Raw genomic sequence first — 70,052 nt, forward strand, 5'->3', positions numbered from 1 at the left:
TAACTTACCTCATTTGCACTCACTGTATATATACTTTTTGTTTTCTTTTGTTCTACTGTATTATTGACTGTATGTTTTGTTTATTCCATGTGTAACTCTGTGTTGTTGTATGTGTCGAATTGCTATGCTTTATCTTGGCCAGGTCGCAGTTGCAAATGAGAACTTGTTCTCAACTAGCCTACCTGGTTAAATAAAGGTGAAATATATATATATATATATATATATATATATATATATATATATATATATATATATATATATTTCTTTGAAACAGGATGTCATGTGCCTTTTACTGAGGAGTGGCTTCTGTCTGGCCCCTCTACCATAAAGACCTGATTGGTGGAGTGCTGCAGAGATGTTGTCCTCCTGAAAGGTTCTCCCATCTCAACAGAGGAACTCTGGAGCTCTGTCAGAGTGACTATCGGGTTCTTGGTCACCTCCCTGACCAAGGCCTTTCTCCCCCGATTGCTCAGTTTGGCAGGGCGGCCAGCTCTAGGAAGAGTCTTGGTGGTTCCAAACTTCTTCCATTTAAGAATGATGGAGGCCACTGTGTTCTTGGGGACCTTCAATGCTGCAGAAATTGTTTGATACCCTTCCCCAGATCTGTGCCTCGACACAATCATGTCTCGGAGCTCTACGAATAATTCCTTTGACTTCATGGCTTGGTTTTTGCTCTGACAAGCACTGTCAACTGACATGCACTGTCAACATGTCCAATTAATTGAATTTGATGGACTCCAATCAAGTTGTAGAAACATCTCAAGGATGATCAATGGAAACAGGATACACCTGAGCTCAATTCCGAGTTTAATAGAAAAGGGTCTGAATACTTATGTAAATAAGGTATTTATTTTTTTAATCTGTTTTTGACTTTGTCGTTATAGGGTATTGTGTGCAAATTGATGAAGAAATGTAATTACATTTTTTTAGAATAAGGCTGTAACTTAACAAAATGTGGAAAAAGGGAAGGGGTCTGAATACTTTCCGAATGCACTGTAAGTAAACTCAGCAAAAAAAAACATCCTCTCACTGTCAACTGTGTTTATTTTCAGCAAACTTAAATATTGTGTAAATATTTGTATGAACATAACAAGATTCAACAACTGAGACATAAACTGAACAAGTTCCACAGACATGTGATTGACATAAATGGAATAATATGTCCCTGAACAAAGGGGGGGGGGGGTCAAAATCAAAAGTAACAGTCAGTATCTGGTGTGGCCACCAGCTGCATTAAGTACTGCAGTGCATCTTCTCCTCGTGGACTGCACCAGATTAGCCAGTTCTTGCTGTGAGATGTTACCCCAATCTTCCACCAAGGCACCTGCAAGTTCCCAGACATTTCTGGGGGGAATGACCCTAGCCCTCACCCTCCGATCCAACAGGTCCCAGATGTGCTCAATGGGACTGAAATTCAGGCTCTTCGCTGGCCATGACAGAACACTGACATTCCTGTCTTGCAGGAAATCATGCACAGAATGAGCAGTATGGCTGGTGGCATTGTCATGCGGGTCATGTCAGGATGAGCCTGCAGGAAGGGTACCACATGAGGGAGGAGGATGTCTTCCATGTAACGCATAGCGTTGAGATTGCCTGCAATGACAACAAGCTCAGTCCAATGATTCTGTGACACACCGCCCCAGACCATGACGGACCCTCCACCTCCAAATCGATCCCGCTCCAGAGTACAGGCCTCGGTGTAACGCTCATTCCTTTGACGATAAACACGAATCCGACCATCACCCCTGGTGAGACAAAACCACGACTCATCAGTGAAGAGCAATTTTTGCCAGTCCTGTCCGGTCCAGCGACGGTGGGTTTGTGCCCATAGGCGATGTTGTTGCCGGTGATGCCGGTGACATTGCAATTCATTGCCCTGGCCACATCTGCAGTCCTCATGCCTCCTTGCAGCATGCCTAAGGCACGTTCACGCAGATGAGCAGGGACCCTGGGCATCTTTCTTTTGGTGTTTTTCAGAGTCAGTAGAAAGGCCTCTTTAGTGTCCTAAGTTATCATAACTGTGACCTTAATTGCCTACTGTCTGTAAGCTGTTAGTGTCTTAACGACTGTTCCACAGGTGCATGTTCATTAATTGTTTATGGTTCATTGAACAAGCATGGGAAACAGTGTTTAAACCCTTTACAATGAAGATCTGTGAAGTAATTTGGATTTTTACTAATTATCTTTGAAAAACAGGGTCCTGAAAAAGGGACGTTTCTTTTTTTTTGCTGAGTTTATGTTTAAAATCAAATACTTTTAGACTTTTACTCAAGTAATATTTTACTGGGTGACTCACTTTTACTTTAGTCATTTTCTATTAAGGTATCTTTACTTTTACTCAAGAATGACAATTGGGTACTTTTCCCACCACTGGATTCAAGATGCATAGTCTTGTGTAACCATAACCAATGACACAATTTTAAAGCTTTGAAAAACTATTTATTGTACTGAAACAATAACCTTAAAAAACATTCAGCAAAGCTTCAAGTGGTGCATTTAAGGCTAAATCCCTATGCTTTATTGTAGTTTCAAAGAAGAAAAAACCAAAAGTTAAACAACAAAACAAGATGATAAAAATCAATATCATCACTCCTGTGGTTCCACAGCATGCCATAGCTCAGCTTAAGCCTCTGTTATAAAACTCATGCAACCAACCAACCAACCCTACATCGCTCAGAGCAACAGTCTTCACAATAAAGTGGCTTGTTTTGCAAAGGCTGAAATCAACTCCATGTACATTATGATACAGAAAGATTGATCTTTCTCGTCTACACACAAGAGAAAAGAAAAGGCAGAGGCCAGTGTTGTGTGTTGTTCACACAAAACTGGGGGGTTTCTAGCACTTCCAGAACTTCACTGCACTTTTAACACCTTTTATAGGATGGCTGTTTGATTATGATAGGCAATATAAATCCTATGGCACTCATCTATGAATTATTAAAAGACACAATTTGACTAACCATGGACCTATAAAAAAATCTGTACACAATTTTCCACAAACGAACAATTCATCTTCAACAAAATGAGACTAACCTCAATGCATGGTAGAGTAATTACATGGATAAAAAAGAACGTACAGCATGATTTATTTTGACATGATACATTAAGGATCAGGGGCAATCAAAACACACAAGAAAGTGTTCGGGGGGAACAGAATCAGGTGTGCATAAGATGCTTATTAAATAATAACAAAGGGACATGGCTCAAATGACATTCAGCTCGAACTAAACATCTAATCAAATCAAAATACAGATGAAAACTATCTTGGTAAATAGTGTGGTCTACAGCTTATCATTAGAACTAGCTTTCAAGTGTTTAGAAAGCATTTGTAAAAAACAACAATGTTGCTCAAACTTCATTTAGTGCAGTCATGTGGTACCTTACAGTGAAACTATACTGGGACACATCTGGATCCACTGCTGCTACTCTCTGTTTACCATATATGCATAGTCACTTTAACTATACATTCATGTACATACTACCTCAATTCGACTAACCGGTGCCTATATATAGCCTCGCTACTGTTATAGCCTAGCTACTGTATATAGCCTCACTACTGTTATTATTCTCTATCTTTTCATTGTTGTTTTTTATTTCCTTCTTATCTATTGTTAACCTAATACCTATTTTTTACACTGTTGGTTAGGGACTTGTAACGCCCTGGCCATAGAGAGGGGTTTTTGTTCGTTATTTTGGTTAGGCCAGGGTGTTACATTGGGTGGGCGTTCTATGTGCATTTTTCTATGTTGGTTTGTTTCGTTGATTTTGGCCGTGTGGCTTCCAATCAGGCACAGCTGTAGAGTGTTGTTGCTGATTGGGAGTCACACATAAGTGCCTGTTTTTCCGTTGGGGTTTTGTGGGTAATTGTTTCTGTTTAGTGTTTTGCACCTGACAGGACTGTTTGGCTGTCGGTTTTCTTGTTTTGTTTTGTATAGTGTTCTTTAGTAAATTAAACTTCAATGATGAACACTAACTCCGCTGCGCCTTGGTCTACTCTCTCTCCCGACAGCCGTTACAGAATTACCCACCAAAAACGGACCAAGCAGCGGAGGAAGGAGAGGCACCAGGAGAAGGACTCATGGACTTTGGAGAAGATGGAGAGGAACGTTCAGGATTCCTGGAGATGGGAGGAATTAATGGACGGAAAGGGACCATGGGCGTCAAGCTGGGGAATATCGCCGCCCGCAGTGGGAGATCGAGGCGGCGAGAGCTGAGAGGCGCTGGTATGAGGAGAGGGAGCGCAACAGGCACAAGAGGCAGCCCCCCCAAAACATTTGGGGGGGCACACGGGGAGTGTGGCGGAACCAGGAAGGAATTCTGGGCCAACTCCCCGTGCTTACAGGAGGCAGCGCAGTACTGGTCAGACACCGTGTTATGCGGTAAAGCGCACAGTGTCCCCAGTACGCGTGCATAGCCCGGTGCGCTATAGGCCAGCCCCCCGCAAGTGCCATGTGAGTGCAGGCATCGAGCCAGGGCGGATGGTGCCAGCTCAGCGCGTCTGGTCTCCAGTGCGCCTCCTCGGTCCAGGTTATCCAGCGCCGGCGCTGCGCACTGTGTCTCCAGAGCGCTGGGAGGGCCCAGTTCGCCCAATGCCTGCGCTCCGCCCGTGCCGGGCCAAAGTGGGCATTCAGCCTGGAGTGTGGGTAAAGAGCCTACGTACCAGAGCTCCAGTGCTCCCCCACAGCCCGGTTTATCCTGTGCCTCCTCCTCGGACCAGGCCTCCAGTGGGTCTCCCCATCCTGGTTAAGCCTGTGCCTCCTCCACAGACCAGGTCTCCAGTGGGTCTCCCCATCCTGGTCTCTCCTGTGTCGCCTCCACGGACCAGGCCTCCAGTGGGTCTCCCCATCCTGGTCTCTCCTGTGCCGCCTCCACGGACCAGGCCTCCAGTGGGTCTCCCCATCCTGGTCTCTCCTGTGCCGCCTCCACGGACCAGGCCTCCAGTGGGTCTCCCCATCCTGGTCTCTCCTGTGTCGCCTCCACGGACCAGGCCTCCAGTGGGTCTCCCCAGCCTGGTGAGTCCAGTGCCTGCGCCCAGAGCCAGGCCTCCTTCATGTCTCCCCAGCCTGGTGAATCCTGGGCCAGAGCCACCAGAGCCGCCCGCCAGTCCGGAGCCGACAGAGCTGCCGCCAGTCCGGAGCCGCCAGAGCCACCGCCAGTCCGGAGCCGCCAGAGCCGCCCGCCAGTCCGGAGCCGCCAGAGCCGCCCGCCTGTCTGGAGCCGCCAGAGCCGCCCGCCTGTCCGGAGCCGCCATCGCCGCCCGCCAGCTGGGCACAGCCATCGCCGCCCGCCTGTCCGGAGCCGCCAGAGCCACCCGCCTGTCCGGAGCCGCCATCGCCGCCCGCCAGTCCGGAGCCGCCAGAGCCGCCCGCCTGTCTGGAGCCGCCAGAGCCGCCCGCCTGTCCGGAGCCGCAAGGAGCCGCCCGCCAGCTGGGCGCAGCCATCGCCGCCCGCCTGTCCGGAGCCGCCATCGCCGCCCGCCAGTCCGGAGCCGCCAGAGCCGCCCGCCTGTCCGGAGCCGCCATCACCGCCCGCCAGCTGGGCGCAGCCATCGCCGCCCGCCTGTCCGGAGCCGCCATCGCCGCCCGCCAGTCCGGAGCCGCCCGCCTGTCTGGAGCCGCCAGAGCCGCCCGCCTGTCCGGAGCCGCCATCGCCGCCCGCCAGCTGGGCGCAGCCATCGCCGCCCGCCTGTCCGGAGCCGCCCGCCAGTCCGGAGCCGCCAGAGCCGCCCGCCGCCCGCCAGCTGGGCGCAGCCATCGCCGCCCGCCTGTCCGGAGCCGCCAGAGCCACCCGCCTGTCCGGAGCCGCCATCGCCGCCCGCCAGTCCGGAGCCGCCCGCCTGTCTGGAGCCGCCAGAGCCGCCCGCCTGTCCGGAGCCGCCATCGCCGCCCGCCAGCTGGGCGCAGCCATCGCCGCCCGCCTGTCCGGAGCCGCCCGCCAGTCCGGAGCCGCCAGAGCCGCCCGCCTGTCTGGAGCCGCCCGCCTGTGCTGAGCCGCCATCGCCGCCCGCCAGCTGGGCGCAGCCATCGCCGCCCGCCTGTCCGGAGCCGCCAGAGCCACCCGCCTGTCCGGAGCCGCCATCGCCGCCCGCCAGCCGGGCGCAGCCATCACCGCCCGCTAGCCGGGCGTAGCCATCGCCGCCCGCCAGCCGGGCGCAGCCAGGGTCGCCCGCCAGCCGGGTGCAACCAGAATCGCCCGCCAGCCGGGCGCAGCCATCGCCGCCCACCAGCCGGGCACAGCCAGGGTCGCCCGCCAGCCGGGCGCAGGTAGGATCGCCCGCCAGACGTGCGCAACCAGAATTGCCCGCCAGCCGGGCGCAGCCAGGGTCGCCCTCCAGTCCTCCGGCGCGGCCAGGGGCGCTACCTAAGTGGGCGACGCCGAGGGTGGAGCGGAGGCCACGTCCCGCACCTGAGCCGCCGCCGTAGAAGGCCCACCCGGACCCTCCCCTTCAGTGTCAGGTTTTGCGGCCGGAGTCCGCACCTTTGGGGGGGGGGGGGTACTGTAACGCCCTGGCTATAGAGAGGGGTTTTTGTTCATTATTTTGGTTAGGCCAGGGTGTTACATTGGGTGGGCGTTCTATGTGCATTTTTCTATGTTGGTTTGTTTCGTTGATTTTGGCCGTGTGGCTTCCAATCAGGCACAGCTGTAGAGTGTTGTTGCTGATTGGGAGTCACACATAAGTACCTGTTTTTCGGTTGGGGTTTTGTGGGTAATTGTTTCTGTTTAGTGTTTTGCACCTGACAGGACTGTTTGGCTGTCGGTTTTCTTGTTTTGTTTTGTATAGTGTTCTTTCTGTTATTAAATTCAATGATGAACACTAACTCCGCTGCGCCTTGGTCTACTCTCTCTCTCCCGACAGCCGTTACAGGACTGTAACTAAGCATTTCACTGTAAGGTTGTATTCGGCACACGTGACAAATAAACTTTGCATTTATTTGATCTGAAATCCAGGATTACTCATTATGTATCATCTTACAGTGAAACTACACTGGGACACATCTGGATCCAAATCCAGGATTTCTCATTATGTCTCATCTTACAGTGAAACTACACTGGGACACATCTGGAACCAAATCCAGGATTTCTCATTATGTCTCATCTTACAGTGAAACTACACTGGGACACATCTGGAACCAAATCCAAGATTTGTCATTATGTCTCTTCTTACAGTGAAACTACACTGGGACACATCTGGAACCAAATCCAGGATTTCTCATTATGTCTCATCTTACAGTGTTATCACATTTCAATATGATGACACTTATCAATAACAGAACTTCCTTACCTTTTACACAAACGATAATACATAAACAATAGAAACATTAATTCTCTAAAAGTAAAATAAAGTGCCAAAGTAACTCTCCAACATTGATATGACATTTCATTTACAAAATATCTGAGTTACCTTTATATGAAAAAACAAACAATACATTTGAGTTCCATGGCCATTTCGCTGGTTTTGTCACTTTATCACGGGAAACTCAAGTATATTTTCCCAGGAGATGAGGCCCACATAGCAAACACAAATCAAAGTATGTTTGGGGTTTCCTTTGAGAGAGGTTGAAAAGCAATATATGGTGAGGCAAACTTCCACTGTAACTCTATGGATGGACACGGCACAAGCAGCAGTAATAGCAGCAGTGATAGCAGCAGTGATAGCAGCAGTAATAGCAGCAGTGACAGCAGCAGTAATAGCAGCAGTGATAGCAGCAGTAATAGCAGCAGTGATAGCAGCAGTGATAGCAGCATTTAATAGCAGCAGTGATAGCAGCAGTTAATAGCAGCAGTATTAGCAGCAGTGATAGCAGCAGTAATAGCAGCAGTGATAGCAGCAGTTAATAGCAGCAGTGATAGCAGCAGTTAATAGCAGCAGTATTAGCAGCAGTGATAGCAGCAGTAATAGCAGCAGTAATAGCAGCAGTAATGGCAGCAGTAATAGCAGCAGTGATAGCAGCAGTAATAGCAGCAGTGATAGCAGCAGTTAATAGCAGCAGTGATAGCAGCAGTTAATAGCAGCAGTGATAGTAGTAGTTAATAGCAGCAGTAATAGCAGCATATAATAGCAGCAGTGATAGCAGCAGTGATAGCAGCAGTGATAGCAGCAGTTAATAGCAGCAGTGATAGCAGCAGTTAATAGCAGCAGTAATAGCAGCAGTGATAGCAGCAGTAATAGCAGCAGTGATAGCAGCAGTGATAGCAGCAGTAATAGCAGCAGTGATAGCAGCAGTAACAGCAGCAGTGATAGCAGCAGTAATAGCAGAAATGATCGCAGTGATAGCATCAGTAATAGCAGCAGTAATAGCAGCAATGATCGCAGTGATAGCAGCAGTAATAGCAGCAGTGATAGCAGCAGTAATAGCAGCAGTGAGCAAGAGAGAGCTAACATACTCAGAGAGAATGGAGAAGGCATAGCTTACAGTAACTAAACATCACGTCTTTGTCCAATGACAAGTCACTTTTGGTAACCTTTTCCATTCCTTCCTTCCAAAACACATTTTGTAGCACTATCACTCGTTCTCTAGCCCTCCATTCTTCCCCTTCATGCTGACGCATGCACATTCACTCGTCATCAAATGTTTGTTGGAGCAGGAAATTAGCAGCTAAATTCTCATTCTTCTCACATGCGAAATATGCTTGAATGACAAGTCCCTCTGGAAATCCCAAGGCTTTTAACTGTAATGAAAACACATAGGCAACTGTCAGCTCGGAAACACATAACCAATGACACAGCAAGCTTCCCATTGAGAAAGTGATATAAATGAGTTCAATCTCAATTATTAACCATAAATAATCATACCCTCTCGATGGCCTCCTTCTCTTGTGGGGTGACCTGGATGTAGTTAGTATGTGGCGCCCCCTGGGCCTCAACTCCCTCCTCTACCATCTCTCCTCCTTGGGGCTCGTTCAGCATCTGCACAAAGCGCTCCTGGTGCTGGGTAATTTGCTGCAAAGAAAGAACATCATCATATAAACCCTTACGAATACAAATAATGATTTCCTTTTTAGTAGGCTAAGCCAAAACAGAATCTAAAGGGCAGAATATTTCCAACCTCCCATAAAACCAGATTGGGTCTGGAAAGCCAAGCCAATGAGCATGGCTACGTGGATGGAGAGAGACTGCATGCAGTCACTGGATGTCCAGTCTCCCCACTGACCTGCAGCAGCTGGGGGTTGTCTCTGCCTAGCTGCTGGAGCAGGTCAGGAAGGAGAGCTGGGTTCTGCTGGATGACCTGTCTCATCTGCTGGAACTGTGGCTGGTTCCTCAAAAACTCCAGGGGGTTCTCACCCCCAGTACCTTCACCAGTAAGCCCACCAGTCAGCCCACCAGACGAGGGGGGCTGCTGGGTTGAAGACACTGAGCCTGCTGCAAAACAAGAATTAATGGACAGAGAGTTCAAAGACCTCTATGAAACACAGTACTGAGCTCACAATGTGCGTCCAGAGAAATGATTGGTTGGTATGAGAGACACATGGGCCTGGTAAAAGAACAAGAGTAGAGTGGGTGGGTGGGTGGTCTCACTCGTAGCTGCTGGTGGGGGCTGGGCTCTATCTGTGGCTGGAGCAGGGGCTGGAGCAGGAGCTGGGGCAGGAGCTGGGGCAGGGGCTGGGGCAGGAGTTGGGGCAGTGGGGTTGAGGTTGGCCAGAGCTGTGGGTAGGAACGCCTCTGGTGACAGAAGGTCAGCCTCGGCCGGAATCCCCTGGATGAAGTAGAGATAAGAATGTATAATGCCTCGGGACAATTAAATAATAATAATGAAGTGCATTTATATTGCTCTCTTCTAAGTTCTCAAAGCGCTTTGCATTGTAAGGGAGACAGATGGATAAACACACAATGAACTGTATACAGCTTTGAGACTGAAAATCATCTTTTATTCTGTGTGCATACTTCTGTCAGATTGTGGAAAAGAGTATGATAGAACCTAGGAATTAGCTCCACTGCTTCCAGGTCATAATACACTAATCTACGATTAAATCACTGATAGGATGGAAACTCACCATTAGCAGGTACTCCACGGCTCTGTCTGGGTTGTTGTAACTGGCTCGCAGCGCTGCAATAACCTGCTCCCTTTCATATCCCATAGACATGATTTCAGACACTAGATTCTCATATGCCTGTCCTGTCACTGTCTCATGAAGAGAGGGGGAAAAGATACAGGGTCATAAATCAGTGGGAAGATGAAGCATGATATTGTGATGTGAAAGATTAGACTAGTCTCTTGATTACCCAGTATTGATGCTGCTTCTTCCAGGAGACTTAAGTCATCAACAAGGCTGTGAGAGAATTTTTGGGGGGATCAAAACAGACACATTTATAAACTAAAACCATGTTTGCCATCCACATCTTTAAATGATCTAAGATATAAAATATTTTATCATAAGTCAATACCTGGAGGAGGAGAGGGCTGGTGGTGTAGCAAAGGGCTGTTCAGGGTGCTCCCCCTCAGGCTTGTCCTCTGAAAGGGAGGATGCTGCTGCAGCTGGGGCTGTACTGGTCCCCAGGACTGCAGGGGGAATAGAAGCAGGGGCTGGTGCAGGGGGTGTGAAGGACTCCACTGCTTGTGTGAGGTTTGAGGCAGGGGCAGATGTAGGGGACAGGGTGGAGATCTCCATCGGGGCAGGGGATGAGGTAGGTCGGGCAATGTCAGAGAGGGACAGCCCAGAAACAGCAGGAGGTGCAGGGGCAGGAGCAGGGGTAGAGGCTGGGGCTGGGGCTGCCTGAGGAGTAGCTGGAGGTTTGGGCTGTAGGGAGACAACAAACAAGACTGCCCAGAGATGACCACTGTGACTACAGACAACTACCTCATCTTTAGACATCAATGAATAATAATATTTCTACAAATACAAATTACTAACTCCTGCTTTCACTGTCATGACAGTAATGACAGTATTATTAGCACATAAATGATCTTGTACGTCCTTTGTTAAAGTTTACTATCAATTAATCAATAAAATAAGGAACTCGTATAATATCCTCACATATGAATGGCTACCAAATAAATCCATTAAAACAGTGTTGAAATCTTACCTTTGTAACCATGACCACCAGAAAGTTGTTCTCATCAATTCTGTAGTCTTTTAGAGGTATGTCATCATTCAAGATTTTGCCTACAAAAACACAACAAGAAGAACCTACTCAATGACACTGAATAAAAATATAAAACGCAACATGCATGCAAAGATTTTACTGGGTTACAGTTCATATAAGGAAATAAATCAGCTTAAATGAATTCATTAGGCCTTAATCTATTGATTTCACATGACTGGGAATACAGATATGCATCTGTTGGTCACAGATACCTTAAAAAAGGTAGTGGGTGTGGATCAGAAAACCAGTCAGTATCTGGTGTGACCACCATTTGCCTAATGCCCCGCGACATATCTCCTTCGCATAGAGTCATCAGGCTGTTGATTGTGGCCTGTGAATGTTTTCCCACTCCTATTCAATGGCTGTGTGAATTTACTGGATATTGGCGGGAACTGGAACATGCTGTCGTACACGTCGATCCTGAGCATCCCAAACATGCTCAATGGGTGACATGTCTGGTGAGTATGCAGGCCATGGAAGAACTGTGACATTTTCAGCTTCCAGGAATTGTGTACAGATCCTTGTGACATGGGGCCCTGCATTATCATGCTGAAACATGAGGTGATGCGGTGGATGAATGGCACGTCCATGGGCCTTAGGATCTCATCACGGTATCTCTGTGCATTCAAATTGCCAAATTGCCAAAATGCAATTGTGTTCATTGTCCATAGCTTATGCCTGCCCATACCATAACCCCCCCACCACCATGGGGCACTCTGTTCAGCAAACCACTCACCTACACAACATCGTACACGCTGTCTGCCATCTACCCGGTACAGTTGAAACCGGGATTCATCCATGAAGAGCACACTTCTCCAGCGTGCCAGTGGCCATCAAAGGTGAGCATTTCCCCACTAAAGTCTGTTATGACGCCAAACTGCAGTCAGGTCAAGACCCTGGTGAGTGCAACAAGCATGCAGATGAGCTTCCCTGAGATGGTTTCTGACAGTTTGTGCAGAAATCTTTCGGTTGTGCAAACCCACAGTTTCATCAGCTGTCCGGGTGGCTGGTCTCAGACGATCCCACAGGTGAAGAAGCCGGATGTGGAGGTCCTGGTCTGGCGTGGTTACAAGTGGTCTGCGGTTGTGAGGCCGTTTGGACGTACTGACAAATTCTCTAAAACGACGGTTTATGGTAGAGAAATGAACATTCAATTCTCTAGCAACAGCTCTGGTGAACATTCCTGCTGTCAGCATGCCAATTGCACGCTCCCTCAAAACTTGAGACATCTGTGTCATTGTGTTGTGCGAAAAAACTGCACATTTTAGAGTGGCCTTTTATTGTGTCCAACACAAAGTGCACCTGTGTAATGATTATGCTGTTTAATCATCTTGAAATGCCACACCTGTCAGATGGATGGATTATCTTGGCAAAGGAGAAATGCTCACTAACAGGGATGTAAACAAATGTGAACAAAATTTGAGAGAAATACAATTTTTGTGCATATGGAAATTTTGTGGGATCTTTTATTTAGGCTCATGAAATATAGGACCAACACTTTATATGTTGCGTTTATATTTTTGTTCAGTCTAGATCTATAGACTACAACATTTCTGATGTGTCCGATAGATATTCAAGATGCAGTTAGTGATTAACTGCTGTTTTACCTGCGTAGATTAATTTTTGCCCCGCGGCTGGATAGCCATCCTTCCCTTTCACAGTCTCAATCTTCTCCTTCAGGGCTTTTACCTGCCAATAACATAACATAATGACAAGCTGTTAAATAGGACTAGAGACAGAACACATTTAGTTTGATCTCTATGGGCAGGACATTCTTCTGAGTAGTTCTCTGAGGAGAGCACCTCTCCTGGACCACCTGAACCTAATAAGGTGACACATTATACTGTATGTCTCAGCTCCGTCATAAAGCAGAATCCTTGAGGATTATGGGATTGGAAGTGAAAAGCTGTGAGCCTGTGATTCACATTCTGTCATTACTTCACCTTGTTGTGAGTGCTTCAAGGCAGTACAGAGATATTTTTATAGACAGATGCATTTCAATGGCACTACATTCCCTTATGTGATACACCATACATGTATTTTTAAAGTTGACACACTATACACAAGTTAATGATACAGTAATACATGTTCCAGTTTTAAAACTGAGATGTAGACTTGCTCACCAGACAGTGTTATTACCAGCAATGTAATATACCTGTCAGTCAATTAGCAACACAGGCCTAGGGAAAGAATTTGTAAAGCAGATGCCATAGCTCGTACACATTCGTACTACTATTTACATTTCTCTAAAGGTTGAGTGTTACTCAATATTGGTCCTGTGGAACCTCAGGGGATGCAGGCTTTTGTTCCATCCCAGTGCTACTGCTAGTTACTAACAAACCTGATTCAACAAATCAGGGTCTTGCTAATCAGATGTTTGTATCTAAACCATTTTCCCAGGTGAGTTGACTGAGTAAGCATTCTCATTGACAGCAGTACTATAGTAGAAAGCTGCTCTAAAGGTAGAACCCTAAAGATCACTGCTATGTAAGGGGCTATGGTAGTTGCATTCTAAAGGGGAAACGTCAACTGTAAATTAAGCCAAGCATAGAGCAGATAAATATGCAAAGAAGATGTGTTCACATTGGAAAGGTATTGAAAACAGCAAACAATCATAATATTGTATAAGAAACCATTTTAAAATACATTTTACTAATCAAGAGCCCCCCCAATGTATAGCCTAAGTTATTTAAAAAAAGACAATTGTTGTAGAATATCTCAAATACATTAAATAATGTATATTGTTATTATTAACCTTATCTTTGTATTGTTAATTTTACGGCCTCTCAAACAGTTTTTTCAATGGTACAGTGTATAAACAAATATAGCATAACAAACGTACATAACGCCCCCTCCACCCGATTCCTATAGTCCAAAAGAGGGGCTATACGAGAGCCGCTCTATGGTATCGAGACCTGGGCTCGTAAAATCTTGCGTCATCATTCATGAGAATACAGCCAGGCAATCTCAGGCGTCACGAATATCGCCATTTGACAACAACACCTAACTGTTACAATGTGACATGAAGAATGACAACATTATATAAAATAGCATCCCCCCTCTCCAGCTTAAATCACATTGTCCAAGGCCCTGGTTGCGCTCAGCCCCTCGGCCTCAAGCATATTTACTGGAGTCACTAACTTCACTTCCACTACTCACCGTTAGTTCTGGGTCTATTTCTATTTTAAACGTTTGCTGCTGAAGAGTCTTCAACGTTATCGACAGCATCTTCAAGACGATTTCCGATAATTGCCAGACGCTAAAGGGCTCTACACCAGTATTCACACCAGTTTCTGTAGGCTACTGTTGCCACAGTAGGACCTAGTTGTGTGACTCAGCTATCACTGTATTGGTTGTGTTGTAGTCAGACGCCATCTACTTGCTGCCTGAGACAAGACATACTGCTGGGGCTAGGGCTATACCACGCGAATCGAAATTATTGTGCATATGATTTACCAAATGCTGTTCTCGTCTCACCTCTTACAACAATATTACTTTGTCAATTATTTAGGGGGTTTTCAACAAGCATTTAAAACATGACTGACGGAGACAATTCATTTACAAAATGATCAGTTATGGAATTGAACAATTATTAGAAAGCAAACAATTTCAGTGGTTTCTTTCTACTGAAAATGTTGTGTACTGTTACTGACAAACTTGCATGCATTGCTGTATCTGGGTATGGATTGTTCCAGAACATGGTTTAGAGAAAAGGCCCACCGCCCTGTCACGAGTGTCCTCAGAGAGGCAGAGACCTGCCATCGCCCTGTCCTTATTGTCCTCAGAGGCAGTGACCTGAAATAAAACACTCAAGCATGGTCAAGAGTCCCTCTACTCATTGTGTCAACAACACCAAACTAGAACTGTTACATCAAACCCATCCATATCTCAAAATCAGTTAGAATCTAACTTTTCTGGAATGTAAGTCTCCTGAAAATACTTTTATTGAAAGAAAAAGCTTGATTTATTCACTGAAACAGTACTCTGTGAGGACAGTGACATGTTTAAGATTGTGAGTCACAGTTTAGATCCTTTAGTCTGATAGTCATGTCTGCGGCTGCCATACAACTAAAGCAACGTCTGAGACAGCAACGTCTGAGACAGCAACATGTACAAAATAGATCATGGGAGAGTTATGAATGGTGGACAAACAGAGGATGATTGTAACGAGGGAATAAATTAAAAGGATGTTAATTATAATAATTTATAGTACAGTTCTGCATACAACTGTATAAAACAATAAATCAAAACAAACTACAACTGATATGTACCCAATTTGTTTCCCAAAATAGACAGCATCAGATAAGATTGATGACAAGAATGGGGGGAATAATCCTTTGCTTTGACACTGAAGGGATGAACTGATGGTAGCTGATGATAAAAGCAAGGAAGCCAGTGGCAGCACCACCTAGAGCAACTGTAGGACACATGGACAGGACAGACCACATTCTGAACAAAGGGGGAAATTATCCTAAATGAATCATTCTCACAGAAACATAAAACTTAAACCCAGTTCTTCAACCCTAAACACCTATTAAAAATAAAAAATGGAACCTCTAGAAAAGGCAAACATTGCCTGCCCCTTTCCCACCCCTACACCTGAAAAATAGGTTGCCACAGGAAGGGCAAGTCCATAGGGTATTACGCAATGTGATGATGCACAGCAGTCAGTCCATTGGAGAGGAGATAGGGCGGGACAGAAACATCTTCTGTTCAGTTTAATTTACAACTCATCCTTGTCCTTCATGGGAATTTCCTCTTCGCCTTCTTCCGTTGGGCTGTCCTCTTCCTCTTCCTTTGACTCATCCTCCTCTTCATCTTCATCCCCCTCATCGTCAGCAGTGTCCTTCTTGCTCTTCTCCTCCTCTTCTCTCGCTTTCCTCTCCTCCTCCTCCTGTGCATCTTTCATTTTCTTTTCTGGTTCCTATTTTAGAAATAAGGAAAATGGGTCATTAAGACAGCACTGTGGGCAGTTGTATTTTGGTCTAACATTTGAAAAGGAATAGCAAATTGAACTCATACTAACTTATGCCAAAATAGAAACGTATCATGCAAATAACAAAATCCTACCTTTGTAGTTCCCCAGGTTTCATTTCCAAACTCCTCCGCCTCCTTTACATCATCACCAATCAGGAAGTTGTCAAAGATGGTGCCAGACTTCACCTATAGAAAGACAGACAAACAAATGTAACATCAAGCCCATAATTACCCTTCAGCTACACATTTCTCATTCATTGTCTAACATACCTGCCACAGGTCCAGACCCAGCACTCCAATGTTGTCAAACTTGTAGATGGAGGTGTCGGCTGTGTACTCAGGGTTATCAATCTCAGGATGCACCCAGGTACCTTTGTAGTCGGGGTTGTCAATCTGCTTTGGCTTCCACTCTCCCTGAAAAGACAAGGCCAGATATTAGACTACCAGTGGTGACCAACTAGCTGTATAATGCAGCTCATGGAAGGATAACACTCTATAATAACTTGTATTAATAAACTATTTGTGAGTATTGTATATGCTATGAATGCATGAGGATTCTAGAGTATATTAACATAATAAGCTTAATCAGCATTTACATAATTTCTAAGCATTTATAACAGCTTAATAATTGAAGTTATTTAAGTGTTGTTAGCCACTGGTTGAAACTCAGTGTGTACCTGATACTCCGGGTTGGGGATCACAGGAGGCTCCCACTCTCCATCCATGTCCACGTCCCAGTCATCAGGCTTCTTGGCATCAGGGTCAGGGATGTTCTCAGGCTTCTCCCAGCCCTAGTGAGAAAGTTCAACATTAGTTGGCCAGTGACAGAACTTAAAGTGCTTTGGACAAAAGAGAGAGAACTCCTGAATTGGTGTAACTAAACCAGGAGCACAGAAAGCTCATGCTCTTTGGCCTTAAATAGTCAAATTACTGTTAATATCAGGAAGAAAGATCATAGAACATTTTCTAAGCACAATGGCCCCATAATATGGCAGAATGAAATGTGATAGCCATCAAATTCTTAAATTGTTTTACCATTATGTAAGAGTAACTAGGTTGGGGAAAAACTTTGGGATCTGTCCATTTTACAGTGGATTGATGGAACTGTTTCCTGACTAGATGCATTGGGCCGAATAGGGAAACAGCGCTGACTGGACACCAATGCAAAGAGGCTCACCTCTGGCTTGGTGTCTGTAGGATCGTCAATCTTGGGCCTGTCGTCCCAGTCCTCTGGCTTCTTGGCCTCGGGGTCCTTGATGGTCTTTGCGGGCAGAATGTCCCAGTCGTCCTCCAAAGTGCCTGACTCCACCTTCTCATTGTTGATCTTCACCTCGTATGTCTGGTCCGGGTTCAGGATCAGAGTGTACAGGTGTGTCAGCTCGTCATCCTGAAGGGACAAAGTGGAGAACAGCAGGGGTCAGGTTAGAGGCAAAGAAAGGCCTGACGGGCAATATGCAGTAACAGAATGAAATGCTGAGGGATTTAATATGTCTTACCTTGCATTTGATTTCTTTCTTGATGAGGTGGTTCTTGCCTTTGTAGTTAAAGATGACGTGAACCTTCTTGGTGCTGTAGCCACAGATGTCTGGCCCTGTGGGATGGATGGGTAGAGAGCATTTAATATATTGTCACGTCAATAAAACACAGAATCTACCTTAAAATCCACGCATTTCTGAAAATGACCGAGGGTGACAAAAATCACATTTTATTGATTGCATACACATATTTAGCAGATGTTATTGCGGGTGTTGCGAAATGCTTGTTTGTGTTCCTAGCTCCAACAGTGCCGTAATATCTAACAATTCACACAAACCTAAAACTAAAAGAATGGAATTAACAAATATACACAGAGGGATTAATCTCTGACCAAAAATCATTTCTCAGTCAGAAAAACTGGTGGGGCTCTGCACCCACTCACCAAACATGATGTAATACTGCGAGTCCCCGTGCATTGCTGCCTGGTCTAGGTTTGCTGGGAAGATTTTGACATATCCGCCACCACAGTCGATCTTCTGCTCGTGTTTGACAGTGAACTGGACCACCAGGGGCTTGCCCTCGTTGCTGAAGGGTTCAAAGCGGCTGGACATAGCATAGAAACGGGCATCCTGGCTGGTCTGGAGACCTGTGGAACAGGTAAGAAGATAATACATTAATATCAGTACGTATAAGGTATAGGAGGCGAGTGATGTATAGTGAGTTTACAGTACTGTATGTCATGTGGATTACATTTTGATTAGTGTTGGCGAGAATACGCTTTACATTTGCATTGACAACAATCCACAATCTAAAGGAGCCATTTGCAACCATTTGGCATATGCAAACTCAGACTTAGTGAAGGAATTGGGCATAACTCCATATTGAAACATCTTGTTGTGATCAAACTACTGAATATCCCATTTCAGCTCACCTTTATCGGCCTCAGCATCGCCATAAAACTTCCCAGCAGTCAGTTTCCACTCTCCATAGTCAGTCTTGTGCTTCGATACAAGCCACCGGCTCTTCCATGCATCTGAAACCAACATTTACATTCTTATCAGTCAGGATCTAGAGGAAGTTACATGGATGAGTAAGGATGGTAGGAAATTAAAGAACAAATCAAAAGCGAAAGAATCAAATACAGTGCACTGCTGAGTCATATAATACTTTGATGTAACAAAATGACAATAATGGATTTCACCTTGATACCATGTCAAAAGTTCTCTTGATACATACACAAATGGTGCGTCTTCTACACACAGTGTAAAATGTCTGACCATAATGAGATTGTATGCAACAACAACAAAAAATAAAACTCAAAAACTTCCTTGACGCACAAGGTGTAGATCTCATGTTCCACATTACAGAAAACTTTTATTTTACCAAAAACTACATAATGGAGCATTTTCCAAGCAATAGCCTAGATACCAAAGTGATTGACTACTACATGCAGAAAGAACATTTAATATTTAATTAAATAGCAAAACACCACGTTATAGGGTACGGTATGGGCACTTGATTAGATCACCCCAAAACATAATCTATTCCATATAAACATTTTAGCAATGATCAGTAAGACAAAAGTCACATTTACCTCCATCCTGAAATTGTTCCTTGAAGTATACAGTAGCGTCGATGGTGACAGCTACCGATGCAAAAACTGAAAATATTGCCACTGCGACCCTCATGCTTCTACCGTCCCGCTGTCCAGGTAAACTGTGTCGTTTAGCTCCTTGAAACTCAGTAATAAACGCTCAAAGAATAAGGAAACAGGTTATATGATCATTTCTAACTCCGTATTCCTTCACAGATGGCCGTGGCTCATTGGATGAGATCCTGTCCAATGAAATGAGACCACGAGTTATTTTTCGGAAGTGCTAGGATTACACACAGAGAGGAAGAGGCAAAGAGAGAGGCCCAACTCGACGGAAAATCTGTCTCCCTCCAGCAGGTCACGTTTTTTCGACCACCAAGCAAGGAGTTTTTGTATAGAGGTCAATGAGCGAGTATCGAATTTGGTCAACAAAAAACTAATTATTTATTTGCTACGTGAGGTTTTTTTGATGGAATAGAAGTTTTGTAATGTTTAGGTTGTCATGAGTTTAGTGAGATAAGTAGGACACGTGACATTCCGGCAACTCGCGTTGTCTCGAGATGGCTATGCATATTCATTGTATGAGGCTAGTAGCATAGCATCTTTCCATCCAATACAGGCGGTTGACGTCAACAACCCTCATCAAATATTCAAGAGTATTAAAACAATTAGACGTATCCACCGATCCAAGGATAGGCGGGAGCAAGACAGCCCGCCATGCCGCTTCGTGGACAACAATTGCCATTGTTAGGGGGGAGAGAAGCATCTTATCAGTATATCCATCATCTTTGTCTACACATCGGCTCGAGGTCTAGGGTCAGATTGCCCAATCCCAAACCCTAGATTTAACGGCATGGAGGATAAAAACGATCTGACTCTGATCCAGAGGTTAGAGGCAACCTCTTCAACACCGAGTGGAAATGCACATTTCCACACAGTTACATAACAAAATAAACGTCCCTCCAATGTTGACACACACATCCACTAGGCTTACCAAAATGCCTCGTTTAATGCAATAACAATAAAACATGGACATTGCGTGACATACCTCTGAAAGCTTGTGCCTTTTAGCTTTCCGTAGAATGACGCGTTTAAATGATGTCATGTGAGTAAACTGCGATTCGTCCCATGGATACGAGGGACGCTGTTTACAGTGAAACGTTGGATACATTGTAGCGATCGTGGTTGATCGATCCAAGGCCAAATCATGTTGTTGCTACAATGTTCATCTCAGAACGGACACATCTAATCAAGTGCATATGTCGTATGCACTCGTCTGCTGGTTTTGTACACGACTGCAAAGCAGATATATTCTTGCAAGCAGCCCAGTGTAAATGTAGGTCACTGTATTTTTTTAAACTGCTTAGAACTACTTACGATGAACATAGCTTTGCTTTGTTGTTAATTTTTTTAAATTCCTGCATTTATTTTTCTATTTCATATGATCAAAAATGACAACGCAAATATCTAATTGTTGAACAGCTAATCTAACATTATTCATTTGAATGTGTTTCTAACAAGCTAATAGATAGAATGTGGAATCGTGGCAGGAGTACAGCTCTGGAAAGAGCACAGGCACAGCTCTCAGAGAGGAGAATTACCAAAAACACTGCCGACTCAAAGGATAACCCAGAGCGTCATGTGGCCAAAGGAACAGTTAAAACCCATGGAGATCCAGTAAGTTAAAGTTAATTTATTTTATACCGTACACCCAATGGTTGTTCATTAGCTAAGCTACCCCGAACTGCAAGAATGGTGAGTGCAAAGTATTCACAGAATATTTTGCATTTCTATTGCAATTTTCTCCCCAGGGATATGTGGACACAATTGCCAATAGGAGAAACACCTCACAAGCCAGACAAACCCCATTCCAGGACCTGAGCGACCTATCGTTATCCTTAGAGGACAACCCACCACCAGAGAGCTTTGGGGCTGGTTGGGGGAGCAGGTTCCTCAAGAAAGCCCCTCCACCTGCTACCAGCCAACCTCCAGCCCTGAGTAGGACCGAGACACAGCCGGTCGAGCCCAAATATGTGACCACATCCCAGAGGAGCTCACAGAGCGTGGCCCTGAGCCGACTGGCCCTCATAGAGAACCGCATCCGAAACCGGCAACAAGCCAGGGATGAACCAGCACTGTCTAATAGGAGTACACCACCAGCCCCCCAGGAGAGGGAGACGCCCCGGACCCTGTCTGACCAGTCCAGCAGTGACCTCAGCATGAAGGGAAAACGCTTCCTGAAGAAGACAGCGAATGCATCATCTACACCTGCTGTAGTTCCCAAGGAGAAAGGCCCGGATCTGGATCTCATGCCATTGGGTGGTTTCAAAGCCCCTACTCCTCTAGTCAGGGTGGCCAGTCGAGGTGTGACTCTGGACAGTGATGAGGAGGATATGAGGAAGCTCCTGGGAGGCTCTTTTGAGTCATCAGAGAATAGCCTGCACAAAGAAGCAAGAGTGTCCTCACAGACAACTAGAAAGGTACCTCACTGCCTTACTAAGAGTGGTATTATGTATTAATAGCAATTTAGTACCAGCAAGTGCAAACAAACCACCATCTCTCCTTTTGCTTGTATTCCACAGTCCTTCGTCAAAAGAAGCCAAAAGGTTTCACCCTCACCTCCACTGGTAGACTGGCCATCCTCAGTCAGGGCACTGTCCCGCTCCCCACCCTTTCCTCAACGACTCGGGTCCCCCGATCGCTTCTCCAGCCGAGCCCTGGCACAGCACAGCCCTTCTCTCTCCATCCGCAGTGCCTCAGTGGTCCTCTCTCCATCGCCCTCTCCCCCCAACACTCCCTCCCTAGGCAGACAGGGCTCCCCCCGGGCCAGACACTTCAAGTGCTCCCAGTCCTCAGTGTCAGCCCTCAGCGAGGTGCGCTCCCTGGAGGAGCTCTTCCCTGAGGCCTTGGGCTCCCTGGTGGAGATCTACCCTGAGGACCTGCCCTCTGACGATGCCATGAGTGAGAAAAGTGGGGTCTCTGATGGTAAGATGTCATGCGTTAAATCTGTAGTCTGAGTTGTAGTGAAAAGCAATATAGAAATGAGTAGTGTTTTTCTATATTGTTTTGAGTGTGAAGGCTAAACAGTGGTGCAGAGCGCTTTAATATAATTTACTAAATACAGTTGATTCATTAAGTCATGTTTTCTCTGCAGAATTCAAGCTTAACATTATGTCACTGGACGACCTGGCACCGGTCATCACGCTTGGAATGTCTGAGAACAAAAAAATTAAAAAGGTTGGTAATAATGGCAGCCAGCGGTACCATTCTTTCTGGAAAATGTTTTTCATTTCTGATGAGGTTTTGTTTTCCAGAAAGAAACCAAAGCGGTCAAGCACAAGGACCCTGCTCCTAGATCATTTATCGAGGAAGTTTCTGGTGAGGAGCAGATCCCATCAGAGGAGCCCAGGGAGGACTATGAGAGTGACTTTGAGAGTGAGATCAGGACTGAGACAGACAGGAGTAGGGTGAGTGAGATCTCTGAGCACCTGGGAGACAGGGACAAGGACGTGTCGGAGGTCAGGAACTACATAGTCTCGGACACATCCCGGCAAGACAAGTACTCCAGTGTCTCGGAGGGGGACAGTCACATCAACACAGACTACAGTAGAACCGCTGATTCATTCAGTGGCAGAAGCAACAAGGGTTCCTATTCCCGATCATCATCTCGCTCCCACTCTGTGGCTGACACTATCACGCCGTCTAGTGTGTGGAAAAGACGCTCGCCCAGCAGAAGGAGCGTCAGAGAGGCTGCGGTGCAGACCCAAGCAGACGGACTGGCCTACACCTGGTCCTCCGGTTTGTCCACTAACTAACTGCAGTAATATTTGTAACAGCAAAAAAAATATTGCCACTTTAGTCAGTGTAATGTAGTAATGGCTACCTGTCTGTCAGTCTGTGTAGGTATGGCTGCCCTGGGGCCAGCGGTGGGGATGGCCTACGTGGATCCAACCCCTGTTGCAAGTCACACCATTAGTGCAGAGGCTGTGGAGGGTATGTCCTTACAGTCACAGTTCAGTGACAAATTCTCACTCATTTAAAAAATAAGTTAAAACATATTTTAATAAAATGCCTCAAATCGCTACACTGTGACTCATGCCAGTCGACGCATTGTTTCACCCACCTCATTGTCACCATCGTTAATAACACAATGCCTGAAGCCTAATCTCTTATCTAAATAGGAAAGGCTCAGGTCTTCAACCTACTGACCACACCTATATTGTGTCTACCTCCTCCCAAGCCCTCAGTGCGTACAGCCCTGCTGTGTTTGCCCTTAATGACATGCTGAGGCAGCAGCTGGCCCTCACCAAACACTTTGTCCAGACCAGCCGCCACCTCCACTCCTCCTTACTGCAGTCCCTGGGCCCTGCAGACTACACCTACACCACTCTGGAGGACACCAAGGAGGTAGGCTACTCTAATGCCCAACCCTAAATTCATTCCTACACATTTACAGAGTACTGAAGGTATAATTGATAGTCGAACACCCCCCTTGACACCTATCCTCTTATGAGGGGCTCTCAACCTTTTAACTATTTGCTTTGGCCAGAAGATAGCGACCCTACCTTTACGCTTGTTTACACTGAGCTGCACTGAGGTTGGCACGCAGTCATGGTTACATTAAGACAGGGTTTCCCAAACATGGTCCTGGGGCCCCCCCTCGTTGCACGTTTTGTTTTTTGCCCTAGACCTACACAGCTGATTCAAATAATCAAAGCTTGATGAGTTGGTTATTTGAATCAGCTGTGTGGTGCTAGTGCAAAAACCAAAACGTGCACCCAGGGGGGGCCCCAGGATCAAGTTCGGGAAACCCTTCATTAGTACACCGTGGCAAGATATGGGTCAGAAAACATACTGCAATGCAGGGATGTGATATGCCTCTGTACTCCAAATGTTACATCGAGAAGATTGAAAAGCTATTTTTCTTCCTCTGAAACTTCCCTTTTCATACTCATGCTAGCTAGCCGTAACAAAGGCAGCAATTTTGGAATGGCAGGGTTAGCCAATTAGCTCCGTTGTTGAACACGATGTGCCATTCCATAATAGCTGCTGTGGCTACTGGTAACTAGCAGTATTTAAATCTTCAATGTAGCAGTGTGGATAAAAGTCAAATTTGAAGTACAGTGGCATATCCCATCCCTGAATCGAGATGTTTTCCGACCCATATCTCGCGCTGGCTCCACGGTGTCTTAATGTAACCATGATTGCGTTCCAACCTCAGCGTAAACAAGCGTAACTGTGGACCCTAATTGTTTTCACACTTCTTACACTGTCCAGTTGTAGCCATAATCCAAGACAAAGATTAGCATTTTCAGATTTTGTTAATCTTTTCCTTAATTGTAGTGGGATTCAACCAACCTGTGCAATCTTTGTTATAGTTCATTCGCTGTCACAAGTCTCCCCAGCTGACCATGGAAGAGGCCTTGGAGGAGGTTCTTCAGGAAATGAGAGAGTATCACTATATCTGACAACCAGGAGGTGCCTGGACTGCACTCAGCACTGGAAATGTATGGACACTTTACATGGTACTATTAAAACATTTTATACCAGATCAGTTTTGTAATAAAAAATGTTTTATTAGTTGGGGCATGTGAGACTGACCTACAGATCAGGACATCCTTATGACAAGATAATTTACTGTGTCATGTTCAATAGAATGTACCATTTTTATATTGAGATCAATGAGGACATGTAAACATTTGTAATGCTGTTCAATAAAAAGTTTAAGAACTGGAATCATGTAAAAAAAAAATGTTTACCTTGATATTAAATGGACCATCTTTGATGCTTGATTCTGAAGGGACAATTTTTTTATCTTATGTTATTTACGGTGTACATTTAGGTTCAAGCGGAGACAAACTGAGCGCATTTATTCAAACAAATTAAAACAAAAATCTTTACAGCATGTGGTTAGAGGGTAATTTTCATTCACATTTACAGTTGACAATACATTGCATCAGTGGGTGAATTCCACACACTTTTTCTTACAAAAGAACAATACTATTTATATCCATTTCCAAGTCATCAAAAACTGGAACATGAGAAGAAAATACATGAATGAGTATCACAAAAAAGCAACATTCAAAACCTTCTGGTATGTGAGGATTTTTGAAATAGATTGAAACATACTATAAGAACATTATTCTGTACAAAAAAACTGACTTGAAGAGGTGTGTTCTGGGTTAGGTTTGTTTTACGATGCACATTATTCAGCGGGAGGGGGCTCCTGTGGTTCCCGATTCACTGAAATAAAGAACCTTATTTTAGTTTGTCATATCACCTAAAAATATACCTATCCTCTACATCAGGATTTCATTGCAACAGTTTAAAAAAAAGAACACTCCTACCTTCCTCCCTTGCTTTCATGCGAGCTACAAAGTTGTAGCTCTTGTTCCTGCGGTAGTTCTCATAAGGGTCATCCAGAGACACCCCCACTCCTTTATACTGGTCCCACTTGTCCCGGAGTTCTCCCCCCTTAATGGGGTCCTGGATGCCCTGCTCCTTTGCCCCAAGCCCCCCAGAACCACTCCAGCCCATTTTCATGAGCAGCTGATGGCCCTTGTTTTCCTCTCCCAACCTGCTGTCTGGAGGCAGGACCGAGGGGGCTGTGCCCAGACCAGACGTAGCTCTGGAGATCACAACCAATACATTCAGTAAAGACAAAATCTACAGCAGGGTCCCCTCGGACGTTTCACATTTTTGTTTTAACCCTTAAACAATTAGTCAAAGGCTTGATGATTAGTTGACTGAATCAGGTGTGAAAGTTTAGGGTTAAAACAAAAATGTGAAATGTCTGGGTGGGGCCCAGAGTAGAGGGTTGGGGAACCCTGATCTACAGCCTTCAATGCTCTGCTTTAACTTTTCAATGGGACAGTGACGGCCTCGATTATCTCAATGGTGCAGTTACTATTTGGTCTCTACCTTCCCAAAAAACCTAACCCTATTATATACACAGATATGCAAGCAATATGTCAGAGGGAATAGAATGTGTGGAAAGCAGAATACAGTGCATGCTGAGATGAGGGACTTACGGAGGAGAGGGGCTACGGGACTTCTGGGAGGCGGGGGCAGAGGCGGGGGCAGAGGCGGGCCTCTCTTGCCGTCTCTTGTCAGGAGAGCGAGATCTGGAGTGAGACCTTGAACGAGAGCGACTGCGGGACGACCTGGATCGGCTCCTGCGGAGGTGAAAGACAAAAAGTCATAAGCATCAATGTTGCCTTAACTGTCTGTCATGTTGGTGGTGCAATTAGACATCAACTATCATCTAACAAAATCTGAATTTCAGAGGTCAGGAATGTTAAAATCAGGAAGAATCCTGTCTGTGTGTACCTGGAGCGAGATCGGGAGTAGGAGCGAGATCGAGACCGGGAGGATGAGCGGGAGGACTTGGAGGATCTTGAGCTGGATTCAGACGAGGAGCGACCCTGACTACGGGAACGGCTGTGTGAACGACTACCGTGTGCACTGGGAGAGACAGAGAACCCACATTGTTAACACACTCACCTCTCATACAGTTTTTACACTTACCACAAGCAGCCAGTGGCACCTTAATTGGGGAGGACGGGCCAATAATAATGGCTGGAACGGAATAAATGGTATGGCATCGAACACATGGTTTTCGATGGGCTTGATACCATTCTTTTCACGCCATTCTCCAGACATTATTTTGAGCCGTCCTCCCATCAGCAGCCTCCTGTGACACAGATGGGAAAAAAGACAGACTTACAAAGCATTTGTATTTACCTGCTGATTTCAAAAGGCACATTTATTTTATGTTAATAGACACCCAAAGTCTCCTTATACTACAGATAAGTGTGTCTGTGTGTGAGACATAAGGCTGGTCAGCAGGCAGACAGTCTCACCTGTTATGTTTCTCCTGGCCCTTTCGCCTCCTGGCTCTCATCTTGGCTCTGAAGAACTCATACAGGCCGTTCTGTTCCCAGCCCTCACTGACAAACACATTGCAGTCAATAGAGCACATATTGCATTGATTACATGAAGTGAAAATGTTTGCGTTTTACCTGTTCCTGGGTCCGTCGTGGGAGGGGGGGCTGTAGAAGGCCTCCACAGCAGCTAGCAGGCGTTCACTGGGGGGCATTGGGGGAGGCAGACGGATGTCTTTAGGATCCAGTGCTTTGTAGTCATGGTCTTCCAGCTAATGCACATAGACAGGTAGAGAACACAACTGTTTAGACCGCTGTGGTCAAGAAATATATGCATCTCCATAGTGAGCTGTGGAAACAATTTATCCTTGAAAAGCAAAAGATATCTTCATCCCTTTCTACTCACTTTGACTAGAGGGGCCATGAGTCCGGCGGGCAGGTCGAAGTAGGGGACGTTGGGGACCAGGCTGGGATCATCCTGGTTGACGTGAGCCGGGGCCGGACGTTGTCTCATGTGGGGGGACTGGCCGTTGAAGCCGTGGGATGGGGGTCCAAAGTCTGGGTGCTGGTTACCCCCCCAGGGAGGGTGCTCTCCTCCCCCCATACCCGGAGGAGGGATCCTCTGGCTAGGGTGGTGGTGCGGCGGGCCCATGTCTTGGTCAACACGCAGGGGCATGGGGAGATACTCAGTTAAATTACATGTTGCAGCCAGTACTTTCAGTTACTGATGTCAGTAACCGATGTAAATCGCTATGTGATGGTGGTCAGGGAACTAAACCAGAGAGGTGCTCATATACAATAGTCATAGAAAAAAACGGAATATTGAGTTCCCATGGTGGGACCTGTACTGGATTCTTACCTCCAGGGAAGTCTCCCGGTGGGTAGTCAAAGTGGTGTGGAGGGTAGGGCGGCCTTTCAAAATGGTGCCTGGGTGGAAAGTCATCCTGCATGTAGCGTGGCGGGAACCGGCCGAAGTTGTGGGGAGGCGGGGGCGGCTGGTTAAAGGGAGGGGGCCCTGGCTGGTGGGGCGTGAAGGGCCCTCTGAAGTGGGGGGGCCTCTGCATGCGGGGGAAGGGGGGCTCTCTCTGGCCCCAGGGGGGCTGGTCAGGTCCCTGGTTGCTCCAGGGGGGCTGGTCGTACTGACTGCTCCAGTTGGGAGGGGGCTCATTCTGTCCTCCCCCTCCACTCCAGGGACCCCCCTCCCCCCTTGGAGGGCCTCCGCTCCAGCTGGGGTCCCCCCTCTGCTCGTTCCAGATGCCCTCGTGGCTGTTCCAGGGAGGGCACGGCGGGGGCGCCTGGGTGGGGTCAAACGGAGGCTGAGAGGGGACAAAAATAAAAATGGTGTTTAGGCGGAGTCTCATCTTCCATGTTACTGTACCTTCACCACCACTCACTCACTCATCAACTCAGTTTGTTAGCATGGGACTGATTCAATAGATAGGAACATCAGTCATTCTGTTCAACTCTACGACAACAGTAAACCTGTAAGTATATCCACACAGAATATTCCTTATAGTTTTACATAATAAGGGAAAAGTCACACACTGCACACTGCACACATTAGGAGAGCAGCTTACTGGTTGATTGGGGTTCCAGCCTCCAGACATGTGTTGTGGGTCGAACCAGGGTTTAGAGGAGGAGTTATCAGAGTGGCCACTGTTGTTGGCACCGGGGTCCGATCTGGACTGGGCGCCGTCATAATCACCAGGAGGGCCAGACATGGACGACTTCACCTCTCCTGTGGTTTTAAGTTTTGTCACATGCACAAGTTCAGTGAAATGCCTTCGACACCACAAGACAGTGAGAAGGATATTTGGTTAAAGGGTAAATATGGCTACAGATGAAGAATCTACCCATAATCAACATGTAAACAAAATCCTGAAGTGCTTGGGTCTGTGTGTACACAAGAGAGACAGCCTAAAAGTCAATCAAAGCTTTCACCATCATCTTTACGGTACTGTTTTGCTAACAATACCCTCAACATAATGAAGTGCCTGGTGTGTGTTTGTGAGAGAGAAGTGATGTAAATTACTTCAGTAAAAATACTTTAAAGTACTACTTAAGTAGTTTTGATTATCTGTACTTTACTATTTATATTATTTTTGACAACTTTTACTTTACTACATTCCTAAAGAAAATAACGTACTTTTTACTATATACATTTTCCTTGACACCCAAAATGATGCACTACATTCTGAATGCTTAGAAGCACAGGGAAATGGTCCAATTCACACACTTATCAAGAGAACATCCATGGCCCTCCTCACTGCCTCTGATCTGGCAGATTCACTAAAGACAAATGCTTTATTTGTAAATGATGTTTGAGTGTTGGAGTGTGCCCCTGGCTAACCATAAATTAAAAAAACAAGAATTGTGCTGTCTGGTTTGCTTGATATAAAGGAATATTTTATACTTTTGATACTTAAGTATAGTTAAAACCAAATACTTTTACGCAAGTAGTATTTTACTGGGTGACTTTCACTTCTGAGTCATTTTCTATTAAGGTATGTTTACTTTTACCACCACTGTGTGTGTGCATGCATGAGAATGTGTGTTTATGCATGTGTGTATGAGTATGTTCTTCTTTCTCTACCCTCTCACCAGGCTGAGTGGTGACTGCCTTAATGTCAGGCTCTGCTGCAGCTAGCTGGCTCACTGCTGCTGCATTCTGCTGCTGCTGAACCGCCAGGTTGGCCACAAACTCCTCATGCTGCGTCTTCAGGGTCTGGATCTGCTGCTGGAAGGCCAGCTGAATAGGCTGCACCACCGCAGCGTACTCTGTGATCAGAGAGGCCTGGGAGAGAGAGGAGATGAGCAGGAAGATGGCATTGTTAGTGCTGCAGAAAACACTAGTGGTGAATGGCCTGGCTGGAGTGAATAAAATAAATACAATTAAAACCATACGCTGTAAATGTATTCTATTTTGATGGACCTTCTTGTGTGGCATGGGGCAGGATGCATATATGTGGTTGACTTCTAAGTCCAAAGCTTTTAACTGTCAGCCAACTTGCAGTATTTCACTTTACTAGGCCACTAGCCTCAGTCCTCACCTGATACTGGCCCAGGCCCACAGCTGGACTCTGTAACTGCTGGATCGTCACCTCGTCAAAGTAGCCATTCTTTTCCCAGAGTTGTAGAAGCTGTGAGAGATACAGGAAATAGAGGGTGTCATTCAACCACAGGTAACATCTATATGGAGCAATGTCTACATTGAACAGGCAGCCCACTGACACGTGTGATCTTCTGCTGCTTGTCCTCCTCTACAGCCAAGAAGCTGGTGCAGTAGATGGGCACCACCACCTTCTGCAGCGCTGCTAGCAGGTCCCTCTGCTGCTTCCTCTGACTGGTGGTACACAATACAAGTATCATGTAATTAACCATGAATACAATGCATGACATTATAATTACTAACATTATCGATAACAAGCAGGTATGTTTTTTTATCAGTTTAAAATGCACATAGATTGCCACTCACATATATGAAAAAAGTGCATTCTGAGGATAAAAACAAAGCCTAATTTCCACCATGCTTTTACCAGTGATGGAGGACATCATTGGTGAGATAGATGAGGTGTAGGCGGAGTTCGAAGTGAGCTGTGTCGGCTGTGATGCGGTTCCGGAGGTGTGAGCACATTAGCTCACAGTGCAGCGGGCCCTTGGCGTTGTTGAACATCCAGTTCTTACCAGCCTGGGAGGAACCAGAGAGAAACATACCACTGACTAAACATACCAGACCCTTCTCCTGCTCATGTTGTGTTAACCTGGTGTCATGAACCTACCGAGATGGCGTCTTTAGTGCAGGTGTCAATGATGGGCTGCAGCAGGTTGTCAAATTCAGAGATGTCCTGCTGAGTCTCCGCCAGCAGCTTCTGGGTCTGCTGCTCCATGGCCAGAGCTATGGCTGCAGTCACTTGCTCCTGGAATCAAACGACAACCAGTTCATCTTGGACATTAGGAAAAACAACAGCTGTCAAATGTATTTGCTTTGAATCTTCATGTACTCGGTCTCATACATTTTAGGACCAGAGAATATAAGATCTGGTAACGTTGGTCAGTCTGCACCATGGAGGGCCAGTGTGTACAGGCTTTTTCTCCAGCCCCGCACTAACACAACTGATTCAACTAATTATGGTCTAGAAGACTGACCGACCCTGGGGTAAGGTGACCCGTACCTGTCTGAGAGTGAGCAGCTGCTGTTCTTGCTGCTGCAGGTTCCATTGGCTCTGCTGGATGAGCTCATCTAGAGATGGCGTGGCAGGGGCGACGGGGGGCGGGGCCAGGATGGCGATTGGTGGAGGGATGTCTAGGACTTCCGTACCAGGTGGATTATAAAGATCTGCAAAACAAGGTCAAAATATCTAAGCGATTAAAGGACAAAGCATGATAAGGAACATTGTAGTACTGATGCTTTTTGTCATTTGCACAGGCAGTTGTCTAAGTGACCTAAAAAAATAAAATTCAGAATTGAATGAAATTCTGGAAAAGCTAAGCCAGTACAATACAATTTTTACATGCAACTATCTTCATGCAATGTCAAGGAATGTCTTCATTCATTCTTCATCTTCATTTAACTAAATTCCTTTATACTTCAAAGGAGTTGATATTGAAAAACAAAGCATTTTGCAGCACCTCTGAAACTGAAATAAAACAGCAGAGTGTGGATTATAAAGTCACAAAAACTTTGCAGCAGCATTGAAACAATCACAAGCAACAGACAAAAACTAAATAAATCAGCATTTTCTCAAAAAGCATCAAGAATATCAAGAACAAGAACTTTCTCTAAAAACTGACATACATAGGCATCGCAAAGTCCAAACTTGAATTGTGGTTGAAACATCAAAAATACAATGTTTAGACAACGACTAAAATATAAGTATTTTTAGATGAACACCAGCAGTAAGGGTATCCCCCCCCCCCCCATCTCAAAATCGCCATGATTGAAAAATATCAACACATTAAACGCAATACAAAAACAAAGCCTTCAAATCACTGCTGATGCAAAATGTGCAGGTTGGTACTAGAATTGCACTTTTCTATCCAGTAAATACCTTCCAACTTATACTCCTCACATTCGTGGGTAGTAGGATCTATGTGGAGAGAAGCACACATTACAATACAGCTGGCAAACAAACAGCCACACATCATAATACAGCTGGCAAACAAACAGCCACACATTTAAATAGTGTTGTCCATAGCTTCAGGAAGTATGGGTGCTGCATGGTTGTCACAATACTAGTATCAAGATAGTACGAATCTACGATACAAGTTTTTACTTGGCAAAAAGAACACAGACGCTGTGAAGCAGACTTTACTCTATGATCCTTTAGAACTTTTTTGGGCTTCCGAGTGGCGCAGCGATTTTAGACACTGATCTCAGTCCTAGAGGTGTCACTACAGACCCTGGTTAGATTCCAGGCTGTATAACATCCGGCCGTGATTGGGAGTCCCATAGGGCAGCGCACAATTGACCCAGCGTTGTCCGGGTTAGGCCACCATTGTAAATAAGAATTTCTTCTTAACTGACTTGCCTAGTTAAATAAAGGTTAAATTAAATAAATAAAAATAACCTCATTGTGTAAAATATTGGGTGCTATAGCTTGCTAAATAAACAAATGTGACTGGTTGACAACATAAGGCTGTTTTTTCCGAAGATTGGGACTGTTTTCCATAAGAAGTGAAGTCTGCTTCATGTTGTGTTTCCTTCCTTAGCCTACTTCCTAGTATCGTGATACAAGTATAGTAACAACCCTATATCTAATTTGACAAAAATACATGCAGGTCTTCTTCCTGCAATGACTAGAAAGATGTGAGCAGATGTCACAAGTTAAGCGACAACATCTGCACGTGGTGGTGGTTGTGCGCCAAAACCTGCTGCAAAATGGACTAAAGACTTTTTGTTTGTTACCTATGCAGTCACTTCGCCACAACCTACATGTACAGATTATCTCAACTAGACTGTACCCCTGCACACTGACTCGGTACAGGTGCCCCCTGTATATAGCCTCGTTATTGTGTTACTTTTTATTTTAGCCTACTTGGTAAATATTTTCTTCTTCTTGAACTGCACTGTTGGTTAAAGGCTTGTAAGTAAGCATTTCACGGTAAAGTCTACACTTGTTGTATTCAGCGCATGTGGCAAATAACGTTTGATTTGAATCTAAGATAAGACTATTTGAATGGATAGCTATATGTGCTACATACGCTGGTGTTGTTCCATTGCAAGCTTGCATCGGTAATAGGCGAAGAAGTCCCCTCCAAACAGAAAAGAGAATTTGGAATTGTCCTTCTGTTTCTCCATTGTCATCTTCTCAAACTCCGGGCCATTTCGAGCCACAAACTGGGCCAGTTTGTCAATGACATTTTTCAGCTCTTGGTCTGTGGAGGAAAACAATACGGACATTTGTATGGTGAGTCACACAATTATTTCTGATACACCATACATACTGTACATAGGGGTCTCTTATTGTTACGTTTGCTAACTAAATGTCAAAGCAGAATTACCCCCAGTTATGTACTGCACAAGGTAACTGTAAGGGACAAAAGTAGTCAAGCAAAAGGGACATTATCGACGCATGCGCGACTAACGTTATAGCTAGCTGTAGCTAGGCGTATCAGTCAAAACAGCCCAGCTAGTTCCCTAACCCAAGTATAAATATATTAATTAGTTGATCAAAAAGCTAATAAAAAGCATAGAATTCTAGCTTAGTAACGACAACCATGTGCCTGACTAGCTTTGGATACACTAGCTAAGTTAGCTGCGTAGCTTCATTGCACAGCATGCTAAGTTAGCTAGCACATTGGCATTGCTAGTTACTCAAAATTAAAGATACAAACCCTCAGGAGCTGTAGGAATATCCATGTTTGTCTTCAATAAAGTAACAGCGAGTCCACTGAACCACAAAGACACACAGATTAATTTGTAAAAATGTTATCTAGCTATGTGGTTTAAGGAAAATACAGCAGCATTCCAAAATGTTAGAGACATTCCGGCACCGGAAGTACTTCGATGACTTCATACTTCAGGGCGCCACTGGAATAAAGCATCTACAACGCTCCCCCAGTGGCGTATCAAGCACTTTTAGGACTGACAAGATACACAGGAAGTTTAGCAACAAGAAAAAAATTGTTATGATGATCAATTGTTTTCACCCTCCCAAAACTATGATGACTCCAGTTTACTTTTACCTTCTTTTTTTTGCACTGCCTACATAAGGAAGCAGTCACACATGTTTGTTCCCCTAAACATTCCGAAGAAACTCTCTAACTAGTCTAACACACTGTCGTTTGATTACATGTACAATGAGTATATTTGTGTATATAGACATAATTGGTCTTGTCTTGAAACACTGATCCACTCAGCTGAGCGGTGTCTTCTGCTCTGTCTTTCAGCGGTCCCTGAATACATTGGAAATTCCATCTCTATGTAAAAAAGCTATTGTACCTGTACCAAAAACCTCTCATCCATCTGCATCAAATGATTACAGACCTGTCACTCTTACCTCTCACTTGATTAAATCTCTTGAAAAGATCATCAAGGCATACATAATCAACACCACCAGACACCTTCTTGACCCCCTCCAATTTGCATACCGGCCAGAGAGAGGGACAGATGATGCCATCCTCTCGCTCTTACATCTGGTGTACATGCATTTGGAAGGCAGTAAACCCCATGTGCGTATCAGGTTCGTAGATTTCTCCTCTGCATTTAACACAATGAATCCGTTGGTCCTCGCGGACAGACTGAAAGGAGACTTCGGACTTGATGCTATGCTTATCACATGGATCACCAACTTCCTAACTGATAGGTCTCAGCAGGTACGAGTTGGCAACACACTCTCTGAGGTACGCACTACTTCAGTTGGAACCCCACAGGGCAGTGTTCTTTCACCAGTACTATACATACTGTATACAGACAGCTGCCGGAGCCGTTTCCCAGGGCGTCACCTGATCAAATATGCCGACGATACTGCTTTGGTCAGTCTTCTCAAAGGGGATGAGATGGAGGACGGACCGGCTCTGAATGATTTTACTGTCTGCTGTGAGTCCTCCCATTTAAAATGAAATACATTAAAAAAAACAAAGGACACAGTGATTTACATTCGTAGGAACACTACCATACACACAGTCAGCAGCATACCACCCTGCATCCCACTCCTGGCTTACTTCTGAAGCTAAGCAGGGTTGGTCCTGGTTGATTGCTAGATGGGAGGCCAGATGCTGCTGGAAGTTGTGTTAGTGGGCCAGTAGGAGGCACTATTTCCTCTGGTCTAAAAAATAATATCAGTGATTGGAGCCATTGCCCAGTGTAGGGTGCTGTCTTTTGGGTGGGATGTTAAACAGATGTCCTGACTCTCTGTGTTCATTAAGGATCGCATGGCACTTATCGTAAGAGTATGGGTGTTAACCCTGGTGTCCTGGCTAAATTCCCAATCTGGCCCTTGTACCATCATGGTCACCTAATCATCCCCAGTTTACAATTGGCTCATTCAACTATTCCCCATTCTCCATGTCGTTGCTGTAAATGAACGTTTTCTCAGTCAACTTACCTTGTAAAATAAGGGTTATTGTAAAGTGGTTGTTCCACTGGATATCATAAGGTGAATGCACCAATTTGTAAGTCGCTCTGGATAAGATGACGTAAATGTAAATGTAAATGTTAAAAAAAACACCATCACTGATAAAAGGTGAGCCCATTGAAATAGTGGAGGAGTACAAATACGTTGGGCTAGTCAGTGACAACAAGCTATCCTGGGATCATTTTACTGATGCTATTTTTAAGAAAGGCCAGCAGAGACTGTATTTCCAATGGACACTGCACTTTTTTAATTTTGATCTAACCATCATGGTTCTCTTTTATGAATCATTGATTGAGAGCATTCTGTCCTACTGCTTGACATGCTGGTTTGGGAATGTCAAGGTTGCACAGAAAAATAGGTGGGCAAGAACTGCCATCTCTCTACCTGGGCAGATAAAGGCAAATAAAATAGTGGTTGACTCTTGCCATCCACTCCACCCTGAATTCCAGCACCTTCCCTCTGGCCATAGGTACAGACTACCTAAGGTAAAAAAAAAAATAGGGCCAAGTACTCTTTTATTCCGAATGCAATTCTTCAATTTAACAAAAAATGTGCTCTTAGCACTTGCACTATGAAACTGAAGTTACCCTGCCTATTTGCTTGTAAATATCCTTTGCTATTTATTTACATTTTTTAGATGTTTTATGACTGCTGCAAGATGAATTGCCTCTCTGAGGACAATAACGTTTTCTGAATCTGAATAGACTAGTGAGTAATAAGCCATACATTGATATTAATAATCTCAGCAAATTAGTTGAATATAGGAGATGTTTTCCAAATTCCAACCAAGTCCAGCCTGGTGGCCAGAGCAAATACACTTGCCAATTGGTTCACAAATGTTAATTCAAGTGGATATAAAATGGAAAACCAATATTTTGAGGATGAGATCTTTCATAATCTAGTTGTGGGGTGAGGAGAATGCATGTGGATTATATTTTTGGATTTACTATAGTGTCGACTGAATAGCTTATCTGTCTCTCCTCCCCCATGATAGATTATAGTGTAACCAGATTATACAAACACAATGAGCAGACCAATTATATCAGGTGTGTTTTCCTGAACAATTCCCGCACAGTGCATTACGGTGTGTGTGTGTTTGTGTGTGCGCACATGCATGTGTGATCTACATTCGAAACAATCTGGGATTATCGGGAGGTGTTTCACGTGCATTATAATAATTGTTCTAAAATAGCAGAGCAGAAGTGACAATCTCACACCGAATGTATAGCAGGCCCTTGCAACAGTTTATCCCAATGTGTGCTTTCTGGTGAATGAGTGCCTATGAAGGTTTACAATAAGATACACTACAATACCAAAAGTATGTGGACACCTGCTCATCGAGCACCTCATTCCAAAATGATGGGCATTAATATGGAGTTTCTGTATGGACCTCGCATTGTGCACGGGAGCATTGTCATGCTGAAACAGGAAAGGGCCTTCCCCAAAATGTCCCTAGCAGGGCAGAAATTTGATGAACTGACATGTTGGAAAGGTGGCATCCTATGACGGTGCCAAGTTTAAAGTCACTGAGCTCTTCAATAAGGCCATTCTACTGCCAATATTTGTCTGTGGAGATTGCATGGCTGTGTGCTCGATTTGATATACCTGTCAGCAACGGGTGTGTCTGAAATTGCCGAATCCACTAATTTGAAGGTGTGTGTGTGTGTGTGTGTGTGTGTGTGGGGGGGGGGGGGGCGACAACAAACACTGGCACCAGCCGACATATCCTCCGCTCACAACCCCCTCTCTCACACTGACTTCCAATTGTGTCATGCGAAAAAGCTGTGTCCCATTGAAAAGCAATCAAACCCAATTAATTCTGCTCCTTTCCCTTATTATCCCCACTGAGGAACGCGTCCTCCCAATCAGCCTGTTAACTCCAGCCCTGGGCCCTTTAGAGGCAAAGGAGTAAAGAACAAAATAATATATTGTGCAATTATTTAGTCGTTAGAGACTTAATTGTTCTTAATGAATACAATAGGTCTGTGAGTAGTAACAAGTGAGTGAGTGATTCATGGAGTAAGCCTTATTTATTTTTTTTGGTGCGCTCCACTAATCTTGCCGGTCAGCCACCTTCGGGTTTCCCATCTTTATTCCATTGCTGTAACCATTTTGAGAAATGTTGTCTTTTGTGTTTACAGAGCATAAGATACGGAGATAACAAGGGTCAACGAAGAGGGGATCCGCAACACAAAAAACTTTACAGATTGGAGAACTGTATCCTTGGGCAAAAGACAGAAGCATCATGTGAGAAAAGACTAATAATGATGCAATACATATGTATACACAGTACCAGACAAAGGTTTGCACACTTACTCATTCAAGGGTTTTTCTTTATTTTTACTATTTTCTACATTGTAGAATAATAGTGAAGACATCAAAACTATGAAATAACACACATGGAATCATGTAGTAACCAAAATATATTTAATATTTGACATTCTTCAAAGTAGCCACCCTTTGCCTTGGTGACAGCTTTGCACTCTTTTGGCATTCTCTCAACCAGCTTCATGAGGTAGTCATCTGGAATGCTTTTCAATTAACAGATGTGCTTTGTTAAAAGTTAATTTGTGGAATTTCCTTCCTTACTGCGTTTGAGCTAATCAGTTGTTTTGTGACAAGGTAGGGGTGGTATACAGAAGATAGCCCTATTTGGTAAAAGACCAAGTCCATATTATGTCAGAAACAGCTCAAATAAGCAAAGAGAAACGACAGTCCATCATTACTTTAAGATATGAAGGTCAGTCAATACAGACCATTTCAAGAACTTTTAAAGTTTCTTCAAGTGCAGTTGCAAAAACCATCAAGCTCTACGATGAAACTGGCTCTCATGAGGACCGCCACAGGAAAATAAGAATTACCTCTGCTGCAGAGGATAAGTTCATTAGAGTTACCAGCCTCACAAATTGCAGCCCAAATAAATGCTTCACAGAGTTCAAGTAACAGACATATCTCAACATCAACTGTTCAGAGGAGACTGCGTGAATCAGGCCTTCATGGTAGAATTGCTGCAAAGAAACCACTACTAAAGGACACCAATAAGAAGAAGACTTGCTTGGGCCAAGAAACATGAGCAATGGACATTAGACCGGTCGAAATCTGTCCTTTGGTCTGGAGTCCAAATTTGAGATTTTTGGTTCCAACCACCGTGTCTTTGTCAGACGCAGAGTAGGTGAACGGATGATCTGCGCATGTGTGGTTTTCACCGTGAAGCATGGAGGACGAGGTGTGTTGGTGTGGGGGTGCTTTGCTGGTGACAATGTCAATTATTTATTTAGAATTCAAGGCACACTTAACCAGCATGGTTACCACAGCATTCTGCAGCGATACACCATCCCATTTGGTTTGCGCTTAGTGGGACTATCATTTGTTTTTAAACAGGACAATGACACAACACACCTCCAGGCTGTGTAAGGGCTATTTGACCAAGAAGTATCAAATCAAATTTATTTATATAGCCCTTCTTACATCAGCTGATATCTCAAAGTGCTGTACAGAAACCCAGCCTAAAACCCCAAACAGCAAGCAATGCAGGTGTAGAAGCACGGTGGCTAGGAAAAACTCCATAGAAAGGCCAAAACCTAGGAAGAAACCTAGAGAGGAACCAGGCTATGAAGGGTGGCCAGTCCTCTTCTGGCTGTGCCGGGTGGAGATTATAACAGCACATGGCCAAGATGTTCAAATGTTCATAAATGACCAGCATGGTCAAATAATAATAATCATAGAAGTTGTCGAGGGTGCAACAAGTCAGCAACACAAGAGTAAGTGTCAGTTGGCTTTTTCATAGCCGATCTTTGAGAGTATCTCTACCGCTCCTGCTGTCTCTAGAGAGTTGAAAACAGCAGGTCTGGGACAGGTAGCACGTCCGGTGAACATGTCAGGGTTCCAGCAGGTCTGGGACAGCAGGTCTGGGACAGGTAGCACATCCGGTGAACAGGTCAGGGTTCCATAGCCGCAGGCAGAACAGTTGGAACTGGAGCAGCAGCACGGCCAGGTGGACTGGGGACAGCAAGGAGTCATCATGCCAGGTAGTCCTGAGGCATGGTCCTAGGGCTCAGGTCCTCCGAGAGAGAGAAAGAAAGAAAGAGAGAATTAGAGAGAGCATATTTAAATTCACACAGGACACCGGATAAGACGAGAAATACTCCAGATGTGACAGACTGACCCTAGCCCCCCGACACATAAACTACTGCAGCATAAATACTGGAGGCTGAGACAGGAGGGGTCAGGAGACACTGTGGCCCCATCCGATGAAACGCCCGGACAGGGCCAAACAGGTAGGATATAACCCTACCCACTTTGCCAAAGCACAGCCCCCACACCACTGGAGGGATATCTCCAACCACCAACTTACCATCCTGAGACAAGGCCGAGTATAGCCCACAAAGATCTCTGCCACGGCACAACCCAAAGGGGGCCACCAACCCAGACAGGAAGACCACGTCAGTGACTCAACCCACTCAAGTGACGCACCCCTCCTAGGGACGGCATAGAGTAGAGTGATGGAGTGCTGCATCAGATGACCTGGCCTCTAGAATCACCCGACCTCAACCCAATTGAGATGGTTTGGAATGAGTTGGACTGCAGAGTGAAGGAAAAGCAGCCAACAACTGCGCAACATATGTGGGAACTCCTTCAAGACTGCCCCAAAAGCATTCCAGGTGAAGCTGGTTGAGAAAATGCCAAGAGTGTACAAAGTTGTCATTAAGGCAAAGGATGGCTACTTTGAAGAATCTCAAATATAAATTATATTTTTATTTGTTTAACACTGTTTTGGTTACTACATGATTCCATGTGTTATTTCATAGTTTTGATGTCTTCACTATTATTCTGCAATGTAGAAAATAGTAAAAATAAAGAAAAACCCTTGAATGAGTAGGTGTGTACAAACTTTTGACTGGTACTCTATACTGTATATATTTTTTTTAATGAATTGCAGGGGGTCAGTTATAGAAGCGTTCCCAACACTCGTGTGAGGACAACACAGCATGTTGACTATAAATCACAGACACACGGAAGACCTAAACTGTGTTGGGCTCAGATTCAAAATGTGAACGACATTGTGGGAGATGGTTGGATTTTGCACAACAAAAGCTTCTACGTTGATCTGCTGCTCTTTTCCCATGCTTTTCTTTGTGCCACTCACTCCAGCTCAACGCATGCCTACCCCGGCCCCGGCTGAGCCGTGCCAAGATGTCCAGCAGTCAGTGTCTGCTCAGGCCCGGCCTGGCCACTAATCCCTGAGCTGTCAGAGAACCCCGCTCTGAACTCATCCTGGTCCTCAGGAAAAGGCTCTAATTGGGAGATTTTCTACATCATTAACCCTGATGAGCACCCATCCCACCCTCACTACAACCGTTCTCTCTCTCTCTCTCTCTCTCTCTCTCTCGCTCTCTCTCTCTCTCTCTCTCTCTCTCTCTCTCTCTCTCTCTCTCTCTCTCTCGCTCTCTCTCTCTCGCTCTCGCTCTCTCTCTCTCTCTCACTTCTACGCTCTCTCTTTCTTCTTGCTTCCACACTCACACTCTTGTCTCTCTCTCTCTTTCTTTCTCTCTCTTGCTTACACTCTCTCTCTCTTGTTCCCTCTGCCCCCTCCACCCCACCCCCACTCTATCCCCTCATGATTAGGATGTCCTCCCACGGCAAGAGAAAAATTGTTTTACAGTGCAGTTTTCTCATCCACACGGTGTTGTTTGTTTGAGAACACTGGATAGATAGGATCTCCAAGAACAATATAACAGCATGTGTGCAGTGAGCTGTTCTTTAATGATGAGAGAGACTACTACTTGTTGCCATCAAAGTAAATCCTGTGTTATTAAGAATCCCCTATAACCACACTACTTCTGAAGATTAATCTTTTGGCTTACTTGTTCATTTGATTGCCAAATCCTTACACTTTCTCTAACAAAGTTTTGCTTAGAATCAGTCAAAGGACGTGAGTCATTAAATTACCTCTATAAAAAAACACCAGGTAGTTGAAATTTATAACACACACAGATCCAAAAAGAACCTTCATAGCAAAATCAAGTTTTTTTCCAACATTCCCCACACTATTGTGTTCACTCTTTTTTGGCCCCAGATGGCCCCGATGAGAGGTTCTCCTGGGCTCCCATCTGACAGGGAGTGTGGTTCACACGATGGGGAGGCGAGTGCGCCAGGACCAGCCCACTGTGAACATGTGCTGCAGCGGCAGCGCCCGGGGCAATTAGGGAGCAGTGGTCCCTGTAGCCCGACCCCCCCCCCCCCCCCCCCGGGAGCCTGATTGATTGGAGTCTCATCATTCTAACGGGCTGGCACCATGCCACCAGCCAGGGATCAGGGGACATGAGGGTGTAGAAGGGAGGCTACTATTCACTGTGTGTTAGATCCCATCTCTATCCTATCCTCTATACTATAGTAAGCCTACTGCTACAGTGCTGTATTATACTACTTCAGAAACCGTACTGTAGTGTCAACCATTTACATTAAAAGATTACAGTAGATCGATATTCACAGTCAGTGGATTTATAGAGTAGGTAGGATAACGGAGCCAGAAGACAAAAATGATATCAAACTATATTTGTTTATTTTTTAAGTAGATATTACATTTTTCCAGAACATAGACATCAACACTTCAGACAAAATCAAAGTAAACAGTAGTAGAACGAGAACACATAACAAATTGATTGTTATACAGGGAATTAAAAAGTGTCCTGTATATTTTCAGATATAAATCTAAAATGAACTTCTCAAGTTTCTAGTGCATTTTTTAAACAATATCTAAACTTTGGCTTATTCTTGGACTCAGTACCACATGATGAACAAACATTTCTAAACATATCTTTTAATGTGCAAGCTAACCCTGTTTCTCTGTTGGGCGTGAGGTTCCAAAAATATCTGACAAGAGTTAAGAGCTAAAGACAACAACATAAAACATAAAAACTAGACAACTGCAAGTAAATTATGAAAAAATTAACAGCCTATTTACAGTTGAAGTCGGAAGTTTACATACACCTTAGCCAAATACATTTAAACTCAGTTTTTCACAATTCCTAACATTTAATCGTAGTAAAGATCCCCTGTCTTAGGTCAGTTAGGATCACCACTTTATTTTAAGAATGTGAAATGTCAGAATAATAGTAGAGAGAATGATTTATTTCAGCTTTTATTTCTTTCATCACATTCCCAGTGGGTCAGAAGTTTACATACACTCAATTAGTATTTGGTAGCATTGCCTTTAAATTGTTTAACTTGGGTGAAACATTTCGGGTATCCTTCCACAAGCTTCCTACAATAAGTTGGGTGAATTTTGGCCCATTCCTCCTGACAGAGCTGGTGTAACTGAGTCAGGTTTTTAGGCCTCCTTGCTCGCACACGCTTTTTCAGTTCTGCCCAAAGATTTTCTATAGGATTGAGGTCAGGGCTTTGTGATGGCCACTCCAATACCTTGACTTTGTTGTCCTTAAGCCATTTTGCCACAAATTTGGAAGTATGCTTGGGGTCATTGTCCATTTGGAAAACCCATTTGCGACCAAGCTTTAACTTCCTGACTGATGTCTTGAGATGTTGCTTCAATATATCCACATAATTTTCCTCCTAATGATGCCATCTATTTTGTGAAGTGCACCAGTCCCTCCTGCAGCAAAGTACCCCCACAACATGATGCTGCCACCCCCGTGCTTCACGGTTGGGATGAGGTTCTTCGGCTTTTTCCTCCAAACATAGCGATGGCCAAACAGTTCTATTTTTGTTTCATCAGACCAGAGGACTTTTCTCCAAAAAGTACGATCTTTGTCCCCATGTGCAGTTGCAAACCGAAGTCTGGCTTTTTTATTGCGGTTTTGGAGCAGTGGCTTCTTCCTTGCTGAGCGGCCTTTCAGGTTATGTCAATATAGGACTCGTTTTACTGTGGATATAGATACTTTTGTACCTGTTTCCTCCAGCATCTTCACAAGGTCCTTTGCTGTTGTTCTGGGATTGATTTGCACTTTTTGCAACAAAGTACGTTCATCTCTAGGAGACAGAACGCGTCTCCTTCCTGAGCTGTGCGACGGCTGTGTGGTCCCATGGTGTTTATACTTGCATACTATTGTTTGTACAGATGAACGTGGTACCTTCAGGCGTTTGGAAATTGCTCCCAAGGATGAACCAGACTTGTGGAGTTCTACAATTTTTTTTCTGAGGTCTTGACTGATTTCTTTTGATTTTCCCATGATGTCAAGCAAAGAGGCACTGAGTTTGAAGGTAGGCCTTGAAATACATCCACAGGTACACCTCCAATTGACTCAAATGATGTAAATTAGCCTATCAGAAGCTTCTAAAGCCATGACATCATTTTATGGAATTTTCCAAGCTGTTTAAAGGCACAGTCAACTTAGTGTATGTACACTTCTGACTCACTGGAATTGTGATACAGTGAAATAATCTGTCTGTAAACAATTGTTGTAAAAATTACTTGTGTCATGCACAAAGTAGATGTCCTAACCGACTTGCCAAAACTATAGTTTGTTAACAAGAAACTTGTGGAGTGGTTGAAAACGGGTTTTAATGACTCCAACCTAAGTGTATGTAAACTTCCGACTTCAACTGTATTAGGGCATAATTAGCAAAACAACAATGATGATAGTGAGAGTTTATCATTGAAAATACTTTGGAAAATTCACAGTAAGTTGGATGAATTGACAAGTCTGTGGTGAGTCTGCAACTTTTTCAAACAGTTGTTCTCTGTTAGTCTGGCACCAAAGACATTTAGAGTTTCCTTTTAAATCAAATGCTGCCACAATATCAATTTTGTGTGAAGGAATTGATTTCCTTCATATTGTAATTGCATAAAAAATATCACTGAAATTAAAATAATTAAAGGTTATCCCTCGCGCATATTCAATTACATTAGGATAAATAATGTTAATATCTGTAGAAAGTCTCAGAAAAATCTAAATGCTAAATTATTTTCCATCAGAAATTATTAATTCTACCTAGCCCTATATATGACATATTGTAATTTTACAATGTGCAGTATACAGGGGTGGTTGAAGTAAAACATTTTTTACCATACACAAACCAGTTAATGGGGACCCAATCTCCCCAATGCCATATTAAATATACATGCAGTCATTATCAAAACATAATGCCACAATGGACCTGTACACCCCATGTAGTAGCTCATCTCTTTGACGTAGAATTACAAAAAAAAACATTCATGATAAAATAGACAATTCATGCTCTTTTTTAATTCCGAGAGGCCTATTTAGTGCAGTCTGTGACCATTTTCCCCCTCGAACTTTAGACAAAGAAGATGGTCTTGGATCAATTGTGCCAACAAAGACAAAACTATATGGGGTGACATCAGACCATTCTCCTTCTGCTGCTCTGCATGTACGCACAGTGACGGAAGGCCAAGCTGCCTTCTACAACAGCCACTGAGACAAAAATAGGTTACTTTAGTGGCCTCTTCGCTCTGTCCCCCTGTCCTCTTCCAACCCCTACTGTGTGAGAAGGAGGTCGCTTGGCTTCCATTCTCTCTCTGTACGAGGCTTACACCATAGAACGCTCTGTTTGACTGACCCAAACATGTTTAGCAGCTCCAATCCAAAACTAAAACAGATATTTTCTTCCTCAGTTAATCAAGATGTCACACACTGAGGGTGCCATACAATTCAGAGATTGGATTTTGATATGTACCACTCCTCAAGACCCATTCTCAAGGAGCAAGAGCCTCACGTTGTTTGACCTGCCAGCACTTCTGTGAAAGAACTTGTTGATATCAGTATGTGTGCTGTTGGGAGTGTTTGTGTGTATGCAGTCTGGAGTTAGTCTCAGGACAATCATCATTTAAGTCAATTAAGACTAAATCACTTTCAGTTGAGTTGATTGAGTGTTAAAAGATGTTCACGTCTTTTCAAATTAAATAGCATGACAGATTGTCTTACGCATCCTCAGCTGAAAGCGTACTCCAGCCAGAGCCAGGACATATCAACCATGACCCCACAACCCACAGTGTGGACAGAGGCTCTCCACTGTAACTGCAGTTACCACAGACAGAAATATAGTGTTCACCGTCTTCGGGGAGGTGGCCCTTGTTTTCTTTTTCTCCAGGTGTTGAAATAACCTGACCATCATAACTAGATGAATGATTATGTTTTTCAGGGTCATAGACATAGTGATTCACACCGCCGCAACCTTCAACTACTATTATGGGAGACATGGCATGTCCATTCACAAATACTGAGAGAATGACTGGTTAATTGACCCATAACAGCCATGACAAATTAGACAATTGGATTAATTTAAAAAATACACAAACCTTAATTGTGACCGTGTGTGAGCACTCTACAAAATGTACTTTGTGAAAGGATCTGGAGGGGACTTCATTATTAGATTCATGGCTAACAGCAAGGTACAAAATATTAAAACTACTCTTACAAAAAGTTAAATAATGAATAACAAAATTAACACATGGACAGTCTGAGTTATCTGCATTACAAACTGAACCAGCGTGTACAGGGTTTGCATTTTTACAGGAATACTGAGGAAGTATTTGTTGCCTTGGTTACGGCATCCAAACTTTGAGATAAGGATCAAAATCAAAAAGTTGCCATAAAGGGCAATTAGTGTCTAGTGGAATCATTGTTCCAGTTGCTTCATAAAAGTTCATCTTAAAAAACAACATAAAAAATCAAGTAACACTTGTGTCTCGCTGCCTTCCACCATAACTTAGTTAACTTGAGCAGTCCTTGCAGTCCTTTTGGAAAATGCTTGCTTGTTAATTTACATTTGCGAGGCCTTTCTTGACATTCTGAGTCATATGGTCCTTTCTGGATGGTGGCACACAAAATATGCATCAATTTCCAATCCTTCACATTACTAGTAGAAAAGGAACTCAAAACAGAGACTAAGAACCATTCTAATATAAAGGTCGCTGGTGCTGGAAATCTTAGATATATCAGGAGTCATAACTGTGCATTTCTTGGTGCCATCACTGCAATCCTGTTGCATGGAAAAAGGCATTAGCATGGACCCAAAATCCCAATCATGCCTGGAAACATAGTGTCAATATCCCATCACATGGGCTGCCAGGTTTTGTCCATGGACTGGATGTGTTCCTTGGCTTTCATCCTCAGCACTGCGATGCTGGAGCTCCTCTGGTCCACGTCCTCCATTGGATACTTGTCGGTGAAGGGACCAGAACACTGGTACGGAGGAGGTGCCATGGATTGCATCCCCTGTCCCATGGGTGGAGGGCTGTTGAGGAAGCTGTTGCTGGGGTAGCCTCCCTGCAGTCCCTGGCCTGTGCCCATGAAGCCTGGGATGCTGTGAACTGGGGTGGCGCTGGACAGAGGAGAGGTCAGCCAAGGGTCCAGGGGGAGGGAGTTGCTCATGGGTCCCATATTGCTGTGCATGGGCGGCCGGTTAAAGGAGAGCATGGGTGAGTCGTGCAACTTCATGGTGGTGGCGTCAAGCTTCTCCTGGCGCCTCCATTTGGCTCTGCGGTTCTGAAACCACACCTAGAAGGTAGAGGGTTTGAATTTATAGGGTAGAGTATTTACAGCACAGAGCATTTCAACTGATGCCAAATGGTATTAGTTTAGTGCTAATATTAGCATTATCAAGCTACCTATTTTGGAGGCTTGGTATCAAATAAATTAATAAACTATTATTGAATTTAATTGTTCTGAGACCAGTTAGCGTTGCAAAATTCTGTATACTTTCAATAAATTCTCAGTTTTTTCCGAAATCCCAGTTGGAATCAGGAGGGAGTAAGCAGGAAATCCCGAATCCTCCAACCAGGATTTCTGGAAAACCAGGGAATCTATTGAAAGTTCCTGGAATATTGCAACCCTAAGAGACCTTTAATTGCCTTGACCTACACGTTTACCCTCCACCCTTGGCTTAATCTACTTGATGATCCTTGCCCTAGAGAACCTGGGACCCGATCCATTGTCAGCAAGGCTTGGACAGTGACACTTGAACGTTTGGCACCTACTGGAGCCTCTGAGCACCTATGGGCATGGTAATCTGCTGATGTGGAGCATCTTAGAGGCCTTAAGTAAAATGTCATATCATTACTCAGCAGCAGAAGACCGTAATGTTAATGAGGCCTGTGTGCACAACAGCTATAGTTATATTTACAGCATGAGGTATTTAACCTGTAAAGGCCAATCTTAAATCATTTCAACCTGCTTTAATACTTTGCCCTTAGAGTCTACTATAAGACTTTGCCCTCTGCCATGCTAAGACAAGCTTCTGATGTCTATCCTCAGAAATCCAGAGACCTGAGCCATTGGGGACACGACATGGCTTGCTTTGTCACTTGTATTTATAGTGCAACGTATGCTGTGAGTGACCCCGAAGCTCCTAAGGATCTAGAAATCTGCCCTAAAGTCCTGCATCACTCATGATTATTATCTAAAGATTGAAAACATGTATTTCTGACCCAGTGATGTTCTTTATTCGAAAACATAAGCAATTTGTCCACTGTATTCAGCTCTAAACAACTTAACTAGGGGAAAAATTTACATTGGACCAAGGTTGTACCTGATCAGATTTGTACAAATGTGAGCTCACTACTGACTGCTGTTGTCACAATGATTTGCTAGAAAGTTAGTTGACCAGAGCACAGCACAGTACCAGTAACAATGGTGGTGGACAAACCTACCTGAACTCTGACTTCAGGGAGGTTAACCTTCATGGCCAGCTCCTCACGGCTGTACACATCAGGGTAGTGGGACTTCTCAAAGGCACGCTCCAGCTCGTGCAGCTGGTAGGTGGTAAAGGTGGTGCGGTTGCGTCGGTGCTTCTTCTTGGGCCGCTCTTCCTCACAGGGCTCTGGACTCTTCCCACCGTTGCTGTCCACATTCTTCCTCAGCTCACTCATGTCCCCATCACACTTATCTGAGTACAGTACTGAATCTGTAGAGCCGATAGGGAGAAAGAAGAGATTCACATATGCTTAATCCATTAACAAAGTTACTTTGACTCCTTTTGATTTACCCAAACAAGCTTGTTTGACTTTCTCTGTAAATGTAAGTTGTTATTTTTTTAAAGCTTTACCCAGTTAAGTATCCTTAGCTTGTTAGCCAACTGTTGGCTTTAGGCTCCCCTATCATCAGCCATATGTTATGTCTAATCAACATGTCTGTCTTTGCTAGACAGAGATTTTTCACAATTTCTGTAATCACGTGTGAGTGAATAGCCAATGGGAATGACCATTCAATGAAAGGTCTAGCTGTTGAAGGGTTAGGGTTGGACAAAAGCTGAAAACATGGGATATTCAAATGAGCTCCACAACCCATTAATAACTTGACCAATGTATGTTCTGACAACTTTCCAGTAGAGCACACATTGATTTGACACCTGCAACAATAGGCTACTGTAGGTCAATGAAGCTGAAGTTGACAAAAGGAGGTTGACCAATGTACTTCAATGTGACACTTAAAAACACCCCTTAGCAAATTGATGGAGATTAAAATTGTCTGTGTTAGACCTATAGGCTGGTATCTAGGTTAGCAGTAGCACAGTACAGAAAACCAGTGGAGAAGATGAAGAGGCAATCCCAGGTTCCTGTAAATCTAAAGAAATGGATATCATCAGATATGGATATGTTGTAGTTTATAACGAGTCATGTCAGATTACAGTATGTTGCACGTGTCAAAGCAGTGTGTCTTACTCTATGCATGCAAAGACAAGTTGATTATCCTTCTGCCTTGTAACAAAGCATACTTGCACAGCATACAGATGTAGGATCTTAATTTGAGCCAGTTTGCTGCAGCATGAAAGTAATCCTGCAGCAATAGGAAATGTGAATTGTTATGTGGATTATAATTAATGGACATTTTTGTAAGGGTTGATGTATTTTTCGTAAGGGAAAATCAAGTCTGACATTTCTAAGTGGAAATTACAAACTTCAGAATTATTTTTAAACCTCAAACACACTACAAGTTTGAAATTTCCTGCATTGCATTTCCTGCAACAGGGTGATCAAATTAAGATCCTACATCTGTACGTGGCACTGACTTGCTAAGGCCTTCACTGCAGATTTCCCTCTTCAGAGGGAAACAGATGCAGCCTGTTATTTCCTCTGATGGCGTCCACGTATACGTAACTCTAATCTACGTAGGACATTCATTTGTATCAGTTTCATAATCAGGAGAATACTGTAAACATTACAAGGAAATGGGTAAAGCCGTAACATGCTGTCAATGTGCTGAATTAGCCTTAGTCAAAGGGTAATCAAATTAAAATCGGGCACAAAGATGACCATCAGATCAGTTGCCCCCTCTACGAATCTGCCATCATAGCAGTGATCTATGCATTAGTCCTGTACTGTATAATAAATTATCGGTAAACAAATGATCTATTGGGACACTTCAAACACGTCAATTCTGTAAGTTTCCCCAGACATAAAAGTAAGAGTGTGTCAGTTTGGGTTAATATTGTGGGTGATATTCATTATCAGTTCCCATTGACCACATAACTTTATAACTGCCCATTTGGCACATGGAGGGAAAGGGATTCTTTGGGGGCTTCGTTTTACAATACTTAGCCAAAACTTTCTTGCACCGTCACCAAATCAAATATGGCTAGCCACAGCCCAGTTCAAACCCATGACCCAGTAGGAACCAACTGTAAACCCACTAGTGGATTCCGACCGTTATCAAATCCTGCTAAATGAATCTTCATATCAAACCAGTGCCTGATAGAATCCGGACAGAAAGCCAAGCAAAACCTTAAATTAACAGACAGGGGCAGCTAGAAGTATTTTGGGGTCCATTGATCTTTCTCTCATTAACAGCCTATGACAATGCCCATAATGACACAATGGAGAGGTCAGGCTGGGTTCAGTGACCAGTTCACTGCCTGTCAGCCTGTTGGAACCACCCGTCTAAAGACCTTGACATGTTAACAGTCCAGCAGTAAACCTCAATGTGGAGGGAACAAAGTGATGCAATGTAGTACGAAGTGCCCATTCAGACGGAACAGGGATGACTAACAAGTTAGTTATGTGTTAAGGACATTTAAATTAGTACGGAATACCAAGTGCTCAGTTGGTAGAGCATCTCACTTGCATCTCCAGGTTTGTGGATTTCATTCCCACGGAGACCAATACGAAAGAGCACGAAAATATATGCACTCAGTACTGTAAGTCGCTCTAGATAAGGGCATCTGCTAAATGACTAAAATGTAAATATAATGTAAATTAAACATTAATGATAATATTTTATAGTCAATTGGTACAACCATATCAAAAGACATGAGTCATGACAAATGCTGATTTGTGCTGCATGTTTCACCAAACTTTTCGTTTTTTTGATCCCATGTAACTGCACTACTGTACAATATCATGTGTCCAACAGAAGATTAGGGGAATTCCACAAGGGAATAGGATTTGGGATGAAACACCCTCACCATTTTGTTTTGTGGTTTATCTCTCAACATCAGCATGATTTCAGTTTTTACAAGGTACAGCAACATGTCATGTACAATACCCCTATGCAGATACAACATAATGTGAGAGAACCAGACTGTCTGCAGGGCTACAACTCATGCAGCCATTGAGGTCATTGTTGCCTCAACGCATTGATGCAAATGGAAATAATAAAATCTTAATGACTTAAGTAAATCATTACATCACTAAAAGGGAATTGTGCAAGTTCAGGCGTCCTCCTACGCACTTTGTGGTCCACTAATGAGAAATTAAGGGTTGGTATTAAAGGTTCGGTTTTGTTTTTTCCATTGGTTGGACATTTGCACGTTGAACTCGCCAATTGGTGTCACTTCGTTAGTCAGTATGTGATACACCTGCACTGATCTCATTAATCAGAAGGTGTTGTGATATTTAAGAGCCCAGTGCTCCAGTTGGCTTGAGAGATGTGGAACCTTTAGTTGGCTCTCCCTATTTGAGTTCAAAAAAAAAAAAGCGATCCTATATCTGATCTTCCCTGTTTTCATTTTGCTCTACTTTTTGGATTGCTTCCCATGATATAATTTGTGGAAAATTCCAACAGGAATCTGTTCCAAAAACTTTGTAAATAACAAAGATGCCAACAAACAACACATACAAAGTAGCATGATCAATTCACCTAGCTAACTGCTGAATAGGCATCAACTCACCACATAGCTTATTCTTATTTTTGTTTAACCTTTATTTAACTAAGCAAGTCAGTTAAGAACAAATTCATATTTACAATGACAGCCTAGGAACAGTGGGTTAACTGCCTTGTTCAGGGTCAGAATGACAGATTTTTACCTTGTCAGCTCAGGGATTCGATCTAGCAACCTTTCGGTTACTGGCCTAATGCTCTAACCACTAGGCTACCTGCCGCGCCATTAATGTTTGTCCATAGGCTACCAGAGTGAGGACAGACATTTTTCTGAATAAACGTGGTGAGTGAAAAACGTAACAAAATTGCCCACTCCCTACCTGGTATCTTATTCTGCCACTATACAACTTTGTATGCTTTGTTTGTTGGCAACCTTGCTATTTACAAAGTTTTTGGAACAGATTCCTGTTGGAACGTTCCACAAATTATACCCACCCGCTTCCCATCTTTAAATTTGGTGTGGGTTTTAATTTTGTTTGCCTCTTGGGCAAATTTTGTGGCCGCTCATGGTGGGTGTCTTTCAGGTCCCATTTGCTGCTAATCAACTTTCAAACCTCTCCTAGAACTCCACCTGTTTCGTTGTGGTTGTTTTTTGTGACTCTTTTTTAGTTCCCTCATCTGTTTGAGCGGGAACAAAAACAGCTGCACTCAAATTAGTATGTTTGGTATGGTTACACAAGACAGAAAAATAACGAAAGTAGAACATCTAGCAACCCCAAGCGGGTTGCATGTTCGAATATCATCTGACAACTTTAGTATTTTTGCAACTACTTACAACTTTTTTTTGTTATTTTGCAACTAGTTAACATGTCGGCTCTTCCCCTAACCGTAACCCCAGTGTTGCCATCTCTCACGCTCACATGCCACACCTCTTATTTCTCACGCATTGAAAAGATTACTGCTTTCATTTTCTAATTCATTCAGTGCGTTCTTTCAACCGTACCTACAATTCTACATCACGAGCATTATAACCGCAGCAGCTTCTCCCAAGATAGACATCATTTTCCTGCCACTGCACTGAACCGCGGCAGACTGAAGTGTCTGATTGGTTTAGTAAGGGTCCAGGACCAAGGGGATGTGATGCAAGTTTGCAAATAAAACACCCTCACGGTTAGAGTGGAGCAGGCAGCCACGGCAGACTGGATAGGCACATTTGTTCTAATCTAGGCCTACTTAACCAAGTATATGAACTCAATTTTCAAAAGAGCAGCATGGCAACTTGTAGTGTGGTTTTTACACAATTGGCAACATTATTTGTGTCACTCCTGTCCCAGAATGCTTCCTTTGACAGCATGTGATACTAGTGATTTAATCCACCAGTCACATGAGCCCAGATCCATAGTCTATATTATTCATCTTGTTTGGTCGGTCATTGGCAATTTAGCACTAGGTTCATTAGGCTGTAACATCAAAAAGGTAGCATTCAGCATACATTTTGGCAGAGTGACCTGATTTGTCTGACTATGAACATGATTTTTCCCAAACTGATTGCGAACCCAAATGTGTAACTGATTCTCGTAGGCGGACAATACATTGAAAGATAATTTGGGTTGGATGTAAGGGCAGACTTTGGCTACGTCATATTGTCTTCAGGAGATTTTCTTTTGAATTAATTTGGTCTTTCACGATAGCTGATGTAAGTCATTAGAACAATTCCGATCCCCTATAATGGGCTAACATATATAATAATTAGTGTGAAAGAACAATACTGTTATTCCCCATACTGCTATTATTTCATTTGTATTAAAAAAATATATTTGGAGATGGCAATGCATTCTTGTAAAATTGAAGGAGAGCTATATATATATATATATATATATGGATTATTGTAGGCATTTATGGACAGTGTCGAATATAGGCTACATAAAATGAGAAAAGGCTATTTTGAAATACCCCTTTTCTCAAATATCCTGTTTTGTCATTTTATTATTGTGCACAAGCTGCTAGACAGAAATGACAGGCATAAATGCAAAAGATCTTGCCTATGTAAGATGTTGGCAAGGGTTTACAAGCCTCAACCACCCGAAGATTGATATTCATTAGATTTTTCTTGTATGTGGGGTAATTTGTAAAAATCAAATATCACATGAACATATTCAAACCCAGAGGATTTGGGAAACATAAATCCGGGGTGGCCTAGCCTCTTGGAGAGCTACCTCTATTTTAAAGGGATGAATTACATGTTTGTTTCTTGTGGACTAGGAGAGACTGCAATCCATCCTATGGTTAGCCACTGCCACCACCTGTTAATATTAGCATTTTCTAACAAAAACCAATGTAAATCAATGTCCCTCAATTAGCATACTCTAAATTATGCCCAAATAATCTCAAAGTATCTTCAAACCAAGTGGACCCCCAGACTAGGGGATGGAGCCACTGACATTCACGATAGGAAATTTCACTCCAAGCTATCTTCAAAAGTTGCCAGCCCTGTAACCCTAACCTTACCTAGCTAATGTTAGGTACCTAGCTAACGTTAGCCAATTGGAATTCGGAACATATACGTTTTGCAAATTCGTAACATATTGCACGAATTGCAATTCATAACATATACGAATTGTAATTCGTAATAGGTATGAAATGGATGATGGACATCCACAAATGAATACATACAATACAAAACATATCATACTAATTGGAGTATACCGGATTTACATCTACTATGTTACGTCTACCCCCGAGTCCAGGTTGGAATAATGTGAGCAATATCTCTCATGCCATCTTCCCCTATCCATATTGTAGGTGTAAATGTTTTAGAAATGTATTGTGTGTTATTATAATGCCTATGACAGATACATTTTCCCCTTGGGCTGATGGTAAATGAAGTAAATTCCTTGCACTTATCCTGCATTAGCTGCTTTCTACATTCAACATGTTCCTATCAGACGGGGCTTGATAACTTATGAAGACCAGCAAATTTGTCAGTGTGTTATGGCCTTATCTGACAACTTTAGCCATGCGTAAATGCCACAGAGTCAGAACTGTGATGTACAGTTTGCCCAGTGGAGTGTTTATCTCACTACGGGGAGACTCACCATGGTAGGACTCCTGTTCTGAGAGGTGCCCATAGGGGTGTGACAGGTCCTGCTTCCCAGGGTCCCCCAGGCCATCCATGCCCACTTTGTGTGGTCCTGGACCCTCAGAGGGAGTGAGCAGGGGGTCCTGGTCTTTACTGAAGCCCAGGATGACATCAATGCTGTGGACACGGCCGCCCATCGCCGCCCCCCCTCCTTTCACCATCTCGTGGAAGTTACTGGGCGAGAGGCAGCTGTCATCCACCACACTCATGGTATCCAATGATAAATGCATTCGAACGTTCTGACACTTTCTCTATACTTTAGCAGGGAAAAGTAGACTTGGCTCAGCTTCGTGAAGGAACAGGTCCAAGGATGAGTTTTAAAGTGATGTCCTCCACAAGTTCTCTGCACATGCAAAACACAGTCCAAGTCATCACATGATCAGAAGCCAGTCTGCCGTTTAGTAGAGCCACATGAAAATATTCCAACACTCTCACAACCACTACTATTCTGATGATAATAATATATAATCATTTGATTAACATAGTCTATTCAATATCAACAAAATATCAGAAACAAAATGGTTTTGAAACTCTGAGCAATAGTTAAAGGGGTATATGGTATGTGTGTTTATCAAAATATGTATCGATCACTGGAGTTGATCTTTTAATGAGACATATTATTCAATTAATCAAAAGCAGATCATGAAAGACAGCCTCTTTATTCTATTGCATAAACTCATTATCAAGCATATTGAATGCAATGAGATTGATAGATGTGTGATTGATGTGATAGACTTTACTATATTATGGATACTTCTACGAAAATTGTCTTTCCTGTCCCACCACCAGGAAAAACACTTAAAAATGTCAGATAATGTCACAAAATGTGTTTTTGTTAATTGTTATTTGTTAACAAAACATATGTAAGAGAAATATATTTTATATATATATTTTAAACAGTATACCATAGAACATGGCAATTTGATGATTAATTTGGTAATTTCATGTAAAGCCTTCATGTCAAGCTGGTATAAAGGATTTGGAGACAGGCGCAGGAATACGCAATAGCGGTTTTTAATACACCCAAAACAAACACGCATACAAAAACACTGGGCTGTACCCAAACAAAAGAGCGAGGGTAAAGCTCGTTGAACGACATGGGACGATTCCTGTAATTCACAATATACAGTTGAAGTCGGAAGTTTACATACACCTTAGCCGAATACATTTAAACTCAGTTTTTCACAATTCCTGACATTTAATCGTAGTAAAGATCCCCTGTCTTAGGTCAGTTAGGATCACCACTTTATTTTAAGAATGTGAAATGTCAGAATAATAGTAGAGAGAATGATTTATTTCAGCTTTTATTTCTTTCATCACATTCCCAGTGGGTCAGAAGTTTACATACACTCAATTAGTATTTGGTAGAATTGCCTTTATATTGTTTAACTTGGGTCAAACCTTTCGGTTAGCCTTCCACATGTTTCCTACAATAAATTGGGTGAATTTTGGCCCATTCCTCCTGACAGAGCTGGTGTAACTGAGTCAGGTTTGTAGGCCTTCTTGTTTGCACACACTTTTTCAGTTCTGCCCACAAATGTTCTATAGGATGAGGTCAAGGCTTTGTGATGGCCACTCCAATACCTTGACTTTGTTAAGCCATTTTGCCACAACTTTGGAAGTATGCTTCGGGTCATTGTCCATTTGGAAGACCCATTTGCGACCAAGCTTAACTTCCTGACTGATGTCTTGAGATGTTGCTTCAATATATCCACATCATTTTCCTCCTAATGATGTCATCTATTTTGTGAAGTGCACCAGTCCCTCCTGCTGAAAAGCACCCCCACAACATGATACTGCCACCCCCGTGCTTCACGGTTGGGATAGTGTTCTTCGGCTTGTAAGCGTCCCCCTTTTCCCTCCAAACATAACAATGGTCATTATGGCCAAACAGTTCTATTTTTGTTTCATCAGACCAGAGGACATTTCTTCAAAAAGTACGATCTTTGTCCCAATGTGCAATTGTAAACCGCAGTCTGTCTTTTTTATGGCGGTTTTGGAGCATTGGCTTCTACCTTGCTGAGCAGCCTTTCAGGTTATGTCAATGTAGGACTCGTTTTACTGTGGATATAGATACTTTTGAAGTTATTTATTTCCAATTTAAGAAGTGTGGTTTGAGTTACAGTGGTCACCATCTTAGATATTATATAGTTTCTGCAGATTTGTCACTGGTGTTACCATCACTGGTGTTACTGTTCCTGCTGCTTTTAACAGAATAGTTTGAAGATTTGTCACTGGTGTTACCTTCACTGGTGTTATTATAGAGATGTGTTTTTTTAAGTAAATTATTACTCATCCAAAACATTTCTTAATATTATCATTAACCCTTCTGTCTTTGATTATTTATGCAAATTATGTAGTCAAATTACATTCTGGAAAGCCTGAATTGTCATTAAAATATAGGTAACTCCAGTGACAGAGGCAACACAAGCATTTTTTACAAATGTAATATTAAAATATTAAAATATATTAAGCTGTTATTTATGTTGATTTACATTGTTAAGGGGTTTAATGAACTTTTATCTGACATATTTTTGTTGAAAAAAATCCCCAATCATTTATATATTAAATATACAGTACCTATCAAAAGTTTGGACACACCTACTCATTCAAGGGTTTTTCTTTATTTTTACTATTTTATACATTGAAGAAGAATAACACTGAATACATCAAAACTATGAAATAACACATATGGAATCATGTAGTAACCCAAAAAGTGTTAAATAAATCAAAATATATTTTAGATCCATCAAAGTAGCCAACCTTTGCCTTGATGACAGCTTTGCACACTCTTGGCATTCTCTCAACCAGCTTCACCTGGAAGGCTTTTCTTGAAGAGTTTCCACATATGCTGAGCACTTGTTGGCTGCTTTTCCTTCACTCTGTGGTTCAATTCTTCCCAAACCATCTCAATTGGGTGATTGTGGAAGCCAGGTCGTCTGATGCAGCACTCCATCACTCTCCTTCTTGGTCAAATAGCCTTTACACAGCCTGGAGGTATGTTTTGGGTCATTGTCCTGTTGAAAAACAAATGATAGTCCCACTAAGCGCAAACCAAATGGGATGGCATATCGCTGCAGAATGCTGTGGTAGCCATGCTGGTTAAGTGTGCCATGAATTCTAAATAAACCACTGACAGTGTCACCAGTAAAGCACCCTCACACCTCCTCCTCCATGCTTCATGGTGGGAACCACACATGCAGAGATCATCCGTTCACCTACTCTGCGTCTCACAAAGACACGGTGGTTGGAACCAAACATCTCACATTTGGACTCATCAGAGCAAAGGACAGATTTCCACCGGTCTAATGTCCATTGCTCGTGTTTCTTGGGCCAAGCGGTCTTTTCTTCTTATTGGTGTCCTTTAGTAGTGGTTTCTTTGCAGCAATTTGACCATGAAGGCCTGATTCATGGAGTCTCCTCTGAACAGTTGATGTTGAGATGTGTCTGTTACTTGAACTCTGTGAAGCATTTATTTTACCTGTAATATGAGGTGCTTCGATCACACCAACAGCGTCATTGCATTTTGGTACACCAGAATAACATTCATTTCCAATGAAACGCTGCGTTTGACATGCAGCATTGCATTGTAGAGGCAGTTGCAGTGCGTTCTGTGTGGTGCATACGTTGGATTTATTGAACGTATGCGTCAACCTGTATGCGTAGACGGCTTGACAGAAATAGTAGCAGAAGGTGAATGTTGAACTTTTGTTGCATACATATCCAGATGATGCTGCGTACTATTTTGCACAATGACGCTGTCGTTGTGTTCGAAGCGTAATGAACTTACCCTCTGCAGCAGTCGTAACTCTGGGTCTTCCTTTCCTGTGGCAGTCCTCATGAGAGACAGTTTAATCATAGCGCATGATGGTTTTTGCGACTGCACTTGAAGACACTTTCAACATTTTTGAAATGTTAAGTATTGACTGACTTTCATGTCTTAAAGTAATGATGGACTGTCATTTATCTTTGCTTATTTACGCTATTCTTGTCATAACATGGACTTGCTCTTTTACTAAATAGGGCTACTTTCTGTATACCACCCCTACCTTGTCACAACACAATTGATAGGCTCAAACACATTAAGAAGGAAAGAAATTCCACAAATTAACTTTTAACAAGACACACCTGTTAATTAAAATGTATTCCAGGTGACTACCTCAACACTTTTTTGGTTACTACATGATGCCAAATGTATTATTTCATAGTTTTGATGTCTTCACTATTATTCTTCAATGTAGAAAATAGTAAAAATAAAGAAAAACCCTGGAATGAGTAGGTGTGTCCAAACTTTTGACTGGTACTGTATATATATATATATTTTAATTGGCTGGTCAAAAGGACACCATTGTCGTAGAACCACCCAGTATTACTGTAACATGTCAAATCAAGTCTATTCCAGTTGTTCTCTGAAATATCTTATTTAGGCCTACATATATTTAACAAGTTTATAATGAGATTGACAGGTCCACACCTTGAAGTTTAGGACAATAGTTCAATTTGATGGAGAGAAAAAAAACATCTTCAGGCAAAATATGGGTATAAGGAACCATATATAATTTTTTTTATTGTCATAAATGGCTTTGTACAGTAGAGATAAGAGACTATTTACTGATTAAATATGCAAAAACGTAAATGGCCCAAATGTGAAATTGAATTAGGCTTTACATATTAGAAATGTGCATAGTTATATTGTATTCAATATATATAGTTGAATGACATTCAAGAGCACACGTTTAGAGTTTATTTAAGCACTAGTATCATTACTGTAGTAAAATATACAAATTAGCCTACAATGCAAAGTTCTTAAAATGCACAATCTTTGTCTTTATTTTTCACTGATACTGTAAAACAATTCTATACTCTGTGGAAAAGAAGCGTCGTTTCCAATGCTAACAACATTCTCACTGTGAGTGTCCATTTCATAAGATTTAAATGTACTATAGAGACATTCTGTAGTAGGCTAAATGTCACAACAAAGGAAAGAGTCATTTCGGGTTTGAACCTACCTCTGAAGAAATGACGTGCGTTTAGCACAGACTGTCAAAATTCCACCTGTTTCCTCCAACACTGCACTCTTCAATTACTGAGGCGGCTCATGCCGTCGTCCTGTACACTGCGAACCAAAGCCGCGCAAGTCTCACCCCCGGTCTATTCTTGGCTTCCTTGCATCTTCTCTATATTCTCTCTTCACAAACAGTGTGCATAACATGCTGACACATAAAGTGTGTGCGTAAAACAAGCTTGACAACTAATGTGGTTTTGTTGCAGGCTATAACTTAGTCTTTCCAAAACTCAGAGAGAGTAGTTCTGGTGGTGCTGGTGAATGGAAATAAAACGAGGGGATTAAAGAGGTTTATTAATTGGAATCCTTCCCCTTTAAGAATGATTGACAGTTGTTTTCTAGTCAAGTAATTGCACTAAATGTAGCTTACATTCACCCCACAGGAGGAGGCCAGAGCTAATGAAGCCATGACAAGACTTTCTTTCAGAAATCTATTGTTTTAAAGACAAAGGTCTGACTGAAAGTTTTCACTAATCCCCTCATTATTAGACTACATAAAAAGTCTGGTAGGGACAATTTATACATGGTGAACGAGAGTGGGGGAGAGAGGCATTTGAAAACATGAAGCTTCTAATGTTGACACTATTTTTTACCATTTTGAATTTGAAAAAGTAAAATCTGAATTTTTTATATTATTAAAATATCAAAACATCATATGTTAGTCAAAATATGCAGTTACAATTTATTTCAGATGTATTTCAACTACAGGCAAAGTGACAGAAGATATCAACATTATTTATTTCACATCATAATTTCTTTGTCAAATAGCAAATAACAGTAAACAACAAGTAATCATTAAGGATTTCAATAATTTGTGTCAATTGGCTTGGACTAATTGTTGCAAGTGTTCATTCCACGTAGATTAAATCACTGTGACACATAAATCAAATTATTTGGTTTAGATCGCTAGAACCTCCCTAGCCACACCAAGTGCTATTTTCATGTGAAAATGCCAAAATGCACCTTATGTTTTTTGTTGGTGACCCCATAGAGATAGGACGCAACATTGTACCTGTCCAGTTATGGCGTCTGTGAGAGAGCATGGGCAGTGCCATTGAGGCCATCTCCATTTTGAAGAAGTCCATTTTAACTTCAAGACACTCTGTTGATTTGTTTTAGGTTGCCAGCCTTGAAGAAATAAAAGCAGCTCTGGAAAAACGCCTGACCAAATCAGTTGTTCTCCGTCTGCCATATTGTCATTGCATTGAGCTGGATAGGAGAAAACAGGCTGTTTCTGGCTTCAAAATCTCAATTTAATGCAGCATCACAGTCCAAAATAAAATGTGAAGGTAATTTGGTTTGGATATGTTTAAACTGTAGATATTTAATATTGAACCTACTTATGAGTTATTACAATGTCAACGTTGACAGTTAATTACATTAATTAACAGATTTTCACCATGTTGGTCTAATTAGTTGTTGAGTCAGAGTACATGGCAAGTGTGGACATAAATTCATTAAGAGTGCAACTGTCTTACCTTGTCATAGTCGATAACTAAAGACCATTGTTTATGTTTTTGTTATAGAAGACTTTGTATTGCTTCAAATATTTGTTTACACTATGCCGGCTAATGGAATTTCCTTGAGTACTACCAAGTACTATTTTATTTTCTTTGGGCAGCCCCACTCCTTACATATTTTGTTGTTTATTGGGTAAACAATGCCCGGACTCAAACTCATGCTGGCAACGGTACATGTGTTCTGGAGGCAGCGGTCTAGACCACTAGACCACCCCAGGCTGCACCAAATGCTATTTTGATGTGACAATGCCGGAATGCACCTTATGTTTTGTTGGTGACCCATAGAGATAGTTAGAGGACACAACATTGTATATGTCCAATTATGGAGTCTGTGAGAGAGCATGGGCAGCACCATTGAGGCCATCTCCATTTAGAAGTAGTCCATTTTCTTATGGTTGATGAGAAGAAGGTTTTCCAGAATTTCCAAGATGGAGGAAAATCTATTCTGACTGACCTTATGGGTCCATGAAGCAAACTTTGTTCAGCACGAGAAAGACACCCACATACAACGTTTCAAGTCTCTAGGTCAAACTGGGAGACAGAAATTAGGGTTTAAGTGAGACTGCTTATTACAGCGCCCTCTATAGGACAATTATTTTTTGACCAAGTTACTCATGGCCTCTAGTTTCTGTGTGCCAAATTAGAAAAAAAATAATGAATTCAGACAATAACAGTAGGTTTTACAGCTTTGCTGTGAACCCCCAAATATGATGGCTGGCAGATCTATTCAAGAGGAGTGACCTCGGGCATGTTTAACAGCTCATTAAGGATTTAACCTGACTTTTGTCAATTGGCTTGGACTAATTGTTGCAAGTGTTCAATTACATGATCATATCATGGCCAATCCATGTAGATTAAATCACTGCGACACAAAGATCAAATAAATCACATTTCTTCACATAAAGCCACTTTCGGTGGTTACTTAAAATAAAATCTGTAATCACAGTGATAATAGAAAAAGATTCAACATTTTGATTTTTATATGACTAAACTAAAAAGGCTATAGAATACATTTAAACAAAAACAATGAAAGGATTTACTGTAGTAACATAATTCATATTTGTCCATCTGTAACTTTAAACAAATAAACATGTTCCTGTGTCACTGAGGATATTTGGGAGGAATCTGTTGCTTTAAGAGAGTATTTGCGCCAGTAGGACACTCTGATGTCTTGGATGGGCTTAGAGAGGTAAGTGTCACAGAGATCAACCCTGCCTTTAATGAGGCTAAGGTCTTCTCAGGAGATTTCCTCTGTCCTCAATGAAATCTAAAGATAAGTTTAAGATGCTCTGTTGATTCGGTTTAGATTGCCCAACTTTTAAGAAATAAAAAGCAGTTCAGGACAAATGTCTCTGACCAAATCAGTTGTTCCCCGTCTGCCATATTGTCATTGCATTGAGCTGGATAGGAGAAAACAGGCTGTTTCTGGCTTCAAAATCTCAATTTAATGCACCATCACAGTCCAAAATAAAATGTGAAGGTAATTTGGTTTGGATATGTTTAAACTGTAGATATTTAATATTGAACCTACATTATTACAATGTCAACGTGTGCCACCTGCCAAACCCCAATGGACAGTTTGTTAATTAATTAACAGATTTTCACCATGTTGGCCTAATGAGTTGTCGAATCAGAGTACATGGCAAGTTTGTACATAAATGAAATAAAATAAAATGAGTGCAACTGTCTTACCTTGTCATAGACGACAACTAAAGACCTTTCACTCCATTGTTTCTGTTATGGAAGACTTTGTATTGCTTCAAATATTTGTTTTACAGTAAGTAGGCTAATATTGCTTGAATAGAATTCACTTGAGTACTACCAAGTACTATTTTCTTTTCTTTCGGCAGCCCTACTCCTTACGTATTTTATTGGGTAGGACAGAGAGAGGTAGAGTGGAAAGGTAGGAAAGTTTTTGCTGAACCACAATGGGCCGGATTCAAACTCATGCTGGTAGCAGTACATGTGTTCTGGAGGCAGCGGTCTAGACCACTAGACCACCCCAGGCTGCACCAAGTGCTGTTTTCATGTGAAAATGTCAGAATGCACCTTGTGTTTTTGTTGGTGACCCCATAGAGATAGTTAGGAGACGCAACATTATACCTGTCCAATTATGGAATCTGTGAGAGCGCATGAGCAGCTCAATTGAGGCCATCTCCATTTTGAAGGAGTCAATTTTCTTGTGGTTCATGAGAAGCTTTTCGAAGATTTAAAAAAATGTCCAAGATGGAGGAAAATCTATCCTGACTGACCTTATGGGTCCTTGAAGTAAATTTGATCAGAATGAGGAAGACACCCACATACAAAGTTTCAAGTCTCTAGGTCAAACTGGGAGATGGACCTGAGGGTTTAAGTGAGACTGCTTAGAACAGCGCCTCCTATTCGCCCCCTCTGGCCAATTATTTTTGACCAAGTTACTCATGGCCTCTAGTTTCTGTGTGCCAAATAAAAAAAATTAAAAATGAATTCAGAAGAAAACAATATGTTTTACAGCTTTGCTGTGAACCCGTAAATGTGACGGCTGGCAGACAATCTGTCCAATAGATAAAATAAACAATTAGGGGCCAGGTCTATTCAAGAGGAGTTGATCTCGGGCATGTTTAACAGCTCATAAGGATTTAGCCCGACTTGTGTCAATTGGCTTGGACTAATTGTTACAAGTGTTCGTTACATTATCATATTATGGTCAATCTACATAGATTAAATCACTGTGACACATAGATCAAATAAATACAATTTCTTCACAAAGCGATTTTTGGCGGTTTATTAAAATAAAATGCATAATCACAGTGATAATGGAAAAGGATTCAAAATTGAGATTAGCATATGACTAAACTAAAAAAGTTATAAAATACATTTAAACAAAAACAATGAAAGGATTTACTGTAGTAACATAATTCATATTTGTCCATCTGTAACTTTAAACAAATAAACATGTTCCTGTGTCACTGAGGATATTTGGGAGGAATCTGTTGCTTTAAGAGAGTATTTGCACCAGTAGGACACTCTGAAGTCTTGGATGGGCTTAGAGAGGTAAGTGTCACAGAGATCAACCCTGCCTTTAATGAGGCTAAGGTCTTCACTGGAGATTTCCTCTGTCCTCAATGAAATCTAAAGATACGTTTAAGACGCTCTGTTGATTCGGTTTAGGTTGCTCAACTTGAAGAAATAAAATGCAGTTCAGGAGAAATGACCAAATCAGTTGTTCTCCGTCTGCCATACTGTCATTGTATTGATCTGGATAGAGGAAAACAGGCAGTGTCGAGTCAGAGTACATGGCAAGTGTGGACATAAATGAAATAAAATGCGTACAACTGTCTTACCTTGTCTTAATCGACAAGTAAAGACCTCTCACTCCATTGTTTTTGTTATAGAAGACTTTGTTTGCTTCAAATATTTGTTTTGGGCTAATGTTGCTCGAATGGAATTCCCTTGAGTACTACCAAGTACTATTTTCTTTTCTTTGGGCAGCCCCACTCCTTACATATTTTGTTGGGTAGGACAGAGAGAGGTAGAGTGGAAAGGTAGGAGAGTTTTTGCTGAACAGCAATGGGCTGGATTCAAACTCATGCTGGCAGCAGTACATGTGTTCTGGAGGCAGCGGCCTAGACCACTATCCAAATCATCAAGGTAAAGCATGGATCTTCTAAGAACAGGCTTAACATTCTCCTAAGACTTCTGCAGAACTACAGATGGTAAAATAACTACTAGATGTTCGAACTACTAGAATCACATTGGAGGTCTAGACCACCTTCAACATGGGCTTTGTTAGAGTACAAATCTGACCATCTGCTTCACAATGCACAGTAGACATTTTGTTGGATGGTCATTGTAGTGGGGTGTGTTTGCAATTTTGGCGCTAAAACCTGCAATCTGCTCGCCAAAACCTTCAGATTGCAGGTAAAGTCCTCAAGAGTACGTTGGCCTGCTCTCTTTAACAAGACATGCATTCTGCAGAACCTGCCCATAATGCAGGTTTCTGAGGGTTTGCAAAAGCCTGCAAATTTCAGGTATAATAATGTGAGTATGTTAGTGTTTGATATAGAATCAACTAGCCTCTGGAAAGGCCTGCCAGCCGTACCTGTGTCACCTATTTGCACTTGTGTGTTGTTCCCTCAATCAGTCTGGCATGGTTACTAGTGAGAGCTAATGGCCTTAGTGAAATTATACCTTATTCAGGAAGGAATCACCGTGTTGCTGAGCAGCTTCTCAGGAAACCCCTGGACGGTGATGCTCATTAGGGCTGCTGGACGCCACAGAGCCAAGAATCTTACATGCGACTAGGCATGGAAATGCTGCAGACTGCAGGTCCTTGCAATGTCCAGAGGGATGAGGCCAAGCGGATGATATGGAAATCACTGGATCACTTGCTAAGCACTTTACCCACTATTAGTAAGCAAACATGGTGACAATGTTATCATGTGTCATCTTCATCATGTTAACATGCTATACATATTTATATTGTTCATGATAATTTATCAATATCATGATATAATAGGTAGATTTCAGTTGCAGATTTTACTTCTCAGTTTAGTCTACACAGCCTACAGTGCCTACAAGCCTTTATTATGAGAGCGACCAGTTTAATGACTTCTCAAGTAAAACAAGCAGGTAATGTGTGTGTTTGTGTGCGTGTTTGTATGAGTGTGTGTGTTTTGGGGGGCGAGGGGACTCAGTTATCTTATCATGTTAATACATTCTCGGTCCGTCTTCGCTTGTTTCCTCATTATCCTAATTGAGTACAAATTGGTTAAGAAGGAGCAGCGCAGTTATCAAGCTGCTTAGTTTTATCAGATGACAATGTAAGTCCCCTTGATCCTATTAGAGACAAAGCAGCTAACGCTTAAACACGCTATGTCAGCTTACTGAGGAGATGGATGGGGGATGGATAGCTGGATTGGCAGTGGAGGGGTATAGAGGGGGATGTAGCAGGGTGTGAGGCCAGGGGAAGTGCACGTGATTCCCCCCTCCCGGTCGCTCTCCTCATGATTTAACACTTTTAGCGTTTCCCTGAAAACCTAAGATAGTGTTTGGGTTGGCTTGTCCCTGAGCCCTGTTCACAATCATACAGCTTGGAGGCACCAACCCCACCTTCAACTAACGGAACTACTGAGAAACAGGAAAACTCCACGATTACGGACAGTCAACTCCTTACTGTAAAGGCAATGGTATTAGGGACCCTTGGGATCCGGACCAATTAAAATCACGGAGTGGCTATGTGACCAGATTCTCTGGACACCCCTTCCCGATAGCTAAATAATCAATGTGTAAACAGGGCTAAGCTACATGTTATGTTGTCATGTAGGCTAAATGCGTTTGGTTTCACCCCACATTTAGGATAAGGGTATTGCAAAAAAATATTGTCTGCGTTCTGCTCATGTTTGTGCTACTGAAATATCCTTAGAGGTTTTACAACGCCTCTCAAAGAAGGGTACCGATTGGTAGATGGGCAATAAAAAATAATTCAGACTCTGAATATCAATGTGAGCATGGTACAGTTATTAATTAGGCTTTAGATTACATTTATATTTACGTCATTTAGCAGACGCTCTTATCCAGAGCAACTTACAAATTGGTGCATTCACCTTATGATATCCAGTGGCACAACCACTTTACAATAGTACATCTATATCTTTTTGGGGGGGTAGAAGGATTACTTTATCCTATCCCAGGTATTCCTTAAAGAGGTGGGGTTTCAGGTATCTCCGGAATGTAAATGTAAGGTGGTGATTGACTCCGCTGTCCTGGCATCGTGAGGGAGCTTGTTCCACCATTGGGGTGCCAGAGCAGCGGACAGTTTTGACTGGGCTGAGCGGGAACTGTGCTTCCGCAGAGGTAGGGAGGCGAGCAGGCCAGAGGTGGATGAACGCAGTGCCCTTCTTTAGGTGTAGGGACTGATCAGAGCCTGAAGGTACGGAGGTGCTGTTCCCCTCACAGCTCCGTAGGCAAGCACCATGGTCTTGTAACAGATGCGAGCTTTAACTGGAAGCCAGTGGAGTGTGCGGAGGAGCGGGGTGACGTGCGAGAACTTGGGAAGGTTGAACACCAGACGGGCTGCGGCATTCTGGATGAGTTGTAAGGGTTTAATGGCACAGGCAGGGAGCCCCGCTAGCAGCGAGTTGCAGTAATCCAGACGGGAGATGACAAGTGCCAGGATTAGGACCTGCACCGCTTCCTGTGTAAGACAGGGTCGTACTCTGCGAATGTTGTAGAGCATGAACCTACAGGATCGGGTCACCGCCTTGATGTTAGCTGAGTACGACAGGGTGTTGTCCAGGGTCACGCCAAGGCTCTTAGCATTCTGGGAGGAGGACACAATGGACTTGTCAACCGTGATGGCGAGATCATGGAACGGGCAGTCCTTCCCCGGGAGGAAGAGCAGCTCCGTCTTGCCGAGGTTCAGCTTGAGGTGGTGATCCGTCATCCACACTGATATGTCTGCCAGACATGCAGAGATGCGATTCGCCACCTGGTTATCAGAAGGGGGAAAGGAGAAGATTAATTGTGTGTCGTCTGCATAGCAATGATAGGAGAGACCATGTGAGGATATGACAGAGCCAAGTGACTTGGTGTATAGCGAGAATAGGAGAGGGACTAGAACTGAGTCCTGGGGGACACCAGTGGTGAGAGCACGTGGTGCGGAGACAGATTCTCGCCACGCCACCTGGTAGGAGCGACCTGTCAGGTAGAACGCAATCCAAGAGTGAGCTGCGCCGGAGATGCCCAACTCGGAGAGGGTGGAGAGGAGGATCTGATGGTTCACAGTATCAAAGGCAGCAGATAGGTCTAGAAGGATGAGAGCAGAGGAGAGAGAGTTAGCTTTAGCAGTGCGGAGAGCCTCCGTGACACAGAGAAGAGTGGTCTCAGTTGAATGGCCAGTCTTAAAACCTGACTGATTTGGATCAAGAAGGTCATTCTGAGAGAGATAGCAAGAGAGCTGGCAAAGGACGGCACGCTCAAGAGTTTTGGAGAGAAAAGAAAGAAGGCATACTGGTCTGTAGTTGTTGACATCGGAGGGATCGAGTGTAGGTTTTTTGAGAAGGGGTGCAACTCTCGCTCTCTTGAAGACGGAAGGGACATAGCCAGCGGTCAAGGATGAGTTGATGAGCGAGGTGAGAAGGTCTCCGGAGATTTCATCTGGAGAGAGGGGAGAAAGAGGTCAAAGCATAGGGTAGGGCAACGTGAGCAGGACCAGCGGTGTCGTTTGACTTAACAAACGAGGATCGAATGTCGTCAACCTTCTTTTGAAAATGGTTGACGAAGTCATCCGCAGAGAGCGAGGGGGGGGGGAGGATTCAGGAGGGAGGAGAAGGTGGCAAAGAGCTTCCTAGGGTTAGAGGCAGATGCTTGGAATTTAGAGTGGTAGAAAGTGGCTTTAGCAGCAGAAACAGAGGAAGAAAATGTATAGAGGAGGGAGTGAAAAGATGCCAGGTCCTCAGGGAGGCTAGTTTTCCTCCATTTCCGCTCGGCTGCCCGGAGCCCTGTTCTGTGAGCTCGCAATGAGTCGTCAAGCCACGGAGCAGGAGGGGAGGACCGAGCCGGCCGGGAGGATAGGGGACATAGAGAGTCAAAGGCTGCAGAAAGGGAGGAGAGGAGGGTTGAGGAAGCAGAATCAGGAGATTGGTTGGAGAAGGTTTGAGCAGAGGGAAGAGATGATAGGATGGAAGAGGAGAGAGTAGCAGGAGAGAGAGAGCGAAGGTTGCGACGGCGCAATACCATCTGAGTAGGGGCAGAGTGAGTAGTGTTGGAGGAGAGCGAGAGGGAAAAGGATACAAGGTATTGGTCGGAGACTTGGAGGGGAGTTGCAGTGAGATTAGTAGAATAACAGCATCTAGTAAAGATGAGGTCAAGCGTATTGCCTGCTTTGTGAGTAGGGGGTGACGGTGAGAGGGTGAGGTCAAAAGAGGAGAGGAGTGGAAAGAAGGAGGCAGAGAGAAATGACTCAAAGGTAGACGTAGGGAGGTTAAAGTCACTCAGAACTGTGAGGGGTGAGCCATCCTCAGGAAAGGAAGTTATCAAGGCGTCAAGCTCATTGATGAACTCTCCAAGGGAACCTGGAGGGCGATAAATGATAAGGATGTTAAGCTTGAATGGGCTAGTGACTGTGACAGCATGGAATTCAGAGGAGATAGACAGATGGGTCAGGGGAGAAAGAGAGAATGTCCACTTGGAAGAGATGAGGATTCCAGTGCCACCACCCCGCTGACCAGATGCTCTCGGGGTATGCGAGAACACGTGGTCAGACGAGGAGAGAGCAGTAGTAGTAGCAGTGTTTTTTGTGGTAATCCATGTTTCCGTCAGCGCCAAGAAGTCGAGGGACTGGAAGGTAGCATAGGCTGAGATGAAGTCTGCCTTGTTGGCCGCAGACCGGCAGTTCCAGAGGCTGCCGGAGACCTGGAACTCCACGTGGGTCGTGCGCGCTGGGACCACCACGTTAGAGTGGCAGCGGCCATGCGGTGTGAAGCGTTTGTGTGGCCTGTGCAGAGAGGAGAGAACAGGGATAGGCAGACACGTGGTTGACAAGCTACAGGAGAGGCTACGCTAATGCAAAGGAGATTGGAATGAACACTCAATGACACTCAATGACACTCAAATATAACTTTCCAACTTCCACTGTAGAAATTATAATTGATGTAAGCTCCAGTGGTTCAATGTTACCAGGAATAGGTTCAAACTTAGTTTATTCAGCTAGATAACTTGGTACAGTATTCTTCCAGCTTCTT

At 43.4% G+C, this 70,052-nt stretch overlaps 6 protein-coding genes across 12 annotated transcripts in view; 1 reads left to right on the forward strand and 5 right to left on the reverse strand.

The window, feature by feature from the left end:
• Positions 1-6,016: 6,016 nt before the first annotated feature.
• Positions 6,017-14,761, reverse strand: LOC106573817 (lysine-specific demethylase RAD23B). The gene is made up of 10 exons (XM_014149173.3): positions 14,243-14,761; positions 12,691-12,772; positions 11,024-11,103; positions 10,385-10,737; positions 10,223-10,269; positions 9,994-10,121; positions 9,518-9,695; positions 9,153-9,361; positions 8,795-8,941; positions 6,017-8,670 (listed from the first exon to the last, which is right to left on the reverse strand). The coding sequence occupies exons 1-10, from the start codon at positions 14,309-14,311 to the stop codon at positions 8,557-8,559; spliced, it is 1,407 nt and encodes a 468-aa protein (XP_014004648.1). The 5' UTR covers positions 14,312-14,761; the 3' UTR covers positions 6,017-8,556.
• A 244-nt stretch (positions 14,762-15,005) lies between these two features.
• Positions 15,006-19,390, reverse strand: LOC106573818 (calreticulin). Its single transcript, XM_014149176.3, has 9 exons — positions 19,131-19,390; positions 18,468-18,569; positions 17,979-18,182; positions 17,557-17,651; positions 17,238-17,447; positions 16,738-16,851; positions 16,331-16,474; positions 16,154-16,246; positions 15,006-16,007 (listed from the first exon to the last, which is right to left on the reverse strand). Exons 1-9 carry the CDS (start codon positions 19,222-19,224, stop codon positions 15,807-15,809), a joined length of 1,257 nt encoding a protein of 418 aa, XP_014004651.1. The 5' UTR covers positions 19,225-19,390; the 3' UTR covers positions 15,006-15,806.
• Positions 19,391-19,436: 46 nt separating this feature from the next.
• Positions 19,437-24,922, forward strand: c16h19orf44 (chromosome 16 C19orf44 homolog). Its single transcript, XM_014149172.3, has 9 exons — positions 19,437-20,466; positions 20,652-20,807; positions 20,942-21,610; positions 21,713-22,115; positions 22,285-22,367; positions 22,445-22,928; positions 23,025-23,123; positions 23,371-23,537; positions 24,509-24,922. Exons 2-9 carry the CDS (start codon positions 20,664-20,666, stop codon positions 24,596-24,598), a joined length of 2,139 nt encoding a protein of 712 aa, XP_014004647.1. The 5' UTR covers positions 19,437-20,466; positions 20,652-20,663; the 3' UTR covers positions 24,599-24,922.
• Positions 24,923-24,985: 63 nt separating this feature from the next.
• Positions 24,986-34,056, reverse strand: LOC106573815 (calcium homeostasis endoplasmic reticulum protein). Of its 4 annotated transcripts, XM_082962718.1 has the most exons (19): positions 33,848-34,056; positions 33,215-33,388; positions 32,062-32,100; positions 31,186-31,349; positions 30,793-30,930; positions 30,550-30,701; positions 30,245-30,356; positions 30,064-30,153; positions 29,615-29,807; positions 28,591-28,751; positions 27,873-28,329; positions 27,420-27,667; positions 27,152-27,285; positions 26,993-27,079; positions 26,677-26,823; positions 26,460-26,594; positions 26,162-26,305; positions 25,478-25,758; positions 24,986-25,373 (listed from the first exon to the last, which is right to left on the reverse strand). In XM_082962718.1, the coding sequence occupies exons 1-19, from the start codon at positions 33,870-33,872 to the stop codon at positions 25,336-25,338; spliced, it is 2,919 nt and encodes a 972-aa protein (XP_082818844.1). In that variant the 5' UTR covers positions 33,873-34,056; the 3' UTR covers positions 24,986-25,335. The 4 variants fall into 4 exon arrangements, with proteins under 4 accessions (XP_082818844.1, XP_082818845.1, XP_014004646.3 ...); XM_082962719.1 differs by lacking the exon at positions 32,062-32,100; XM_014149171.3 differs by lacking the exon at positions 26,677-26,823.
• Positions 34,057-42,129: 8,073 nt separating this feature from the next.
• LOC106573820 (retinal homeobox protein Rx1) lies at positions 42,130-60,081 on the reverse strand. Its single transcript, XM_014149178.3, has 4 exons — positions 59,754-60,081; positions 54,701-55,087; positions 48,221-48,474; positions 42,130-47,069 (listed from the first exon to the last, which is right to left on the reverse strand). The coding sequence occupies exons 2-4, from the start codon at positions 54,972-54,974 to the stop codon at positions 46,626-46,628; spliced, it is 972 nt and encodes a 323-aa protein (XP_014004653.1). The 5' UTR covers positions 54,975-55,087; positions 59,754-60,081; the 3' UTR covers positions 42,130-46,625.
• Positions 60,082-64,078: 3,997 nt separating this feature from the next.
• The window catches only part of LOC145861104 (uncharacterized), a 6,995-nt gene continuing 1,021 nt past the window's right edge, over positions 64,079-70,052 (reverse strand). The window contains exons 2-4 of one of the 4 annotated variants that reach the window (XM_082962723.1): positions 68,321-68,466; positions 67,994-68,115; positions 64,079-67,798 (exon numbers count right to left, since the gene is read on the reverse strand). In XM_082962723.1, coding sequence (XP_082818849.1) covers positions 67,211-67,753 — 543 coding nt within the window. In that variant the 5' untranslated portion in view covers positions 67,754-67,798; positions 67,994-68,115; positions 68,321-68,466 and the 3' untranslated portion in view covers positions 64,079-67,210. Of the gene's footprint in view, positions 67,799-67,993; positions 68,116-68,320 lie in introns of all 4 variants that reach the window. The other 3 variants (XM_082962721.1, XM_082962722.1, XM_082962724.1) reach the window with 3 other exon arrangements.

The sequence above is a fragment of the Salmo salar genome, chromosome 16 (genome assembly GCF_965601325.2).
Source record: "Salmo salar chromosome 16, fSalSal1, whole genome shotgun sequence".
Taxonomy (NCBI): domain Eukaryota; kingdom Metazoa; phylum Chordata; class Actinopteri; order Salmoniformes; family Salmonidae; genus Salmo; species Salmo salar.

Bases quoted from the DNA above. Each gene is read 5' to 3' on its own strand.
- LOC106573817 (XM_014149173.3), bottom strand. From the start codon at position 14,311: ATGCTGTCGATAACGTTGAAGACTCTTCAGCAGCAAACGTTTAAAATA. The intron at 12,773-14,242 runs GTGAGTAGTGGA...TGTTATTGGCAG, and splicing joins AAATAGACCCAGAACTAACG to GTAAAAGCCCTGAAGGAGAA. The intron at 11,104-12,690 runs GTAAAACAGCAG...GTGTTTTTGTAG, and splicing joins GCAAAAATTAATCTACGCAG to GCAAAATCTTGAATGATGAC.
- LOC106573818 (XM_014149176.3), bottom strand. From the start codon at position 19,224: ATGAGGGTCGCAGTGGCAATATTTTCAGTTTTTGCATCGGTAGCTGTC. The intron at 18,183-18,467 runs GTGAGCTGAAAT...CCTGTTCCACAG, and splicing joins CGATGCTGAGGCCGATAAAG to GTCTCCAGACCAGCCAGGAT. The intron at 16,008-16,153 runs GTAGGATTTTGT...TTTCTAAAATAG, and splicing joins AAACCTGGGGAACTACAAAG to GAACCAGAAAAGAAAATGAA.
- c16h19orf44 (XM_014149172.3), top strand. From the start codon at position 20,664: ATGTGGAATCGTGGCAGGAGTACAGCTCTGGAAAGAGCACAGGCACAG. The intron at 21,611-21,712 runs GTACCTCACTGC...TGTATTCCACAG, and splicing joins CCTCACAGACAACTAGAAAG to TCCTTCGTCAAAAGAAGCCA. The intron at 23,538-24,508 runs GTAGGCTACTCT...TCTTTGTTATAG, and splicing joins CTCTGGAGGACACCAAGGAG to TTCATTCGCTGTCACAAGTC.
- LOC106573815 (XM_082962718.1), bottom strand. From the start codon at position 33,872: ATGGATATTCCTACAGCTCCTGAGG. The intron at 28,752-29,614 runs GTGAGAGGGTAG...TTAAAACCACAG, and splicing joins GGCAGTCACCACTCAGCCTG to GAGAGGTGAAGTCGTCCATG. The intron at 28,330-28,590 runs GTAAGCTGCTCT...GTCCCCTCTCAG, and splicing joins GCTGGAACCCCAATCAACCA to CCTCCGTTTGACCCCACCCA.
- LOC106573820 (XM_014149178.3), bottom strand. From the start codon at position 54,974: ATGCATTTATCATTGGATACCATGAGTGTGGTGGATGACAGCTGCCTC. The intron at 48,475-54,700 runs GTGAGTCTCCCC...TCGGCTCTACAG, and splicing joins AGAACAGGAGTCCTACCATG to ATTCAGTACTGTACTCAGAT. The intron at 47,070-48,220 runs GTAGGTTTGTCC...TCTACCTTCTAG, and splicing joins TCCCTGAAGTCAGAGTTCAG to GTGTGGTTTCAGAACCGCAG.